The sequence below is a fragment of the Hemiscyllium ocellatum genome, chromosome 17 (assembly GCF_020745735.1).
Source record: "Hemiscyllium ocellatum isolate sHemOce1 chromosome 17, sHemOce1.pat.X.cur, whole genome shotgun sequence".
NCBI lineage: Eukaryota > Metazoa > Chordata > Chondrichthyes > Orectolobiformes > Hemiscylliidae > Hemiscyllium > Hemiscyllium ocellatum.
Window position 1 is genome coordinate 21512686 of NC_083417.1, and position 72089 is coordinate 21584774.

The 72089-nt window shown below is 40.7% G+C and overlaps 1 protein-coding gene across 2 annotated transcripts; it reads left to right on the plus strand.

Annotated features, from left to right (window-relative positions):
- Positions 1 to 3795: 3795 nt before the first annotated feature.
- mlycd (malonyl-CoA decarboxylase) lies at positions 3796 to 46449 on the plus strand. 2 transcript variants are annotated; one of them, XM_060837612.1, is made up of 5 exons: positions 3796 to 4375; positions 31528 to 31640; positions 33629 to 33785; positions 37625 to 37777; positions 44702 to 46449. In XM_060837612.1, the coding sequence occupies exons 1-5, from the start codon at positions 3878 to 3880 to the stop codon at positions 45233 to 45235; spliced, it is 1455 nt and encodes a 484-aa protein (XP_060693595.1). In that variant the 5' UTR covers positions 3796 to 3877; the 3' UTR covers positions 45236 to 46449. The 2 variants fall into 2 exon arrangements, with proteins under 2 accessions (XP_060693595.1, XP_060693596.1); XM_060837613.1 differs by lacking the exons at positions 31528 to 31640; positions 33629 to 33785.
- The last annotated feature ends 25640 nt before the right edge of the window (positions 46450 to 72089 follow it).

Below are 72089 nucleotides of genomic sequence, written 5' to 3' on the forward strand. Positions count from 1 at the left end.
TAAGCAGAAAAATAAATAAAACAAAGTTTAAAATGTTAAATGTTGCAGTTCTTACTACACACTAGAGAAACAAAGAAATACAGTTAACAATTCAACACCACCAGTCAGTAAGTGCTTGGCACACTGGGCTCTCAATCCTCACTTTTGTCCAGGAGACTCCTCTACTGCTACCTCAAAGTACATGAAAACAGTGACGATATTCTAAATTTAACAGTTACAGTTCTTTTGATTTGGAGCATTACTTAGGTTGAAAAATGGTGTTTAACTCTACTGTTAAGAAAGGTGAGAAATGGAAACCAAAGAATCATACATCAGTTAGCTTAACAATTGTTGTGGAAAAATGAATAGAATCTACAGTTAATAATGACACCAAAATCTCCAGCTGATGAGTGAGATTTGACATGGATCTATTTAGAGCACGTAATGCCTGATAAACCTGGATAAAAAGTAAGCAATAATGATTGAAGTAATGTATATTTTCAAAGTCTTCCAGAAGGCATTTGACAAAGCTAAAAGTTTAAACACATTGAACTGGTGGCATACTATTGTCTTTCATGGAAAATTGGCGGTGTGGGAGAAGACAGACAATTGGGGATATAGGTATGTCCTCAAATTGGCAGGGAGTGACTAATGTTCTGCACTGGGGGCATTTTATAAATATCTTGTGACACAGTGGTAGTGTCACTATTTGAGAATTAGGAAGCACTTCTACACACAAAGAATGGCAGACATTTAAAACTCTTGCACAAACGGCATGTATGCTGGATCAGTTGTTAATTTCAAGTCTGAAATAGATATCTTTTTGTTAAGCAAAGGTATTAAGGGATATGGGCCAAGTGCAGGTATAAGGAATTAAGCCACAGCTCAGTCATAATCTCATTGAATGGTGGAACAGGCAAAATGACCGACTCCTTTTCTTATGTCCCTGTGAGAGTCAGGAGGCCAGGCTTAAGTTCACCCATTCCAGAGGTGTGTAATTACATTTCTGAACAGGTTGATTAGAAAGTATCTATTAAGAAGTTAGATGATGGAATAGAAAAACATATTCATTCTTGCCAATGACACAACAGGCAGTATTCTGAGATAGAAGATTAATATTATAAAGAGATTTTGATACGTTAATTACCAGGGTTGGGGATTTGAGCTATAGGGAGAGGCTGAGTGGCTGAGGCTGTTTTCCCTGGAGCTTTGGAGGCTGAGGGGTGACCTTTGTAGAGGGTTATAAAATCAAGAGGAGCATGGAGAGGATAAATAGACAAGGTCTTTACCCTGGGGTGGGGAAGTCCAGAAGTAGAGAGTGGCAGGGGAAAAATTTAAAAGGAACCTAAGGGGCAACATTTTCACAGTGGGTGATGCACGTATGGAGTGAGCTGCCAGAGGGAGTGGTGGAGGCTGATACAATTACAACATGTAAAAGGCATCTGGGTGGGTATATGAATAGGAAGGGTTTAGAAAGTTATGGGCCAAGTGCTGGCAAATGGGACTAGATTAGGTTAGGATATTTGGTCGAGTTGGACCGAAGGGTCTGTTTCTGTGCTGTACATCTCTATGAACTCTATGACTATGAATGACCATAACTGCAAAAGAGTATTTCAATCAAGGCAAATATAAACAAATTCACTTTGAATATGAAAAAGATAGAACAGAATAGTATCTAAATAATGAAAATCTAGAAACTTGAGAGGTCTAAGTACACAGATCATATTTTTATGAATCGGTAGAGAAAATAAGTAACAAAAGCTCAGGAAATACTGGCCTTCATATTTAGAATATCAGTGCGCAAACAGGTACACAGCTACATAAAGCCCTAGTCTGACCACATCTGAAATATTATGAGCTATTTTGGATGCCATGTTTTAGGAAAGATATATTGGAGGAAAGTTCACATAGATTCTTTAGAATTATAGATAAAAATTGAAATTGTTTGAAGAGCTCAGCAGGTCTGGCAGTATCTGTGCAAAGAAATCAGAGTTAGCATTTTGGGTTGAATGACCCTTCCTCAGAATCCTTATCAGGATTATGCTAGGACTCAGAGGAGAGATTACATAAACTAAAGTTGTATTCTCTGCCCCTTCTGATTTTAAGGGGAACAGAGTTTCTCTCCACTAATTATACTTCCCACTAATTATATTTCCCGTACTTGGGAAGTCTAGGACCAGGTGGCAAAGCCTAAAAAAAACGTCAGACTTTTCAGCAGTAAAATTAAGAAATTATTTGCCACAGGAATTGTTTGAAATTCTGAATCAAATGGCATAATTAATGCCAGATTAACTGTTAATTTTAAATTTGAGATTAGTATATTAACCAAAAGTCTTAAGAAATATGTGATAACATTTTTTTTCTTGAGAGAGTAGTCACTGATCAGTCTTGGTCTCAAATGAATGGTGAAACAGGTGCAAGGGGCTACTCATGTTCCTTTGTTCAAGGGGTAACAGTTTTCGAAACCAGCAAAACACAGCAAGAGTTTGAGAAGGAAGAGGAGAGAGAAGAAAAATAGGAAAAGAGGAGGTAATATAGACAGCCTATTTCTGCCCAGACTGTGAGGGGCTCATCGGAATGTTGGACCAGTAAACAAAACTTTAATTCTCCATTCACCAACAGTCCCATTTCCTTTCCTCTGTCATCGACACCTTTCCTCTGTCATCGACACCACAAACATTGCTACAATATAAGAGTAAGAATCACCACAAAAGAAACATTCCAACCTAAATTTATCAATTAAGGATCCTAGCTTTCAAATAAAAATTGATTATCACTGATGCATTTGCTATTGTCAGTCTTGTTGGTGTCTTTGCCCATCCTGTGCTCTGACAGTGTTACACTTCTGCCTGCAGCAGATTTGGCGAAAGGCTGCTGCATTTCAGTTGAGATGACAGGTGGCCTTAGAGTACAATCTTGAGCAATCATAGGTCTAGAAGATCCAGCAATAAACAACACTAACATGGCAGGACCAGCAAAAGATCAGGCTGGCTGTTGGACAGGAACAGCAGAGGCATTCATGATGAGATAGGAGCGTGAGGATGACTGCTGAGTCTTGAGACAGAACAGGTGTGGGCTCACCAATATCCTATACAACTGCAGCATAACCTCCTTATTTTCAAACTCCATCACTGTAGCAATGAAGGACAATATTCCATTTGCCTTCTTAATTCACTGCTGCACCTGCAAACCAACTTTTTGTGATACATACACAAGGACACCCTGGTCCCTCTGCACTGTAAGATACTTCAATTCAAATTTTCACCCTTTAAATAACAGTCCATCTTGCTGAAATTCCTAATAAAATGGATGACCATTTACCAACATTGTACTCCATTCTGCCCACTCACTTAACCCCATCTGCAGACTTTCAGAGTCTTCTGCACACCTAAACCTACCACTCACTTTAGTGACATCTACAAACTTTGAGACTTGGTCCCCAACTCTTAACTATTTGATAAAAATTGTAAGCAATCGCTATCTCAACACTGATCCCTGAGGTACACCATTCTTGCTTTTGTTACTTAATCAAATTAACATTGGGCTTATTTTGCAGCCTTGCTCATTATTTTTCTTTCATGATTGGGACTTAAACTCTGACTTTTCCTTTCCATGAATCTCTGGGCTTTGGGTCTCTGCTGAAGTGGGAGCCTGGGCCAAAAGGGTTGAAAATTCAAGTCAGACAATAAAATGTACAAGAGGGTGGCTGTAACACCTGTCTCTAACCTGGGAGCTATCCATTTGTGTGTCTTTAAGGAGCAGTTGGAGGAGGAGTTGTCACATTTGGTGAAGTTCACCACCCCCCAAGGCTCAGAGGGAGCCTGGCCTAACTAGGCCACTGTTGCCAGGGTAACCGGGCCTGGCGCAGGCGCAGCGGAGCCCTCGGCGCCCGGGGAAAATGGCGCGATGGCCGCTGTTGTGGGCGCAGCGCTGGAAGGCGGCGACTTGGCTCAGCCTGTCCTCCCGAGGAGGCTCGGCGAGCACCGCGGGCCCCGACATGGACGACGTCCTCCGCCGCACTGTGGCGGCGGTGCTCCCTTACGAGATGCGGGAGAAGCCGGCGCTGCAGGAGGCGCCGAGCCGCGAGTTCGTGCAGTTCTACCGGGGCCTGGGAGCTGCCGAGAGGCCGCTGTTCCTCACCAAGCTGGCGGCCGATTACGGCACCGACCACGGCCTGGTGTCCGAGCTGTGCGGCCGGGTGAGAGAGGTCCAGAGTCGGGATCTGGGCACTTTGCTGCAGGCCGAGGACAGGCTGCGATACTCGCTAATTCCTCGCTATAAATTCCTCATCAGCCACATCTGCCGCCTGGAGGGAGGAGTGAAGTTTATTGTTGACTTGCGGGCGGATATCTTACAGTTCCTGCAAAACAAAACAGCAGACAGTCCTCAACTTAGGGTAAGGAGAAGAGGGGGCTACACAGCAAAAACCATTACCGTTTTTGTGGTGGGAGGATCATCAGGTTCACTTGTTTATTCGAAGTTAACCCTCTTGTAAGAAGATATTGTAGTCCAACAGGTTTATTTGGAAGTACAAGCTTTCCCAGCGCTGCTGCTTTGGCATGAAGCTAGTGGGGCAGGATCACAGGATATAATTTATAGTAAAATATCAAAGTGTCATACAACAGATGTGATGTATTGAACAAACCTAGTTTGCTGTTAAGTTTTATTCACTTAGAATGGGTTGTAGGTTTTGATTTATTAATATCTAAATCCCAGATTTCTTTTAAATAATTCCTGAGATAATTTAAGGTTTTATTTTTTAAAAAGTGATGTCTCAGCTCAGGCAAAACATTAAAGTTGTGAGGTTAGAGTCTTTCTGTATTCCAAACTTGAGTCAGACTGGTTCTACTTCCAAAGGAGGAATTTGTAAAATCCCAGGTGGATTGACTGCCTACAGACTGTTTTTGTTTATTTGAACCAATGCAGTCTGACAAAGGCTGGCTGAACAGAACTTTCTACGTTACAGAAAGCCATCAACATTTATCCTCTGCGATTATGTGCATCGTTTATATTTCATTCTTTGTCTTATAAATAGAAACAAGGTCTGGACAATATCCAGGCTTTGGCTGACAAGTGACATTCACGCTACACTAGTGCCAGGCTATGACCATCACCAATAACTGGCAATCTAACCACTGCTCCTTGACTTCAAAGGTGTTACCATCACTGAATCTCCCACTATAAATATTCTGGGGGTTACCATTGATCAGAAACTTATCTGGACTCCCTGAAAAAACGTAGTGGCTACAAGAGCAGGTCAAAGGCTAGGAATATTCTGGTGAGTAACTCACCTCCTGACTTCCCAAAGCCTATCCACCCTCTTCAAGTTGCTCTGAAAGCTAGTGCTTCCAAATAAATCTGTTGGACTATAACCTGATGTTGTATGATATTTAACTTTGTTTAACCTCGACAACGCACAAGTCAGGACGGTGATGGAATGTTTCTCCATTGTCTGGATTTATGCAGCTCCATTGACACTCAAAAAGCTTAATGGAATCCACGACAAAGCTGCCTGCTTGATTGGCACCATTTCCACAAGCGTCCACTCCCTCCACCATTGAGCCTTAGTAGCAGCTGTGTATACCATTTACAAGATGCTCTGCTGAAATTCACCAAAGATCCTCAGACAGCACTTTCCAAACCCACAACCACTTCCATCCAGAAAGGCAAGAGCAGCAGATACACAGGAACACTGCCACCATAAAGCTTGTCATTCTTTCACTCACTGGGCCAAAGTTCTGCAGTTCCATCCCACATGGCGTTGTGGGTCAACCCACTGAAGGTAGACTGCAGCAGTTCAAGAAGGCAGCTCAACACCACCTTCACAAGAGCAACTAGGGATGGGCAATAAATGCTGGCCAGCCAGCAATGCCCACATTCCACAAATTAATTTGTTTATAAAAGAAAGCTTCCACCCTAGATCTTTCTCTTATCTTGCCTTCAGGAATCTGTTTATACTCTCTCGCCTGCTCACAAGGCTGATATCTCTGATGTGGCCCCATAGGGTGTTCAAGGTCATGCCTGCTAAAATGTGTCTTATAGTACAAGTTTGTAGGGTGTCACTTTACTCTTATTGTTACCCCTTTTTATACAATCTTCTTTAATTCCCACTATAATATAGCACCTTTTACCCAACAGTTTGTCTGGAAGCTAACTCTAGCCAAAGATGTACTTTTTGAAGTGTCGTCTCTGTCATGATCTGGGAATGGAAATTTGGACATAGCAAGTGCTCACCAACATCAGTGAGATAACTCAACATTGTGTTTTTGTGGTATTGATTGAGGGATAAGCAATTGGCTGAAACACTAAGTTTAACTTATTTTTTTTTGAAATAGTGCTATAGAAGTCTTTAAATTCATCTGTACAAGAAGACCGATGGGGTATCAGTTTAAGGTTTCATCTGAAAGAAGGCACCTTTAACAATATAATATTCTGTCAGCACTGTACTGAAGTGTTACAGCCTTGTTTTTATTTGTTGTCAAGTTGTGGAGTGAGTTATCTTGAGACTCAGCAGTAAGATAAAAACAAACTTGGTTGACAAAAGACATGGTGTGCACGCATCCTCATCATTTCAAAGAACAGACACTGATATGCTAGATGTAGGGGTATATTTTGGACCATTTGCTAAAGATATTAATGAAATGTGGTTAGGTGTTTTTTTAAAAAAACATTGTGACAAGCAGGAGATAAGTAGTGAGTTACAAATCACCGTAGATTGCTAAGAACTTTGAATCATTCAGCCATTAGCTTCCCAAAATCCAGCATAAAGTGAGGAAAAAATGTTCAATTAAGTGTGAGGGCTGAAGTGTGGCAAATACAGATTTCAACATCAGGACAGGCTGTACCTGCTTAATCCAACACCCTTTGATCTGACAACCTCTGTGTGGTTCAGCACTTTTGGTATTTCTGGATTTCCCTATAGTGGCATCTAATGGTTTTGAATCAATTTTACACTTGGTTCGGTTTGATTGAATACCCAAAATCTTATATTTGATGTCCAATTGTAAAATCATTCATCCATTAGGCATGTGATTGATCCAAGTCAAGGGATGTGAAGTGAATGTGTTTGACCTCTGGTGGGCCAGCATAGGCCTTCTCTCAAGTCTGCTTGATTAAAATGTTTGCTTGTTCTCTGTTTATGTGCATTGCAAATCCTCTGCCCTCCGCTGGATGAAATCAGGCACTAACAGTCATTTTTTACTATTGATATTCCACCTAAGGCCCTCAATTAGCAAGATAAGAAGGTTGTATACAAACTTCGTCACCACAAATGCAATTGGAGCAGTGGAAAGAAGTGATCAGGTCCACTTGCCACCTTCTCCTGGATGAAGTGTCCCATTTCCACCAGTGTGAAGAAAGATCATTAAATTTAGTCCCACCTCCCTGCTCCAATGGAGGAAAATATGAGACTCAAGTCTTATTCCTACTGATAGTAAATTTTTTTTCAGATTAGATTACTTACAGTGTAGAAACAGGCCCTTCGGCTCAACACGTCCACACCGACCCACCGAAGCGCAACCCGCCAAGACCCATTCCCCTATATTTACCCCTTCACCGAACACTATGGGCAATTTAGCATGGCCAGTTCACCTAACCTGCACATTTTTGGATTGTGGGGGGAAACCGGAGCACCCGGAGGAAACCCCGCAGACATGGAGAGAACGTGCAAACTCCACACAGAGTCACCTGAGGCAGAAATTGAACCCGGGTCTTTGGCACTGTGAGGCAGCAGTGCGAACCGCTGTGCCATTGTGCCGCCCACGTTGTTCTTCGGTTTTTATATTTTTATTTTCTTTGCTGTTTCTATCTTCTCTCTCCTTTCACAGTTTCTTTCCCTTGCTAACTAATTTTAATTTGCCTCATTTTCCTCCCTGTCATTTTTCTGTTTCATTCTTGTCCTTGAATCTTATTGTTTAAGGGCACAAATAGTTAGTTCCATTATTCATCGAGGCCCAGATGCTCCATTCTGCTCACTACTGTTATCATCTTGCATTTGCAGCAATTTGGAGTGCAATCATTTTTTGACCTGAAGGCCAAGAAAATAAAAATCAAACACTACGAACATGCTACAAGATGCTCTGTTTGAGCATATTCATGCCTGTTAATTAACTTATTATAAAATCACCACCTAAGTTCAGATAAATGGATATTATATTGTATAATGTATCAGTAATGTTTGTTAACACATTTCTATGTAATTATTTTAACTACAGTTGAATACGCTAATCATTCTGTCGAAATAAGTGTTATAGGAATTTGGAGTAGCAGAACCAAAATTGATGGATATTTACCTGAGAAGGAGGAGGATAAAGAAGCGAAAAATCATAGAGTAGGTACAACAGAGAACGAGCTATTTAGACCACCCTGCCATGGTAGTTTTCTGTAAGAATAAGTTTTCTCCTGCCTTTTGCATCTAGCTCTGAAGCTTTTTTTCCTCTTCTTTATAATTATCCGGTCCATTTCTTGAAAGCCATGTCTAAGTTTTCCTCCACCAGATTCTTGACACAATACATTCCAGATCCTAACTATTTACTACATAGGAAAGCATTTCCATGTGTTGCCTCTGTTCTTTTGCCAGTGGCACAGTGGTTAACACTATTGCCTCACAGAGCCAGGGTCCCAGGTTTGATTCCAGCCTCGGGCGACTATCTGTGTAGAGTTTACACATTCTCCCCGTGTCTGCTTGGGTCTCCTCCGGGTGCTCCGGTTTCCTCCCACAATCAAATGATATGCAGGCCAGGTGAATTAGCCATGCTAAATTGCCCATAGTGTTAGGTGCATTAGTCAGAGGGAAATGGGTTTGGGTGGGTTACATTTTGGAGGGTCGATGTGGACTGGCTGGGCAGAAGGGTCTGTTTCCACATTGTAAGGAATCTAATCAAATCAAATCAATGTCTTCTAGTTCCTGACACTTCCACCAATGGGAGCAGTTTTTCTCATTCTATGTATTCTGTTTAAATCCCTTATGATTTTGAGCAATTCTATCAAATATTCTATCAACCTTCTATTCCACATTTGCCATTACTGAAGTCCCTCATTTCTGAAACTAATCTCAAATCTTTTTTTGGACTCCTTCCAATGTCTTAACATGCTTCCAAAATGTGTCCAGAATTAGAAAACATATCCCAGTTCAAACTAAACTGGTATTTATGAAAGTTCATCATAACTTTGTAATGCTTTACATTTCAAATAATAAAGTTAAAAATCACGTAGCACCAAGTTATAGTCTAACAGTTTGTTTGGAAGTACTAGCTGTCAATGGAATGAGGACATGCTGCAAACCAAAGGACTAGCCACACTACCATACATCAAGAGCATTTCCGAACTGACAGCCAGTCTACTGCGACCACTAGGACTCATAACAGCACACAAACCAACAGCCACTCTCAGACAACAACTCACCACAACGAAGATCCCAATACCCAGCATGAGCAAAACCAACATAGTGTACAAAATCCCATGCAAGGACTGCACAAAACACTGTATAGGACAAACAGGAAGACAGCTAACGATCCGCATCAATGAACACCAACTAGCCACGAAGATCGTATGAGGAAAGGCTGAGGCACTTGGGGCTGTTTTCATTGGAGAAAAGAAGGTTTAGGGGTGACTTGATAGAGGTGTACAAGATAGGGTTGACCATGAGAACCTTTTTCCGCGTATGGAGTCAGCTATTACGAGAGGGCATAGCTTTTAAATTAAGGGGTGGTAGGTATAGGACAGATGTTACGGGTAGAATCTTTACTCAGCGAGTCGTGAGTTCATGGAATGCCCTACCAGTAGCAGTGGTGGACTCTCCCTCAATGGGCATTTAAACGGGCATTGGATAGACATATGGAGGATAGTGGGCTAGTGTAGGTTAGGTGGGCTTGGATCGGCGCAACATCGAGGGCCAAAGGGCCTGTACTGCGCTGTATTTTTCTATATTCTGTGACATGACCAGCTATCCTTAGTAGCCACATACGCAGATGACAAGCAACATGAATTCGACTGGGACAACACTACTATTATAGGACAAGCCAAACAGAGAACAACCAGGGAATTCCTAGAGGCATGGCACTCATCCATAGATTCAATCAATAAGCACATCGATCTGAACCCAATATACCGACCACTGCAGCGGACAGCTGGAACTGACAACCGGAAGTGGCAGATTCAAACCACTACAAATGCCGGAGGAAAGATCACAGAAGCGCTTCACAGGAGGCTCCCAAGCACTGAGGATGTCACCTCGACAAGGGATGAAACGTCCGCAACATAAATTCCCAGCTCGACGAACAGAACCACAACAACGAGCTACAAGTCTTCTCACAAACTTTGAATTATCAAAAGCCTTTTGGAAGTCAAGGTAATAACGTCCGCTGGATTTTCCTGATGTAACCTATTTGTTACCTCATCAAAGAATTCTAACAGGTTTGTCAGGCATGACCTCTCCTAACTAAATCCATGCTGACTTGTTCTAATCTGACCCTGCTGAAATTAGAAATCTCGTCTGTAACAATGGATTCTAAAATTTTACCTACACTGGAGGTTAGGCTAATCGGCCTATAGTTTTCCATCTTTTGTCTAGATCCTTTCTTGAACAAAAGGGTTACAGTAGCGATTTTCCAGTCATCTGGGACTTTCCCTGACTCCAGTGATTTTTGAAAGATTACAACCAACGCCTCCACTATTTCTTCAGCCACCTCCTTCAGAACTCTAGGATGTAGCCCATTGGGGCCCGGAGATTTAGCAATTTTTAGACCTTTTAGATTTTCTCACACTTTCACTTTTGTAATGGCTACCATAATCAACTCTGCCCCTTGACTGTCCTTAATTGTTGGGATATTACACTTGTCTTCCACTGTGAAGACTGACACAAAATATTTATTAAGTTCTTCAGCAATTTCCTTATCTCCCATCACTAGCCTTCCTGCATCAATTTGGAGCAGCCCAATTTCTACTTTTGCCTCTCATTTGTTTCTTACGTATTGGAAGAAATTTTTACTATAATTTCTAATATTACTGGTTAGCTTTCCTTCATATTTAATTCTCTCCTTCTATATTTCTCTCTTTATTATCCTTTGTTTGTTTTTGAAGTCTTCCCAATCATCTGATTTCCCAGTGCTCTTGGTCACTTTATAGGCTCCCTCTTTCTCTGTGATACTTTGCTGACTTCCTTTGTCAGCCATGGCTGTCTAATCCCCCCCCCGGGTAATCTATGTTTTCTTTGCGATGAACCTCTGAGCAATGTCCTCCATTACAACCGGAAATTCTTGCCATTGTTGCTCTACTGTCTTTCCCACTAGGCTCTGCTTTCAGTTGATTTTCATCAGTTCCCTTCTCATGCCCCTGTAATTACCTTTATTTAACTGTAACCCCGTTAGATCCAATTTTGCCTTCTCTCTTTCAAACTGCAGACTGAACTCTACCATATTATGATTGCTGCCTGCTAAGTGTTCCCTTACTTTAAGATCTTTTATAAAGTCTGGCTTATTACATAGCACTAAGTCTAGAATAGCCTGCTCCCTTGTGGGCTCCATCACCAGCTATTCCAAAAAGTCCATCCTGTAGGCATTCCATGAATTCTCTTTCTTTGGGTCCACTGGCAACATTATTCACCCAGCCTATTTGCATATTGAAGTTCTCCATGATCACCATGACCTTGCCTTTCTGACATGCCCTATCTATTTCCTGGTACATCTTATGCCCTGGTCCTGGCCACTGTTGGGAGGTCTGTACATAACTCCTATTATGGTTTTTTGTTTGCCTTTGTGGTTCCTCAACTCCAATCACAGACTCCACAAATGACCCTGTATCATTCATTGCCATAGATTTAATTTCATTCTTAACTAACAAGGCAACCTCACCCACCTCTCTCTCTTTTCGATAAGTGCTTTCAGTAGCATAGCTGGGACTGAAGGGCTGGTATGTTATGTGACTGAGCATTGGATGCTGAGACTAACTGCCTGAACAATGTAAGATTAAATTCTGTTTTTCATGGCCAGCAGCAAAAGAACCACTTCTGACGTTCCAGGCAATGTAAAGAACAAGTGTCTCCATGGAAAACGTTGGTATTATTGCTGTTTGTGAGACTTTTGCATAATTTGGCATGTTTATCTGCATAAAACTAGTGACTGCATTTTAAACTAATCATTGATTATGAATCACTATTGATTGCATAGGTTTTTAATGCCAATATTTGCTTGAATAGGTTAATGCCATTTTGTAAAACAGTGAACAGAGGAATTTTACATAAATGGATTTGTCGCTAGTTTTTCACAATGCATTTTAACCCAATATTACTGTGAATGTAGAAATATAAAATACTTGAAACCAAAGTTGCATGCAGTTACCTCCACAAAATCATCATGGGGGTGACCAAACTGTTATTTTATTCCATTACCCAGTTTGAGTTATTGTGTAGGTGAAACGACTTTGCGTATACACAAATCGGTTTTAACATAATCTGAGTGAGTGTTATATGTGGGATAATGAGGTCACTAGTGTGTTACAAGATAAGCTGATTACAAGGAACTGATACTTCATCAGTTGTGATGATGCTATAAGTCAGTAGAATCAATTTTCAGAAGCCATTTCATCCTTGGTGTTTTCCCAAATTGGAACTCAGCCAGAAACAGCTCGCTCTTTCGACAGTTTTGAGTTTTTAATTGTTGGAGGTGTCAGTGATGGATGTTATTTTGTACTGATCAATTTACATGACTTTAGCAGAAATGATTTTGCACAGTCACTTGGACTGGTACAAAACTTTTTCTGTGCTTCGGTTCTCTTTTGGCTCATATCCAATGCCAGAATTGGACAGAAAATTCTGCCATCTTGCATGGTGTGGTGAAACTATTGTCGAAACCGCATCACGTATGAATGAAATAATATCATTGTAGAACAAAAATAGGAGAACTTAACTCCTGTAGTTTTCAAAAAAAAACTCCTTGTGAAGAAGAGGTAAAAAGAATCAAGGAACCCCAGAAATAAGTTGTGAACTTTGGACCATGAATCCATATGATAGAGGAGCAGAATTAGGCCATTAAACCCACCACATCCACCACACCATTCTATCATGGTTGATATGTTTCTCTACCCAGTCTCCTCCTTTCTCCCTTTAACCCTTGATCCCCTTACCAATCAAGAACCTATCTATCTCTGTCCACAGATTAACAACCTGAAGAAATTCCTCTTTGTCTCAGTTCTAAAGGGTTGTCCCTTCAGTCTGAGGCCCTGTCCTTAGGCCCTAGTCTCTCCTAGTAGAAACCTCTTCTCCATATCTACTCTATCCAGGCCTCTCAGTATTCTGAAAGTTTCAATCAGATTTGCCTCTTCTAAACTCCATCGAGTACGGACCCAGAATCCTCAACTGCTCCTCCTCTGACAAGCATTTCATCACCAGGATCATTCCTGTAATCTTTCTCTGGACCCCTCCAAGACCAATAACATCCTTTCTTAGATAAAGGGGCCCAAAACTGCTCACAGTTTTCCAAAAGTGTGCATTTGAGTATAGCATCCTCATTACTGTGTTGACTGCCCCCTTCTCATAATTCACCCCTTATCTGCTGTACCATGGTTTTGAACCTGTTTCTCCCACATAAATCTTGGAGCCATGCTCATGCCTCAGGTAGTAATCCAGAAATTACCTTTTTTGGTTCTGCTTTTTACTTTAGCCCCAGGTTGCTCATATTCCCTCAGCAGAACCTCTTCCCTCTTTCTACATAGAACGTTGGTACCTATGTGCACCATGATAATTGGATCTTTCCCCTCCCAGGTTCCTCTGCAGCCAAGATGAGATGTTCAGAAGCTAGGCACCAGGTAGGCAACATAGTCTTCGGGACTGTCGATCCTGGCCATGGAGAATAGTGTCTATTCCACTGACTATACTATCCCCAGTTACAACATTTTTCTTTTCTTCTCCTTTCTTGAATGGCTCTGTGTACCATGGCATTATGGTCAATTTGCTAATTTTCCCTACAACCCGTGCGCTCATCCACACGGGAAACAAGAATCTCAAACCTGTTAAACAAGCTCAAGTTCTGAGGCTCCTTTAGGACTACCTCCTGGATCCTTCTACCTGTCTCACTTGTAGTCACTGACCGAATTTGATGTTGTCAGTCTAAGAAATGGGACTACCTCCTGAAAAACAATGTCCATATAACTCTCCACCTTCCTGATGTTTTGCAGTGTTTAAAGGTCAAACTCCAGCTCAATTTTTTTTAATTTCGAAAATATATTTTATTCATAAAATATCTTTATATACAAGCATAGTCAATGAAGCAGTTTGGTTCTGTACAGTGGCATATGAAGCAATAAACAAATTTTGGAGTTTGACTCTATCCAACAAATACATCAAAGGCATTTCTTAATTATACAAGACTATGTTTACATATATTTGAGGCACTAGATAGGGGGAACCTTGGGGTGTTCCAGTCTGCAACACTCGGTTAGTGTCAACTACTTACTCTGGAAAACCAACACATTTTGGGCAGACCAAAGAAGGTCATTCAATGAATTGATGGCCCTCCAGGTGCAGTCAGTTTTTGTCTCCATGTGCATCCCGGGGAACAGCATGGAGTCCTGTGTCGTGGAGCTGCTCTGGACAAACCTCAACAGAAACCACTATTTCTCCAGAGTTCCTTTGCAAAGGCACGCTCCGGAAGGAGATGTGTGACAGTCTCTGGCCTACGCAGCCACTTCAAGGGCAGCACGTGGTGCAGAGAGTCTGGGCGTACATGAAGGATCTCATAGGTAGTGTCCTTCTCATCACCATTGGAAAGTTCTGACATTGAGGAATTCAGCCAAATAATTTTGACAGGGCAAAAGTGAGGATTGCAGATGCTGGAGATCAGAATCTAGATTAGAGTGGTGCTGGAAAAGCACAGCTGGCTCTGAGGGGCAGGAACATCGACGTTTTGGGCAAAAGCCCTTCATCAGGAATGATTTTGACAGTCTATTCAGGGAATCACCCAACAGGGCCAATTTTAGAATGGCAACCTGTAACTAATAAACTGGCACAGGGATCAGAGCTGGGACCACAATTATTTATGATATATATATCACTTAAATATTAGAAGTGAATGTAATGTTGCCAAGATTGTGGAGGACACAAAAATGGGTCAGAGGCAAATACTGAGGATGACCATAGGAGACTACAAAGGAATACAAGCAGGTTAAGTGAGTGGACAAAATTGCCAGATGGAATATAATGTCAAAATATGTAAGGTTAGGCAATTTGGCAATTAAGAATAGAAGAGTTGAATATTAACTGGGATAAGACTGCAGTACAGCAGGATTTTGGGGTCCTTGTGCATGAATGATAAAAAGCTGGCATCCAAGTGCAGCAGGTTAAATGGAAAGAAAATACACTGTTGGTCTTCCTTTCAATGGGAATGGAGTACAAAAATAGGGAGATCTTGCTAAAACTATAAAAGGCACTAGTCAAAATATACCCTGAATGCTAAGAACAGTTTTATTCCTCTTATGTAAGGAAAGATTTGCTGGCGTTGGAGGCAGTGCAGAGAAGGTTCCATAGGTTGATTCTGGATATAGAATGATTTTCTTCATTGGGGAGTTTGGATAGGTTGGGCTTCTGCTCTTTGGAGACAAGACCTTATTGAAACATAAGACATTCTGAGGGGGCTTGACAGGATAGATGTTGAGAATTTCTTTCACTTTGTGTAGGAGTCTCAGACCAGAAAATATAGCAGTACTATGACCCCAACAAAGTGGTTCTTGTCTCTGAATAAGCTGTCAAAATTAAGGATAGATGAAGAGGAATTTTTCTTCTTAGAAGATAGCAAATCTCTTGAATTCCTTACCATAGCAAACTGGATTATTAAGTATAGTCAAGGCTATAATAATCAGTAAGATAATCTAGGAGTATAGGGCAATACAGTGGAGTTGAGGATTTTGATCAGCCATGATTTCATTAATAAATCACCAGGACCTGATCAGGTGTACCTGAGAACTCTGTGGGAAGCGAGAGAAGTGATTGCTTGGCTTCTTGCTGAGATATTTGTATCATCGATAGTCACAGGTGAGGTGCCAGACGACTGGAAGTTGGCAAACGTGGTGCCACTGTTTAAGAAGGGCGGTAAAGACAAGCCAGGGAACTATAGACTGATGAGCCTTACCTCGGTGGTGGGCAGGTTGTTGGAGGGAATCCTGAGGGACAGGATGTACATGTATTTGGAAAGGCAAGGACTGATTCGGGATAGTCAACATGGCTTTGTGCATGGAAAATCATGTCTCACAAACTTGATTGAGTTGTTTTGAAGAAGTAACAAAGAAGATTGATGAGGGCAGAGTAGTAGATGTGATCTATATGGACTTCAGTAAGATGTTCGATATGGTTCCCCATGGGAGACTGATTAGCTAAGTTAGATCTCCTGGAATACAGGGAGAACTAGCCATTTGGATACAGAACTGGCTCAAAGGTAGAAGACAGAGGATGGTGGAGGAGGGTTGTTTTTCAGACTGGAGGCCTGTGACCAGTGGAGTGCCACGAGGATCGGTGCTGGGCCCTCTACTTTTTGTTATTTACATAAGTGATTTGGACGCGAGCATAAGAGGTACAGTTAGTAAGTTTGCATATGACACCAAAATTGGAGGTGTAGTGGACAGCGAAGAGGGTTACCTGAGATTACAACAGGATCTGGACCAGATGGGCCAGTGGGCTGAGAGGTGGCAGATGGAGTTTAATTCAGATAAATGTGAGGTGCTGCATTTTGGGAAAGCAAAATCTTAGCAGGACTTATACACTTAATGGTAAGGTCCTAGGGAGTGTTGCTGAACAAAGAGACCTTGGAGTGCACGTTCATAGCTCCTTGAAAGTGGAATCGCAGGTAGATAGGATAGTGAAGAAAGCATTTGGTATGCTTTCCTTTATTGGTCAGAGTATTAAGTACAGGAGTTGGGAAGTTATGTTGCGGCAGTACAGGACACTGGTTAGGCCATTGTTGGAATATTGCGTGCAATTCTGGTCTCCTTCCTATCGGAAAGATGTTGTGAGACTTGAAAGGGTTCAGAAAAGATTTGCCAGGATGTTGCCAGGGTTGGAAGATCTGAGCTACAGGGAGAGGCTGAACAGGCTGGGGCTGTTTTCCCTGGAGCATCGGAGGCTAAGGGGTGACCTTATAGAGGTTTACAAAATTGAGGGGCATGGGTAGGATAAATAGGCAAAGTCTTTTCCCTGGGGTTGGGGAGTCCAGAACTAGAGGGCATAGGTTTAGGGCGAGAGGGAAAAGATATAAAAGAGACCTAAGGGGCAACTTTTTCATGCAGAGGGTGGTACGTGTATAGTATGAGCTGCCAGAGGAATTGGTGGAGGCCGGTACATTTGCAACATTTAAGAGGCATTTCGATGGGTATAGGAAGGGTTTGGAGGGATTTAGGCCGGGTGCTAGCAGGTGGGACTAGATTGGGTTGGGATATCTGGTTGGCATGGACGGGTTGGACTGAAGGGTCTATTTCCATGCAGTACATCTCTATGACTCTAAATGCTGGAGAGACTGAATGGCCTACTTCTGCTCCTGTGGTCTTATGATCCTTTTATTTCGGACCTTATATTTTGATGTTCATGGTTGTCAATACCAATGTCATAAATATTTATTTTCTGTTGGCATCAGCATCACAATTTGGCATTACCCATCATACTTTCTCAATAAATAAATTATGTATCTTGCTGACCATGATTCACAAATGTAAGATCTTGATGTAAATTTACACATAGTTGGAGTGTTTATAGACTTCAGAAAAAAATGTTTTTAAAAGATCAAAAATAATTCACTAGATTGCATGTAACACTAGCCCTGTGACTTTTATATTTTCAAATGTTATTTCCTCTTAGCAAAACATTAACATGTAACACTGCTGCTTTTGCAATGCCCGTTGACAGTAGTTTTGACTTGTATCTTTAAAATTAAATTCTTTTTTCTTCAAACTTCAAATAACATTTTTTGATGTCAGAAAATTTTGTGTGGAAGACATTTAAGGATTCTGACTCGAAACAATTACGTTTGAGGAGCACTGAACACTGAAACAAATTTCCATGTAATGCACTGGTCTTTGAAGTCATTATAACCAAACAGTCATTGTTTTAAAACATTTAATTTTGTTTTTCTGTCTCTAGATGCTGTCTGACCTGAGCATATCTAGCAGTTTCCATTTTTACTTAAGACTTGTAGCATTTGCAATATTTAATTTTTATATTACATCTACTTCAACGTGCCTGGCCTGGCATTAACTGGGCTCAGATTGAAGCTTTACTCCCTTTTCAGCATCACAGAGGTGGCTAGCACCAATTTGAAAGATGCTAGGTGTCATGTACAGTACTCATTCGATTCAGATGGCTGCTCCCTTACAAGAGAAAATAGTGGAGTCCTAGGACACTGCTGAATCATCTTAGGACCAAACTGATTGGAGTGTGTGCAGTTCTGAAGAATAGGCATTCAAATAGACTTAGTAAAAGTAATCTGACATAAGAATTTAATCCAGCAAACTACATCTGAATAACTATTTTGTACACTGCAGCTTGCTAACCCAGTGTAAATGAGGCCTTAGGTAAAAAAATGTCAGCTACACTGATAAGTATGGGGAAAATCATTATTAAATCAACTTGTGATACAATACTGTCAGTGAAGACCATAGATTGTCCTGATTCACCAGGCAATGTATGGCATTAATCGATTCTAAATCTACAGGAGAACCTTCTTAGCCTTACCATGCACAGACTGTCTTGAGGGGGGGGGAATGGATGTTTAGTGGACTCAAAATAGTTATAAATAATTTTAGAAATATATCAAATCAAAGCAAATGCTAAGATAAAATAAAGAACTGCAGATGCTGAAGATCTGAAACAAAAATAGAAATTGCTGGAAAAAGTCAGCAGATCTGGCAGTGTCTCTGTTGACAAAACAGAGTTAATGTTTTCAGTGACTGATCTCCAGATCCACCTCTGCTGTGCCCATTGACAATAGTCTTTATTTAGTCATAAAATCATACAATATGGAAACAGACCATTAAGTCCAATCAATCCATGCTGACCATAATTCCAAACTAGACTGGTCCCACGTGCCTGTGCTTAGTCTATATCCCTCCAAACGTTTCTTATTCTTGTACTTATCTAACTGTGTTTTAAACATTGTAATTGTACATACATCCACCATGTCCTCTGGAAATACATTCCACACATGAACCAAACCCTTGTGTTAGAGAAAAAAAAATGCCCCTCATGTCTTTTTAAAATCTTTCTTATCTCACCAGTCTTGAAGTCCCCCATTTTAGGGAAAGGACACTTCATTGATGCCCCTCATTATTTCCTAAGCCTCTATAAAGTCATCTCTCAACCTGCTACACTCCAATGAAAATATCCCAGCCTGTCCAGCCTTTCCTTATAAGTCAAATCTTACATCTTAATTATATGTCACTAAATTAAAGATTCAATTTCCTTTCTTGAAACTTGAAGTAACAAGTTTGATGACAAACAATTTTGTATGGATGAAATTTAAGGATTCTGGCTGCAAAAGATGAAGAAGGTATACCTCTGAGGAAGCACTGAACACTGAAACAAATTCTCATGTAAATACATTGACCTTTGAAATCATTATAACCGAAAAGATTCATACGAGTTACTGAGTCTATTTAGCAATTTCTCTGTGTATCAACAACAGCTGGTATTTATATAGTACCTTTTTTATGTACTGAAATAGTCCAACGCACATTTTAAGATCAAAACTTTACATTGGGCCACGTAAAGAAAAATTATAAATTAGCTAAGGCACAATCGGAGAGTGACATTTAAAGGACCATCTTATTGGAGTAAAGAAGAGTAGATAGAGAAGTAGAGGCACAGAGAGGATTCTGGAGCTTTAGAGCTTTGGGAAATGAAGGGTTAGAATTTGTGATCAAAATTGGAAATGCTCAAGAGATCAGAACTGGAGGCATACAAATATCTGATGGTTCTGGAGTTAGAGGTTGTTTTGTTAGTCAGAGGGAAAAGCATAGCCATTCAAGACTGTTTCTTTAAAAAAATCGATGAGATTTATAGAAACTGATACTTAACCATGGGCCTATGTAGGGTAGCGAACACAGGTGATAGGTGAACAGGAGTTCAAACACCATTGTCAGAATTATGGATTATTTTATGTTTATAGATGGCAGAAAATATGAGTTCGCAAGGAGTATTTTGGCAAGTTGGATGCATGAAAATAAATTTGAAAATGAGTCTTAATTCACAGTGTCTTGTCTTATCAATAGTCTCATTTTCTATAGCTGCTGAACTGCTATGTATTTTAGAAAGTTGAAGAGATGGTTATTAAAACTGTAGTTCAGCTGGGTGACATGTTGATTGAAGATGTAGGTTATACAGGCAATGTAGCATCCATACCTCAACATCTGTAGTAACAGCAGTGTTTGAAGAAATCCATCAAACAGCACAGAAACCTGAATTTATCAACACAGAAGCTAGTCATCAAATTAAAAATATGCAAAGGTTCAAACTATAAAATTAGACAAAGATAAATTAGAACAGCACTAGAATTCATCTATCTTGTTATGGTAAAAGACAATAAAGACTTGGCAACAATTTTACATGCTGAGCAGTGAAACTAATGAGGCATGTACCACCAAGTTTCAAGCCTCTGTAATGCTGTTAACTCAGATACCCTTGCTATAAGATACATGCAATCCTTGTCTTGCTTTAAAGGATGAAGCATACTGAACTCCAAACAGGATCAGCCACTTTAAAATACATTCCACACCAACTGCTTTAAGAAAATCCATAACATCAGATAACAGAGCAAGACCAAGAATGAAAAATCTCAAAGAAAATTGCTCTGTAACCCAATTAGACATCTATTGCATCTCAGAGTGAATATAATTCTCTTTGCACATTCCTCCTCTGCCCAAACTGTAGGGTTTGAGTTAATTGTTTCTTCTGAGTTCCTATTCTCTGAGCTGTGAGGCCTTACTTTTGAATACTCACAACCAAGAGCTTTGACCTTCTCAGCTTTGAACAACCAATGCAAATTTCTAACAGAATCCTCTGAGTTTGGAAGTTTCACAAGTAACACACTTTCACTATCATGACTGGTTATCTAGTTTGAAAATCTCCTTTCTCTAGAAGATATTATATTTCCATCTCATCCTAGTCAGATCTTCTGGACTGATTCTTCAAGTTTTCGAACTAAATTTATAAAACATTGTTCATCTTAAATTCTATTGCAGCTAATGGGCTAATTTTCTTTCTCTCCAGCCATAGAACCCATAATATAAACCATCCTTGAACATTTCAGGTTGCATTGCTTTCTGGATGTAGGTTTGCTCGCTGAGCTGGAAGGTCCATTTCCAGATGTTTTGGTACCCTCCTAGGTAACATCTTCAGTAGGCCTCAGGCGAAGTAATGCTGAAAAATTCCTGCTTTCTATTTATATGTTTGGGTTGGTGATGTCATTTCCTGTGGCTTGTTGAAATAACATTCAGAACATTATTTCAACAAGCTAATACACACTGCAGCACAGAGGAAAATCACCTATACCGTGTATTAAAAACGAATGAGTACCCACTGAACACAGTCCGCCGATGTCTCAGCAACAAACCCAATCAAGCAGACAAAACACGTCCAGAAACCCTAGCCACTCTCCCCTGCATCAAAGACATCTCGGAAATGACTACCAGACTACTTGGCGTCATGGTAGCCCGCAAACCCACCAACACATTAAAACAGCAGCTAATGAACTTGAAAGACCCTATACAGACAACAAGCAAAACTAATGTCATTTACAAATTACCGTGCAAGGACTGTAACAAACACTACACTAGACAAACAGGCAGAAAACTAGTCACCAGGATACATGAACACCAACTGGCCACAAAAAGACATGACCCTTTCTCACTAGTGTCCTCACATACGAATAAGGAAGGACACCACTTCGACTGGGACAACACATCCATCCTAGGACAAGCCAAACAAAGACATGCGCAAGAATTCCTAGAAGCATGGCATTCCAACTGGAACTCTACCAACAAACACATCGAGTTAGACCCCATCTACCACCCCCTGAGAAAAGGAACAGGAAGTGACTGCACCACAGGAAATGACATCACCAACCCAAGGAAATCCAAACATACAAATAGAAAGCAGGAATTTTCAGCATTGCTTCACCTGAGACCCACTGAAGATGTTACCACGTAGAGTAATGAAACACCTGGAAATGAACCTTCTAACTCAGCGAGTAAACCTACATCTAAAACTTCAACTTGAGCTACAAATTTTCTCAAAATTCCTTGCTCTCTCTTATATAGGATGGTTTTAAAGCCATGGTTCTAGAAATCATAACTTGATTAGAATTCACAAAAATAGACCAGCACTCATATGCCACTGTTTTAGAATCCAAATTCTAAAATCACATACCTTTTGTCACAACCTCACCTGGTGAGATAACTAAAGTAGGGCTCAACATTGTGAGTAGAATAAAGTTTGCTCAACAAGGCTCCTTAAGAGTAACTTTTTAAGAATTCCTACAGTGGAGGAAGGGGCCATTTGGCCCATTGACTCTGGACTGACCCGCTGAAAAGCATCCCATCCACACCCTTCCCTCACCTGTATTCTCCCATTTACCATGACTAATCTACCCAACCTACACATCCCTAGATACAGTGGGACGATTTAGCACGAGCTGAAAATGTGTTGCTGGTTAAAGCACAGCAGGTTAGGCAGCATCCAAGGAACAGGAAATTCGACGTTTCGGGCCAGAGCCCTTCATCAGGAATGAGGAGAGGGTGCCAGGCATGCTAAGATAAAAGGTAGGGAGGAGGGACTTGGGGGAGGGGCGATGGAGATGTGATAGGTGGAAGGAGGTCAAGGTGAGGGTGATAGGCCGGAGTGGGGTGGGGGCGGAGAGGTCAGGAAGAGGATTGCAGGTTAGGAGGGCGGTGCTGAGTTCAAGGGAATCGACTGAGACAAGGTGGGGGGAGGGGAAATGAGGAAACTGGAGAAATCCGAGTTCATCCCTTGTGGCTGGAGGGTTCCCAGGCGGAAGATGAGGCGCTCTTCCTCCAACCGTCGTGTTATGTTCTGGCGATGGAGGAGTCCAAGGACCTGCATGTCTTCGGTGGAGTGCCAGGCGGAAGATAATGGCCAACCCACCTAACTTGCACATCTTTGGACTGTGGGAGGAAACCCGACCACATGGAAGAAACCCACATAGACACAGGGAGAATGTGCAAATTCCACACACTGTCACTCAAGACTGGAATCAAACCCAGGTCCCTGGTGCTGAGGTAACAGTGCTAGCCACTGTGCTAAATTACCACCCAGTACAACTAGTTTTGTGTGTGACATTTATGTATTTTCAGTTCAGGTGACTGCAGGATAATTTGCGTATGAGGAAATTGTATTTGGAATAAATGCATGTGTTCCTTTGTGAATTCCAAGATTAGCATAAATCCTTGCACAGTAGAACACAGATCAACCAATGTGTTGGTTTCTGTATTTTGAAAGAGCTAAAACATTTTCCTCATTTACCTTCTTTCTTTGGCTAATTATCTTAAATCTGTGTTTCCCGTTTATTGACCAACCACATGTTTGAAATAGTTTCTTACTTATTCTTTTAAGGCCTCCTGTATTTTAAATGCCTTTATAAAACTTTCCTTTTGTTTCTTCTGTACTAAGAACAACTTGAAGCTCTCTAGTCTCTACATGTAGTCTTTTTTCTTGGCATCTTCCTACTAAATCTCTGCTGCTTCTCACATCATTGTTAGTAGAAATTTCAATTTTAGTATTTTGTAATCTTAAGCTAATAAAATTCTTGGTGTCCATTAAACTCAGTGCTGCACTAAGATAGTCATAGAATCCCTACAGTGTAGAAACAGGCCATTCAGCCCAATACCGACTCTCTGAAGAGTATCCCATCCAGACCCATCCCCCTACTGTATCCCTGTAACCCTATATTTCTCGTGGTCAGTGCACCTAAACTACACATTCCTGAACACTATGGGCAATTCAGCATGGCCAGTCCACTTAACTTGCACATCTTTGGACTGAGAGAGGAAACTGGCGCAGCCGGTGGAATCCCATAGGACATGGGGAAAACATATAACGTCCACACAGACAGTTGCCCGAGGATGGAATTGAACCCAGGTCCTTGGTGTATTCATCTTTTTCCTACATCAACAATGCCAATTGATTGACAACATTAGTGAAATGATTGAGCATACAATGTTCATGGTCCTTTTCTCAGCAAGGCTTTATTTACCAGCAAAAGAAATTAATGTTCTTTTTAAATGCATTTCTAGTGGTGTTTGTAGAACCTGCTGCAAGCTGAGATGGTGATATCAAAGCATTCTTAACTGTAAATATAAAATGTTTTATCTCCATGAATGAATGTTGTCTGTCATATTTTTAATGAAGTTTTGCTATATAGGCCAATTCTAGCCTTTAACTTTGCAAATAATTTCTTGATGGTGTGCCTTATCAAAGTACACATTTTCTTTTCAGCACTTTTACAAAGTTGAACCCAATCTACAAAAAAAATTGAATTGTATTTATAGTTATGCAATGATGACTTTTCCGATGTAACACAAGAATATGTGGAAGAATTATTGGTTTTAATTAATAAAAAAAGCTTGTTTTTAGTTTTATTATATTTTGAAAGCGATATGATGAATGTGTGGATTCAGTGAAGAATTTGATGAAAAGTTTGCTCAAGTGTAGGGAATTTAAAGACTTTCTAGTTTAGGATTGTAAACTTGAAATCGAAGTAGGTACGCATATTAGCACTTGTGTAGTATTAATATTTTGAGCATTTATTTGTAATAGTTAAGGGCAATTTAAAATGTTATTGACTACGTATATGTTGTCTAATCTGTTTTGTTACATTTGTGTTCTGTTAATTTGTGCGTACCATGCTGAGATTGAAACTGTTGATGAAGCAGAGTGCTACAATCCTTTTAGTCACGTTGTTACCTTGGCTGCATTCAGAGTCAAAAAGTGTGGCGCTGGAAAAAGCACAGCAGGTCAGTCCTCATCTAAGGAGCAGGAGAGTTGAGTTTCAGGCATAAGCCGTTTGTTAGGACTGTGGAGGGGGAAGGGGGCTGAGAGATGGGATGTGGGGCTGGGGGAAAGGTAGGAGGGATGGCGAGAGGTGGGTGCAGGTTAGACATGGTTGTGATGGGAGGGTGGAGCGAATGGGTGGAAAGGAAGATGGACAGGGAGGAAAGGTCAAGAGGGTGGTACCGAGTTGGAGGTTTTGATATGGGATAAGATGCGTGGTGGTGAGATTTGGTAACCCGTGAATGTTGATACCGTGTGGTTGTAGGGTTCCGAAGCAGAAAATGAGGTGTTCTTTTTCCAGTTGGCGGGTGGCTTTGATTTCATGGTGGAGGAGGCCCAGGATTTACATGTCCTTGGGGGAGTGTGAGGCGGAGTTGAAGTGTATGGCCTCAGGGCGGCATGGTTGTTTGGTGCGTGTGGACTAGAGATATTCCTTGATCTACCCTGTGAGTTGGTGGTCAGTCTGTCCAGTGTAGAGGAGACCACATTGAAAGCAACGGATGCTGTCCAGCATCTGCACTCCTGCTGAAAACCATACTGCGAAGCTTCTTTCAAGGATGTGACTCTAACTCTCCAGCATCTGGAGTCCAGGCTTTCTCCTACTTGCAGTTGCACTTTAGATTGGTAACTGCAGTATATTTGCCAGCTGAGATATGTACTCGTAGAGATTTGTTATTCTACAAACTGACTTCAGTCTTTCATATAATAAATAAATGCAAATTACTGCGGATGCTGGAATCTGAAACCAAAAGAGAAAATGCTGGAAAATCTCAGCAGGACTGGCAGCATCTATAAGGAGAGAAAAGAGCTGACGTTTTGAATCTAACTGACCCCTTGTCAAAGTTTAAAAAAAAAGGAAAAAGGTGGAGAGACAAAACGCCGATTGGGTGATCACTTTGCTGAGCACCTTCGGTCTGTACGCAATCAGTTCCCAGACCTTCCCGTGGCTTGCCACTTGAACACACAATCCTGCTCCCATGCCCACATGTCTGGCCTTGGCTTGTTGCAATATTCCAGTGAAGCTCAATGCAAACTGGAGGAACAGCATCTCATCTTCCGACTAGGCACGTTACAGCCTGCCGGTCTCAACATTGAATTCCATAACTTCAGATGATTATCCCATCTTGACCCCTCTGTTTTCATTCTGCTCTGTAATTTTATTACATTTATTTTATTTATCTCTTTAAAATTTTTTTTTCACTGTTCTGATTCTTGACTGTCTCTCTTTCTCTCGCTCCCCACTCTCTCATCACTTTTTTTTCCTCTCCTCTTTCCCCCTTTGCTACCCTTCTCCCTTGTTTCAAATTTTGCCTCTGCTTCACCCATCCCCCACATATTTTGTCACATAGCACTGGCTTCAGCCTTGGTCACTTATAGCTCCTAGTCTCTCTATAATCTCTTTATGCACTGTCATTATCTCCTGTTTATTGCTACCTTTGCTTCTGGAACCATACTCACCTTCTCTCAGCCTAGTATAAATACCTCCCTATTTCTCCATTTTTTTAGCTTTGACAAAGGGTCAGTTGGACTTGAAGTGTCGGCTCTTTTCTTTCCTTACAGATGCTGCCAGACCTGCTGAGATTTTCCAGCATTTTCTCTTTTGGTTTCAGTCTCTCATGCAGTGAGGTCAGAGAATCATACAGCATAGAAACAGGCCCATGGGCCCAACATGTCTGTGCCAACTAGCAAACATCAAACCATACTGATCCCATTTAACAGCCTGCACTGCCCTGGCATTTCAAGAGCTCATCCAGCTGCTTTTTAAATGTTTGAAGATTACCTGCCACTACCATAATCTCAGACAGTGCATTCCCTATTTCTACCAAAAAAATGTTTTGCTCAGATATTTTTTACCATATACTTCTCACCATAAATTTGTGTCCTCTGTTCTTAGACACACCTGCCATGTGGAAAAGGTTCATAAGTATGCTTGTGCATTGTTGTGTTTGTATGGTGACGTTGCAACATGCGCCAAACAAATCAATGTCCGCTGTTGTTCAATGATAGGATTCTGCCCTATAATCCATAATTGTTCATTCAATCCCCAGTCTTAGGCTTCAGCATGAAACCTAGTTTGTCAGTTGATAGCAGTGCACAGAGAGGTCATGGTTTGTTAATGCTGTTGTAAAGCTTATAAAAAAACAGGTGGTCTTTGAACATTAAGAAAAATGAGGACTGCAGATGCTGGAGATAGAATCATGTGTGTGGTGCTGAAATAACACAGCAGGTCAGGCAGCATCTGAGGAGCAGGCGAATCGATGTTTCGGGCATAAACCCTTCATCAGGAATGAGGCTTGTGGGTCGGAGCTGAGTGACAAATGGGAGGAGGATGGGGTTGGAGGGAGGTAGCTGGGAAAGCGATAGGTGGAAGAAGGTGATGGAAATGGTGATAGGTCAGAGGGAGCAGTGGTGGACTGGTGCCAAGTTGGAGGCTAGGGATTGAGATAATGTCGGAGGAGAGGAAATGAGGAAGCTGTTGAAATCCACATTTACGCTGTGTGGTTGCACGGTCACAAGGCGGAATATGAGGCGTTCCTACTCAAGGCGTCGGGTGGTAACAGTTTGGTGGTGGAGACGGCCCAGGACCTGCATGTCCTTGATGGAGTGGGAGGGGAAGTACTAGTGTTCAGCCACGGGTGGTGGGATTGGTGGGTGCGGGTGTCTGCAAGAAGACGTCCTTTCTCCCCGATGTAGAGGACACCATACCGGGTGCAACAAATGTAGTAGATGACATTGATCAGAAATTCACCTACACTTCTACCAATGTGGAAGTACCCTTGGCACCTTCGATGGAGGTGAAGGGGGTGGTGTGGGCGTAGGTTTTGGCACTTCCTGCAGTGGCAGGGAAAGGTGCCAGGAGTGAGGGATGCGGTGCTGAGGATGTGGACCTGACGAGGGAGTCGTGGAAGGAGTGGCCTTTTCAGAACACTGATGAGGTGGGGAGGGAAATATATCTCCTGTGGTAGGGTCCATTTGGAGGTGATGGAAGTGGTGGTGGATGATGTGTTGTATGCGGAGGTTGGTGGGGTTGAAGGTGAGGACAGGGGGGTTCTGTCCTTGTTGTGTTGGGAGGGGTGGGATTCCAGGGCAGTGGTGCGTGAAGTGGAGGAGATGTGCTGGAGGGCATCGTCAGCCACTAGGGAAGGGAAGATGCAATCTTGGAAGAAGGAGGCCATCTGGGACTTTCTGAGATGGAATTGGTCATCCTGGGAACAGATGCAATGGAGGTGGAGGAATTGGGAATAAGGGATGGCAATTTTAGAGGTGGTGTGGTCTGGGTAGTTGTGGGAGTCGGTAGGCTTATATATGTCTGTGGTTAGTCGGTCGCCAGAGACTGTGACGGAGAGGTCCAAGAAGGGGAAGGAGGTTGCCAAGATGGTCGGGCTGGGAGGTGTTGATGAACTGTTCAACCTCCTCGTAGGAGCACGAGGCAGCACCGATACAGTCATCGATGTAATGGAGGAACAGGCCAGTGTAAATGCAGAAGATGGACTATTCCACATAGCCGCCAAACAGGCAGTCGTAGCTGGGTACCATACAGGTGCCCATGGTTACCCCTTTGGTTTGGAAGAAGTGGGAGGATTGGAAGGAGAAGCTGTTGAGGGTGAGGACCAGTTCAGCCAGGCAGATGCAGGTGTTGGTGGAAACGTGGTGGTCGTGAGAGGAAGAAACTGAGGGCTTGGAGACCTTAGTCGTGGCGGTTCGATGTGTACAGGGACTAGATGTCCAAGGTGAAGATGATGTGTTGGGGGCCAGGGAAACGAAAATCTTGGAGGAGGTGAAGGGCATGGGTGATGTCTTGAACGTAGGTAGGGAATTCCTGGACTAAAGGGGACAGGATGGTGTCGAGGTAGGAAGAGAGGAGTTCGGTGGGACAGATGCAGGCTGAGACAATGGGTCAACCGGGACAGTCAGATTTGTGAATCTGAGGAATGAGGTAGAATTGGGCAGTGCGGGGTTCACGGACAATGGGGTTGGAGGCTGTGGGTGGGAGATCCCCAGAGGTGATGAGGTTGTGGATGGTCTGGGAGATGATGATTTGGTGATGGGGTCGTGATCAAGGCGGCACATTTCAGTGGGAAACAGCAGTGGCAAAAGATGTTGAATCAGAGCTGTGAGACTGAATAAGTTAATAAACTCTGCAAAAAGAAACCAAACCACATAGCGTTTTTTATCTCACCAGATCATTATAGATATTTTGTCAGAGAAACTATATTTTGTTGGAAGTAACTGTCATTCAGATTATAATTAATCATTGTATTATCAGACTTTTTTTTAAAAGCATTGGTATATAGAACAAAGAACAACACAGCACAGTACAGGTCTTTTGGCCCTCAATGTTGTGCCGGCCTTTTTCCAAGTCTTTAAGATCAAACTAACCTACATAACCTTCATTGTACTATCTTCTCTGTGCCTATCCAAAAGTTGCTTAAATGTCCCTAATGTATCTGACTCTACTAGCAGTGCTGGCAGTGCATTCCACGCATCCACCACTGAGTAAAGAACCTACCTCTGACCTCTTTAAACCTTCCTCTAATTACCTGAAAATTATGCCCCCCCCCATTGTCATGATAGACATTTCCACCATAGTAAAAAGTGTTTTTCTATCCACTTTATCTATGCCTCTCAACGTCTTGTACACCTCTATCAAGACACCTCGCAACCTTCATCGCTCCATCTTCATAAGACATGCCCTCCAGTTCATGTAGAAACATTTCTCACATCCACTTCTGCTGAAATTATAACTAACGCAGTCTAAGAGCAAAGGATTTGTATTTAAAAGCAAAACTCTGGATGCTGGAAATCAGAAATGAAAACAGAAATTGCTGAAAAATCTCTGCAAGCCTTCAAAACTGTAGAAGGTTCACTGGACCTGAAACATGAACTCTGCTTTCTCTCCACGGATGCTGCCAGACCTGCTGGATTTTCCAGACATTTCTTTTTTTGTTAGAGATTTTTATTGTTTCTTTTCAGCTAGTACTAATAAATTTCACAACTATATCTCTTATAAGTTTTGAAATAAATGAAATATATTTCTTCAATCTCCTTAAAGGAGCTTTTAAAAATTGTTTTATGCACTAAACACATGACAATAGCATGGTCAACATATAGCTCTGATTTTGAGCAGATGAGAAAGCTTTGGCATTATCTTAATTTCTACTATGGAGTTAACAAAATTACGCGTACTGTAATCCTGAAATTACATTCAGTAGGTAATGTAATTATAGACTATTTTACTGACATTTTGCATATCGGCAGAAACACCAGATGCATAGCCAGAGATTGTGTGCCGGGGGTGCGTTGTCGCTGCACAGGGAGTGGAGGTGGATATTCACATTTCTACTTTGAACTTAGTGTCCAATTCATAACCTAAAACAGATTATCTAAATTCATAAAATTTGATTCAACTCTGCTTGGATTTGATTCAACCCTTTGCTAATAATCCTTTCTCGAAAATTGTTACATCATGCAACTCTTTAAGGGATCATTCATAGGTCAGAAGACATTGCTAACATAATGTTCAGAGGGTTATCATGAAAAAATTAAGAATGTGCTACCATCTGATTTTCAGAATTTATTCATTAGTATTTATATGGCCAGTATTTACTATTCAATCTGACAAGAAACAGATTATATGTAGTCATTATCACATTGCTGTTTTGAAGCATTTACTGGGTGCAAATTAGGTGTTCTATTTGTATGACAACAGAGTCTACAAAGAGTATTTCGTTGATTTTAAGGTGCATTGAGCTGTCTAGCAGTCATGAAAAACACAAAATAAATTTAAGTATTTGTGCTTATCAGCAATGGATATTTGAATGTTATATGTGGAACTGCAAATCATTAAATAGTTTTAATTAAATATATTGATTTTCTGGTTGGATCATCTTTAAAATTCCTAGTTATGTACATGAAGATGTATAAAGCAAAAAAGATGAAATGCTGTTCTTTAATCTGCTTGTAATTCTCTCATATGGATCCAAGTTTGTGATTTATTTACATTGACCTCCTAGTTGGTAGAGTTTTCCAAGATTCTATCATACAGGTGTTTCTGACCAGCTTCACTGGACATTGCCATTACCTGAAATAAGTTGCACTCTTGTCTGTACGCTCATGAATAAAATCTATCTTGAATACAGATCTCATGGAACCAGAGGCATTTGTCTAAATTTGCCTAAACTATTCAGTTATGACTAAAATATTGGTTTAGAAAGAAGCAGTGCAATCTGTTCATATTCAAATAAAAATGCAATTTTTTATGTCTGAGTGTTCCATTAGTTGCTGTTCTATATAGTATTGTAATGGCATCTTATGGGGACCATTAGTCAAACTGTACGGTCGATTAATACTACATTTGAATGCTGTTTATTGTGGGAATAATGAGAATGGAGATGATAGGGCCACCTAAAGGCAGTCTACATGGTTTTGCTGAATTGTTTAATCAGAAATAAATATTGCTCTAAGCTTCTGAAGTGGTCACTTTCATTCACAGACATTGTGTTGAATCTCAGGAAATGAATGGAATATTGAAGACTCTGCTGTCAGATTGGTTTTCGATAGGATTCTTAAACCTTGAGCGTATCACCTGGCAGTCCTCTTGTGATCTGCTGCAGAAAATTAGCGAGTAAGTGTTTCTTAATCACTTTTTGCAGTAGTTATTACAGCAATTCAACTTTGCCAACAGACATACAAGTTAATTTGTGATCAGTCTCACTAAAATCAAATTCACTTAACGATATTATTTCGCTTAATGCTCATTGTCAGCTAATTTCTGGCCAAACTCATCATCAAATGATACATAGAGTGGAGGCCATTCATCCCATTGTGCCTGTGCTGACTGCTTAAAACAGCTAAGCAATTAGTCCCTTTTTTGGGTGTTTCAACACTTCAAATTAAATATATTTGGAGGTGAGCCAGATTTAATTACAGCCACATACTTCTGACTTTCTGTACTTTTTAATTTTGACACAGCAAAATACTTATGAAAAATACTTACTTGCAGGTCAGCTACAGCTTACATGCTATGCTGACCTGTCAGAAAATGTACTAAGACGATATGTTTCCCATCAGCAAATAGAGTACGAGGGCTTTCATAAAGCCAAAGTCCAAAGGGATCTGGGAGTGCTAGTTGGGGATTCTCTAAAGGTAAACATGCAGGTTGAGTCCGTGATTAAGAAAGCGAATGCAATGTTGTCATTTATCTCAAGAGGGTTGGAATATAAAAGCACTGTTGTCCTTCTGAGACTTTATAAAGCTCTGGTTAGGCCCCATTTGGAGTACTGTGTCCAGTTTTGGTCAGCACACCTCAGGAAGCACATACTGGCATTGGAGCGTGTCCAGCGGAGATTCACATGGATGATCCCTGGAATGATAGGTCTAACATACGAGGAACGGCTGAGGATCCTGGGATTGTATTCATTGGAGTTTAGAAAATTAAGGGGCGATCTAATAGAAACTTACAAGATAATACATGGCTTGGAAAGGGTGGACGCTAGGAAATTGTTTCCGTTAGGCGAGAAGACTAGGACCCGTAGACACAGCCTTAGAATTAGAGGGGGTCAATTCAGAACAGAAATGCGGAGACATTTCTTCAGCCAGAGAGTGGTGGGCCTGTGGAATTCATTGCCGCGGAGTGCAGTGGGGGCCGGGACGCTAGACAGAGATTGACAAACTCTTGATGTCTCACGGAATTAAGGGCTATGGGGAGAATGCGGGTAAGTGGAGTTGAAATGCCCATCAGCCATGATTGAATGGTGGAGTGGTCTCGATGGGCCGAATGGCCTCCTTTCCACTCCTGTGTCTTATGGTCTTATGTGATTTATAATTAGGTCCTAGAATTATTTTTTTTAAATGATTGGTCTCTTGTGATTAGGGTGAATTTCTAACTTGTTCCATTGCTCAATCAGAGTTCCAATCCCTGTAGTTTTTAATGAATTTTTAATAAAGTGTCAGTGCTCAAAATCTGAGTGAGCAGTATTTGTTTTATTTCCTTCTGACCAACATTTTTGTTTCTTGAGATCTAGTTAATTGTTGCCCTTTTGAACTTCATGGGCACAATTTTTTTTATGTTATAGAGTCAGAGACATGCAGCTCAGTAACAGACCCTTGGGTCCAACTTGTCTGTGCCATCCCAATCTGACCTCATCCTTCTTGCCGTTAAGCCCTTCCTATTCATATACCCATCCAGATGCCTTTTAAATGTTGTCATTGTACCCACCTCCAACACTTCACCTGGCAGTTTATTCCATACATGTACCACCCTCTGCATGAAAAAGTTACCCCTCAGGTCCTTGGTAAATCTTTCTCCTTTCACCCTAAATCTTTGGCCTCTAGTTTGGATTCCCCCACCCTATGCAAAAGACCTTGGCTGTTCATTCTATCCATGCCCTTCATGACCTTATAAACCTCTATAAAGTAACCGTTGGGCTCTGAAACTCCTGGGAAAAAGTCCCAGCCTATTGAGCCTCTCCTTATAGCTCAACCCTCTAGTCTCAGCAACATCCTTGTAAATCTTTTCTGCCCCCTTTCTAGTTTCACATCCTTTTTATCGAAAGGTTTATTTCAGTTTCAGTCCTCCAGTGAATATAGTTTAAACACATTTATTTTTCTCAGGTATGAGGCTGTGCATCCTATCAGAAACTGGGCAGATATTAAACGTCGAGTTGGAACTTATAGAAGGTGCTATGTTTTTACTCACAATGCTATGCCAAGGGAACCTCTGATAGTTCTACATGTGGCACTGACAGATAACATCTCTAATAATATACAGGTAAGCTTGCTATATTGCAGTTTTCCTTCAATGTACATTAATTAAAATCTAATATTTACTAAGATTTATGTAAATATTCTAGTTAAATGTTCAGAAAGCATTGATGAGTAATTTGCCATGGAAAAGTGTTGCTTGAGTTTGGTTGTAACTCAATGATAACACTTTTGTATCTGATTCAGAGGTTTGTGAATTCATCTCCCACTTCAGGGCCAAGAGCAAAAATTGGAACTGACGAACACTGTTGGAGGTGCCACCTTTCCAATGACACTTTCGATGATCCCATGACACTTCAGCAAAAGAGCTGGGGAATTCTGAGGAAAAAGTGTCTTGAGTATGAGAGGCAGGAAAATTGCATTAAGCTGAGCGAGAGAGTAATTTTTTGGGGGATAGAAGGTTAGCTTTGAACTAACCAACCTCTTATATAACATTTACAAAATGTAAACATTTGAATTGGTAACAGCCGTCCAGCTCACCACGTGAGAGAGATAACATACTTTCTTAGTTTTCATTTTGCTAAATGAAACAATGATTTGAAAACTGAATGTGCTCAGTTCACCTCTACTGTGAGGATAATTTTGCATTTGCATTTCTTACAATGATGAGAGTAATCAAATATATAGAAACACCGTCTGAGAACACGCATTAATTTTTTTGTACAGTTCATTTAGAAAGTGGCAAAAAATTGCTATTGTAAATCAGATTTCCATCAACTAGGCTCAAGTATGCACTCATCTCTTCATTGATGACAGGCACTAGAGAGCAGAGTTTCATGCTTCTTTTCACTTTGTAATGGAGGGTGGGCTGGCATTACAAATGAGGCTGACCTTATTCTGGATTCCCATCCCTAATTTCCATTGCCGGTAATTATTCATGGCATGGGTAAGAGTACAAATTGTGAATCTACACACAACACTCCTACCTTGCCAGTTTTATTGCAAGGGTGGGAATTTCACACATGCTGAAATTCGCACACCCAGTTGACCTGGCTTGTGATGGTGAACATAGTTCATGATACTTCAGAGGAATCATGAACCATCAGTGATTTCTAATCTTAATCTATAAGTTCAAAACATGCTGCCACATTCACATGTCTTGATGTAACATATGTTAAAGATGGTTTGTAACTTAGTGATGCTTTACAAAATATTGATAAGGCTTTGTTATGAAAAATGATAATTAAATTGACCAGTGTTGAGAGTGAAGTTTCAGATACATAGACTACATTATCCAATGAGTTGAATTTCCATTTTGTCTTGAACAGCACTCATATCATGAAATAAGTAAAGTACTGAGATTCTGATTTGTCTGTGTGAATAGTCCCTGTGATTTAATTTTTTTTAAGCACTATTCACAAATTTATTTCCCTCCTTCAAGAACAGCACAAATGACAGGCATCAAAGATTTAAATGTCTTTAGCTCTGGAGATTTTGTTATGTAAATGTTTGATGCAATTCCATTATGAATGCTTAGCTGAACTCCAAGACCACTCTAGGAAATCAGCTCAACAGTGGTTTTTGACACAGCCACTCAACAGAATTTCATTATATATCCTTGGTCGACTTCCAAACTCCACTGGATTCATTTTAACAGGTTTTGATGACTCAGTTATTTAAGCAACTGTAACTTTATTTATTAGTACTGTTTTATGAACAGTTAAAATGACAATGATTTTTAGGAGGAATGTATAATACACTTTAAGTGACAGCTTTATGATCACTTAAGGATTGCAGTAAAATCATGATTGACCTGGCAAGGTGTTGTTTTCTTTTGCCTTCAGAGCAGAGCACCTGATGGAAAAATGTTTGCTTTAGCTTCCGTAATGCAAAAAAGTAGACATGAGTAATGTACTTCTGAGAAATATCTTCTGGAATGCAAGTTGAACATTGCTATACAGCTGAAATACCAGGAGAGTTTTGCAACTTAAAAGTACTGAGTAACCCTGATGGAGCTCAAACTGAGCGTTAATGAGCAGTTTATTGCTAAGCAAATGCTGCTTGATGGCACTTCTGCTGACACCTTCCATTACTTTACTAATGATCAAGCGTGACTGATGGGACTGTAATTGACTCAGATAGATTTGTCCTTTTTTTTTCTGTACAGGACATATGTGGGTAATTTTCTGCATTGCTGAGTTGATGCCAGTATCTGTATCAGCCAGCCAAGTGTCAGGTTCGGAAACGTAGATCTTCAGTACTGTTGCTGGAAAGTTGTCAGAACCCATTGTCCTTGCAGTACCTGGTACCTTCAGCTCTTGACATCACATGGCATTTCTGAAAACTGACATTTGTGATATTGCAGGCCTCCAGTGTAGTTCAAGTTAAATTAACCAATCGATACTTTTGGCTGAAGATTGTTGCAAATGTTTCAGCCTTATCATTTTTACTAACATGTTGGGCTCCACTGTTATTGAGGATGGGGGATGTTTGTGGAACCACCCCCTTCAATGTGTTGTTTAATTCCATCATCAACTCATCTGGATATGGTGGGACACAGAGCTTGAATGTGATCTGTTGGTTGGGGAATCAATTTAGTTTTATCTGTCACTTGCTACTTGTAATGTTCTGCTCCTGGTATGCTGTCTGCATTCTTCATTTTTCATGGTTGCTTCTCTGGCTTGATTGTAATAGTATTTGGGGTGATATACTGGGATATGCAGTTGCAAATTGTGCTCGATTAGTCTGCTACTGATTATGGCGCACAGTCTCTCGTGGCTGCCCAGGTTTGAATTGCAAACCCATTTTATATCTATTCTATTTAGCACAATGGTATTGTTACGTGTCATCATGGAGGGATTGTCATTGCACAGAGTGGACTTCGTCTCCACAAGCCCTATTGTGGGCGGCACGGTGGCACAGTGGTTAGCACTGCTGCCTCACAGCGCCTGAGACCCGGGTTCAATTCCCGACTCAGGCGACTGACTGTGTGGAGTTTGCATGTTCTCCCCGTGTCTGCGTGGGTTTCCTCCGGGTGCTCCGGTTTCCTCCCACAGTCCAAAGATGTGCGGTTAGGTGAATTGGCTATGCTAAATTGCCCGTAGTGTTAGGTAAGGGGTAAATGTAGGGGTATGGTGGGTTTCGCTTCAGTAGGTCGGTGTGGACTTGTTGGGCCGAAGGGCCTGTTTCCACACTGTAGTAATCTAATCTAAAAAAAATGTAGTGGTCAGTTGTGCCGATAACTGTCACGGACAGATCCATCTGAAATAGTTGAACGAGGGAGTATGTTTCGGTCTTTTGCAGGTGCCTTGACCACCTGCCACAGACCCAGTTGAGCACCTTTCTTCTTTAGGAGTCAGCCTTCTTGATCGGTAGTGGTGCTGCTGAGCCACTCTCAGCGGCCAATGTTAATGCTCCCCACTCACAATGGAATTAGCATCTGTTGTTAACAGCCTCATGACTATTTCTCAAACTAACCACCATGTTAATTTAGAAAGAAAATTACCATGCCATGTTTCATTCTGGGATCTGACTTATACAGTAGTATCATCAGCCGGTATCAAAGCTTATATAATTGGATTTTTGTAGTTTCTTCCAATCTCCTGCAATTTAGAGAATGTTAACTGAAGAAGAGAGAAACTTTTTTTGTAAAACAGTTGATTATGATTCTAATTAGTGTGTATTCTACTTACATTCTAAGTAATGAAGAAACAAAATTCTGCTTGAAAAGAAGTGTTTCAACGCATTTGTATTCAGTCATAGGCGTCATGAAGGAATGTATTAAAACTGCTTTGTTAGGCAATAAATTGTTATTTAAGATTGAATACGTATTTCTAAACCTGATTATAAAATGAACTGCAAATTAAATGTAGGTTTTTAAAAAAATTAACTGGATGTTTTGCATAGGCTATTGTCCGAAAAGATCCTTCCCTGGAGACGACTGAGGATGTGAACAAGATCACTACAGCTATTTTTTACTCCATCAGCTCTTCACAGAGAGGACTGCAGGGGGTAGAGCTTGGAACTTACCTCATCAAACAAGTTGTGAAAGAGCTTCAGGTATGTCTTAGTAACAGGAAATATAAATACCGTAAGGACTTGTATTGAATATGGCTGGAATCAGCAACATCCTACTACCTGAGACCAGTGACAATGAATGAATATAGTTGTACCAGGAGCCATTACACTGCGATACTTTGAAAAGTTAATATCTGGAACTGAGAGAATGTCAAGACTTAACTATTGCTAAAAGTTATTCATGTCATAGGAAATGTTTTTTAAAAAGCACTTAAAAAAAAGTATTTAAGTATTGACTTGTACTGGCACCATCTGTCCACATTTTTAAATGTTTGATCGCTATTCTCTTTTGTTTTTTAAATCTAAACCAAAAGCTTTTACCAAATTGTTCCTGTTCATCATTTCTCCATGGTGTTGTTCACAGGACTTGTATGTGCAGTTTGTCACATAGTTGTGGAGAAAGGGGCTAGTCTTCAATAAAACAAAGAACTGCAGATGTTGCACTTCTGAAACAAGCAGGAACAGAAATTGCCAGAGAAACTGAGCAGGTCTGGCACAATGTGTGGAGGGAAAACAGAGTTAGCGTGTTGAGTCCAATGCCACTTGTTTTGATTCAAACATAGTCTTTTTCAATTATTTCTGTGAAAATCTTTAATGTAGCCACCCAACTGCTTGTCACTGATTCCAGTCTCAGCTGTTATTATTTTGTGTTCACTTAGTTTTACTGAAGCAATCCACTAATTTTGTTTGTATCACAATGAGGAAAGTGTGAAAATAATTTTTCTTGTATTAGCTGTCAGCAATAAGCTGTCATCAATTTGACACCACAAAGGTTTAAGTTCACAGTTAAGCTGCCAAGTTTTACAAAAGCAGTTTGTCTTTCACTGTTGTGACATTTCAAATTTCTTGAACCAGCCACTTTTCCCAGCTCCCTAAACAATTCAGTCATTTGGCACTTTAATACTGTGATTTAATTCCTAATCATATTAAATGACCTCCCAATAAGGTGGTAGTCAACAGCATTTTTTTAAACTTGGAGAAAAAAAAATTGATGTATTAACTTACTTTTTTTGAAAAAGTCAAATTGAATTAGCACAAGTTGTCTAGGATAAGAGACAAGAGGTTTCCTGAAGCTTGGAATATTCCTTTAATTGCTTTTGGCGGGCCAGAGTTACGATACTCGTCTAAAGTCGATTTGATTAAAAAAAAAGAATTGGGGTATTGAGACACTATGTGCTGACAGTAAAATGTTTCTATTTATTCAAGGTGAAGGTTCATTCAGTAGACTTGAATTTTAGGTATGTGTTGAAAGAACAGTCTTTGTATTTGAGCTTTGCAAGCTAATCAGCTTTGAATTTAAATTCTGACATTCTGGACCTGCTGATAGACATTCAAATTATAATGTTGTCAGTTAACTTTCATGCATCACCAACCTCACTGCTAATTTCCACCACCTTAAACCGGACGATTGACATCTCAGTTACATTAAGAATTTTGCTGCTGTTACTGCATTATTTCCTCTGTCTCAGTTTTTAGGTTGTATTCTTGTTTAACTAACTAATAAATTTTGTAAGTCTAGTGTATGTTGTGAACATTGCTCGCTTTTCTGAATTGAACATCTGGCAGTCTCTTCTGTTGTATTTTTAAGTTCTGTTTGCTGTGTTCTTGTGGCTGAAACTCTTTGCAGTTTTCACTCCGTTTTCTGCAACTCAGTCCTTTTTTTTCTTGACATGACTCTTCCTTAAATGGCCGAGGTCCCACTTTTGAACTTCCCTCTTAAATGTTTCCATTTTCTGGTCCAATAAATCCTCCATTTAAAACACCTATTTGACAAACTATTTGGCCTGCCTTAGAATTTTTTTTCTTGGCTCACTGTTAATTTTAAGAACTTTAGGCATAACCTTTCTCTTTAAGGGTCTCGATACTGGCAAGTTATTTTTGTAAACTATACCTGTTCTGATTGTCTTGCTTGAAAGTAAAGTTGCAAAACACTGACAAAGTTAATGCTTTAGGTACAGTTGACATGTGCGTTGAGTAGAACATAAACTGGAAAAGTCCAAGTCTGAAATTTGTGAAGACTGTTACTGTAAATGATTGCCTTGTTGAAGATGAAATTGTTCCTCCTTTGTTCTGTGCAGTGTGTTTTTGCTCATGGTCCCTACATCCAGACTATTTATTGGCATATCATCATTTTGAATTTGAGTGCAGAAATAACAAATGAGCAATCATCAAGAGATTATCGCAGACTGTTCACCTTTCTATTTGTGCTTATTCAGTACGCACAACTCAATATTCAAAAACAGAAATTGTTGGAAAAACTCAGGTCTGACCACATCTGTGGAGAGAAAGGAGAATTAATATTTCAGATTCTATGATCCTCCCTCAAAACTGATTATAATGAGGAAATCTTGGTATATATTGCTAAAGAAGGGGTGGGGAGAAGTGGAAGATGCAAATGATAAGTGGAGATGGAGCCCAGAGAGAGAACTAGTTGGGCAGACAAAGGAGTGAATAGCTGCTAATGGTGGTTGACAAACTATTAGTGGTTGACAATAGGCAATTTGTGGTAGCAGCCTATGTCATGACAAGGTCTGGGGTTTGGTTAAGGACATGGGAGAAGGTGCTCAAAATCATTGAACCTGATATTGAGTTCAAAAGGCTGTGGGGTTCCCAAGTGGAAAATGAGGTGTTATTCCAACTTGCACTGAGTTTCTCTGGAGCACTGCCGCATGCCTGAGACAGAGATGTTGACCAGGGAACCTGGTGATGTGTTGAAATGGCTGGTGATTGGAAGCTCAGTAATTTTTGTTGACAATATATAGGTGTTTTACAAAATGATCTCACAGTCTGCGCTCCATTGACCAGACAACATTGTGAGCAGCAAATAGGTGGGGCTAAATTGAGTGAAGTGCAAATAAATCACTGCTTCACTTGGAAGGTGAGTCTGGGACCTTTGATAGTGAGGATGGAGAAAGTAGAAAGGTAGGTGTTACACCTTTTACAATTGCATGGGAAGGTGCTTTGAGGGTGTGGGTAGAAGTTGGGAGAGGAGGAGGAATGGATCAGTGTGTCGTGGAGGGAGCAGTTCCCTTGGAAGTCTGACAAGTGAAGGGTGGGGAATATGTGTTTTATGGTGGCTGAACTGTGTCCCTGGTCAGCATCTCAGTCATGGGCTTGCTACATTACTCCAGTGAAGCTCAGTGCAAGCTGGAAGAACAACACTTCATTTTCCCCTTGGGAATCCTGCAGCCTTCTAGTTTGCAGCACTCTTGAATGCAGCTACATGTTCCTTTACCTGCAGCACAGGGGTGTCTGAGGGATGGTCCTCCTAGTGCGATCATCATAGCAGTCTAACAGTTAAACCCAGATTGCAGCATACGAGAATACTCAATCCCAACAATACCCTTCTATAGAGTTGAAACAGCTTTTATTTAACCTAGTCCTTTTCAAAGGGAAAAACACAATGTATCTGTAGGTTTGGGTGTAATCTGCAGGGGGTGGCTTGCTATTGAACAGAGTAGTTGTCTACTGTTTGATTTCTTTGAACTCACAAGAAATTATTAGTTACTCTGTTTAAAATTCATTACCATCTTTAGTTATCACATCCCATTAGTCACTCTTCAATTTTGTTTAGGCAGCAAGTCACAATATTTACATCTGCAGTTATTTTGTCTTTTAAAAAGAATCACATTTTGAGATAGGGCATTTTTAAAAATTCAGTCATGATATGCATGAGGCTGGCTAGGTAAGCATTTATTGATCAACTTTAAGTATTGCCATCACTGAATCCACCCCTGTCAACATCCTTGGAGTTACCTTTGACCAGAAGCTAAACCAGATTAGTTATATAAACAGTGGCTGAAAGGGCCAGGAATCTTGCAGTGAGTAACGCACCTCTTGAACCCCTAAAGCCTCTCTAGCTGTTGTAAAGCACAAATCAGGCATGCGATGAAATACTCCCTGCTTGACTGAATATCTGCAGCTCCAGTATCAATAAGAAGCTCTGTTTCATCTATGACATAATTACATTTAAAGTAGGAAATTAATTGATAGAATTTTGTCCATCATTTATAAATTGTTATCCTGCAATAAAGGATGGTATTTATAGAGGTCGTATCTATTAGCTACAGAACCAGCAAAAGCCCCACGTTGCCTGTCTTAAGGGGCACTTAGCAGCACTGCGCTTTGCTCAGGATCAGAGGCTGGCAGCTTTTTGCCACTGCGAAGTAATGACTGCTGGTATGACACTCACCAGAGTCCTTGGATTAGTGAGTCTCGGGCTGAAGTTGAAGATGGTAGAAGAGAAGGGTGTGGAGGCAGGGTGGGTATCTGTCATGAGAATTGGCAAAAGGGGAAAATTGATAGCAAAAGAGAGGAAATGGTCTTCAAATCAGGCCCCTTCCCATCACTTCCCAACAAATTAAATGCCCCCACCATCAAACCCATAATTTGCCCAGGATATGTAAAAGTGCTATGACTTGCAGTGCATTCAAATTTGCATCTCTTCGGGTTGATACTGTATCTCAGTGCAGCTTTACCACATAACTAATGTTTTTTTAATAAGATTGTATAATCAATGTGTTGATTGATTTTTTTTTTGTGTGATGTAATTAATGTAAATCTTATTCCCAGTATTTCTCCCATCAATCTGCAGCGCCTATCCTTAGCAAGGAGATTTTACTGAATTTCCTTGTTGACCTTTAATGTAACAGGACATTAATATTACAAACACGTCTCCCATTTCAATGCAGTCATTGCCCGTGCATAATCACAACTCTGCCTTTTGAGGTAAAATAAGCCCCAGAGACATGTTTTGCCATCCCCACTGCTGAAAATCCTTGAAGCAAATCTGTGTTTTACCTGTTCTTATTTAGTCAACTTTGCTTTAGGCTAGAAGATTAAAAGAAAATGGAACACAACTGTTCTAAGAATGTAGATAAACCACTTAAATGTGGCTGTTCTAAAGGATCACCAGTTCCTGAGTGCAAAACTATCAATAGTGTGCCAACGTGCACCCATTATTTTCCACAGAGAATCAATTAGCTTAGTTGGTTGGATAGTGGTTTGCAATGCAGAGCAATCCCAACAGCACAGGTTGAATTCTTGTACTAGCTGAGGTTATCGTGAAGGCCTCACCCTTTGCTTGAGACATGATGACCCTTGGGTTAAACCACCATCACTTGTTTTTTTCTAAGGAGAGAGCAATCTTATGGTAATGTTTCATTCCTCATCTCAGGTGTCTGTTATGTGGAGATTGTTGCGAATGAAGTAATGTTGAAATGAAGAAAGAAGCTCCACACATGCAGAGCAAAAAAAAATCATGATTTTTAACATTGGCAGGAACCTGTTGGAATGTCATTAGCTCACAATTTGATTGAGGCATACAGTAAAATTTACATTACGTGGCACACTGTTTGAAGAGCACACAGTAAAATGAGAATTCTGGTTAGTTGAAGCAATACTGACTTGCATAGTAACCAGGCACCATTCATTCATTTGAATCCTGACCGTTAATTGACCAGGGGAGCCACGCATGCTGTTTGAGATCAAAAACACAGCTGAGTGAGTACTGTAACAGCAAGTGAACACAATAGAGAGTGTTTGTTGATTTGGCTGTGCTGTTATTAATCCTAAGAATAGTCAGATGAAGCTTGTTTTGCCATCATGCCCACCCTCAGTCGCTGGTTATTGTCCATATAGTGTCCAATTAATGAAGTACACAGTTGTTCTTTAGTGGGGTGGTGGGTAGTTGGAGTTGCCTGTCGGTGATGCATCTTGGTCTGTGAAGTGCCAGATAATGCAAATGTTAATTTAATATTCTGGAAGGCTAAAGGAATAGGTAGTATAAATTATCATGTGATTCAACTTGCTTCTATTTCACAAGTCTTCAGTATTGTTTCTATTGTTACATATATCCACAGTTTTTTATTGTCGTCAGAATCATACGACAATACTGTCCAGTCTGGGCACTAGTTTGTTTGTTTACAATGGGAAAGTATTTGTAGGATCCCAGCAGGTGAGAAATGAGAGACTGGCACTTGCTGCAGGAAGAGTAAGATAGTTTGTGTTTTCTGTTTCAAAAAAAAGTTGATAAATCCATAACCTATTTTAAATGTGTGAAAAACATGGACATCTTAGAGTTCCAGTTAAGGAAGCATACGAGAAAAAAAAATTGTGTAGAGTCCCATTATTTTCGAACACCTAACTAATTTTGTCCTCACTTGTAGCTCACACAGATGAGAAACAAGTAGGGAACAAATCTGTGTGCTCAAAGTGCTCATAGTGTACTTAGAGTGTTACAGTTGCATTTTATCCTGCTGCTAAATTGAAAAAAAAACTTTAATGTTGTGTTCAGGAATGAAGGGCTTTTGCCCGAAACGTCGATTTTCCTCGGATGCTGCCTAACCTGACCTTTTCCAGCACCACTCTAATCTAGACTCTGGTTTCCAGCATCTGCAGCCCTTGGTTTTACCCAATATGGATAAAAGACTTGTTCTTATGATGTCCCTTTGCAGTCATTATTCCATATTTGTTATTAATATTATAAAGCATGATTTCCAAACTGACTACTTTGCTCAGTTAATGTACACATCTTTTTAGTAAATTGCAACATTGGAAATATCCACAAAATTCACTTCTCAGTTTACAAATGTTGGAACTTGAACAAGTTTTGAGCTAATTCTGAGAAGAAACACATCCATTGAGAATATTGTCTGTTTCAGAATAATAATGTACACCAGTTTTACAATTTGAATGTTCTACAGTTCAATATAAGAAATTAGATAGCAAGAACATTTTTCCATAAAGAAACTTTTTGTTTCGAAACTTACATATAGCACCGTGGTCTAATTTCTTTTCACAATGTTGAATAGAATAGCAGAACAGACTTGGTGAAACAAAGCAATAATGATGGAATTGTAGCAGTGCTATGTTGACATTTATTTTTTTTTTGTCTGTGATCTATAGGTTGAGTTTCCTCATATGAGCCAATTCTCCAGTCTGTCCCCTATTCCCGACTTCACAAAGTGGCTGCGTGGAACCCTCAGTTTCAAAATCAAGGAAGGGAAATTGAACCAGATCTTTACAGAACTTGAATACAAAGAAATCCAGGACATCATTGAAGGACCTGTGTTAGAAAAACTTCAGCATTTACTTTGTAACAATGAATGGGTGAAGTCTGACAAATTAGTTCAAATTCTTGAGACCCCACTTATGCGACTTTGTGCCTGGTATCTATATGGAGAAAAACATCGTGGGGGTGCCCTTGATCCAGTAGCTAACTTTCATCTTCAAAATGGTGCTGTGATATGGCGAATAAACTGGCTGGCTGACACAAGTCCTCGTGGTCTTTCGTCATCCTTTGGAATTATGGCAAACTATCGATACTTCCTCGAAGATGCCAATCGAAATAGTGCCCAATATTTGAGAACAAGACAGATTGAGGCATCTAAGCAAATTCTGAGCCTTGTAGCTCAATGTCAGACAATCAGCAAACTTTAACTGGAGCTTCACAGGAAAATGAACTGTTTTGAAAATAATGAATTAATTTTAACTATCATTATTACTCGTTAATGTTTAAATAAGAAATTGCAACAACAAAAAAATTAAACATGAAATTTGTTGTGGAACAGCAATTTTATTTTGCCAGTTTTATTGATAATATATTATGTAAATCTATTTAATGATGAGCTACATGAATGCTGAAATCTCCAAATGAAAACAAAATTTATTATTGTCGAACTGATGAATCGTCAGCCGTTAGAAAGAAAGAATGAACTTTTTATGGTGACTTTTATGGCACAGAATGTCTTGCTGCCAGTGAAATAATATTGATTTGTAGTCCCTTCTGAACTGCATCCAGTATTATTGTAACATCTGCCAACCTGAGAGAAAGAGATAATTATTTTCAATAGGGCATCAGTGTACTTCTTCAATTTAAAAAAAAAGCCATCAGAACCAACTTACTGTTAATTGTATTGCTGCTCTTTATCTTATTTTTGGTTTAAATATGATCAATTTCACATAAACTCTCCTATGATGGTGACAGGAATCCGTATACCACTGCTAAGCAGTCTCCCTCATTGGTGGTTTGTCATTAATGTTTGCTTTTAGCTAGATGATTTCTTGCCAACTCATGGATATCATAATGCCATTTTTTAGTCTAACACAAAATACTATCTGCTGACGTTTGGACTTGCACCTTGCCTTATAACTGACTGAACAAAACAGTTTAACAAGTTATTTGCAAAAACATATCTGTCTTTTCTTTCTCCTTGTTCCTAAGGATTGGGCTGTGGTTTTCCTTTGGAATAGTCCCTACTTTTGGCAAGGTACTGGAGTGACTTTCCAATTCCTTTTAATGAATGGTTGACCAGGAAATACACTCACTTATACTGCCTACCATCAGCTTTATTGGATGATAATTACAGGCTAATAATCAATCTGATTGACTACATTATGAGCTTATCTTAAATAGCTGGTAAGTCTTGAAGTGGAATTCAAATCTGGAATCTCTGGCTCACAGATCCGGGCACTATAACATGCTACATGATCTCCATATGTTAATCTGTAGCTACTGTCATGTATTTTAAATCCATGAAAAAGTTCTTCTATTACTGTATTTAATCTACAACCTACCTATGGAGATTATTATTTAAATTGACTTTAGGTTTTGTGAAAAATACTATTTTACATAGCCATTAGAGAATAAAATACGTTACCTCTCTTCTAAGAGAATTTAACGCCATGATGATTTTTCAATTTGAATAAAATTTAAATATTTAGCCTGACTGTTTATGCTTAATTTGCAATGAACACTACAATTAGTTTGCTTTCATTATTTATATATTGGGCTCCCAGTTATGTCAGTATGCTTCCCTGCTAGACAGTTGGGTAGAGAGTTAAGTACTTGTGAAAGCTCTTGTATTTGTCCCCATGAACTAGGCAGTGTTGCTGATCAAAGAGACCTTAGAGTGCAGGTTCATAGGTCCTTGAAAGTGGAGTCGCATGTAAGATAGTGAAAAAGTTTTTGGTATGCTTTCCTTTATTGGTCAGAGTATTGAGTACAGGAGTTTAGGAGGTCATATTGCAGATGTACAGGACGTTGGTTAGGCCACTTTTGGAATATTGCGTGCAATTCTGGTCTCCTTCCTATCAGAAAGATGTTGTGAAACTTGTAAAGGTTCAGAAAAGATTACAAGGATGTTGCCAGGGTTGCAAGATTTGAGCTATAGGGAGATGCTGAACAGGCCGGGGCTGTTTTCCCTGGAGTGTCAGAGGCTGAGGGGTGATCTATAGAGATTTACAAAATTATGATGGGCATGGATAGGATAAATATTCAAAAGTCTTTTCCTTGGGGTCGGGGATCCAGAACTAGAGGGCATGGGTTTAGGGTGAGAGGGGAAAGATATAAAAGAGACCTATGGGGCAACCTTTTTCACAGAGGGTGGTACATGTATAGAATGAGTTGCCAAAGAAAGTGGTGGAAACTGGTACAATTGCAATATTTAAGAGGCATTTGGATGAGTATATGAATAGGAAGGATTTGGAGGGATAGGGGCTGGGTGCTGCAGGTTGGACTAGATTGGGTTGGGATATCTGGTCGGCATGGACAGGTTGGACCGAAGGGTCTGTTTCCATGCTGTACATCTCTATGCCTCTAAGCAATTAAAACAAAGTTATTTAGTTAGGAATGTTTTAATTAAGGAAAATTGTGCATTACAACTTTTATACGTTTACTGCCTTGAAACTGTAACTTGACTTGTGATCGTGATAAAATACGAGCTAGTAATGTTCGATTTCCATCATCTAATTTTAATAACTGTGACTTTCATAAACTATTTTCTTTAATGAATGGAAGCATTGACAATTAAAGTGGCTATAGTAAACAGCTGACCACAAGTTAGCTGAGCTTCCTGAAATCATAGTTAAAGTCTGAGCTGATATTAATAACTTCAAAAGGCACTGTAGGTCCAAACTTCATGTCCTATTTGAATTATATCTTAATAGATAAGTTTTGTATTATTGGTGGTGAAAGAGTTGCCACATTATCCAGTTTCATAAAAAAATGAGCCCAGACAATGTTTGAATTGGCTGTATTTCAAGCTGCTGCTTTGGTAGAGCAGCATAGACAAAGATGGATTTGGAAACTGGAACTGGAAAAAAGTTTTTTTTAGATTAGATTACCAACAGTGTGGAAACAAGCCCTTCGGCCCAACCAGTCCACACTGACCCTCCGAAGAGTAACCCATCCAGACCCATTTCCGTCTGACTAATGCGCCTAACACAATGGGCAACTTAGCACGGCCAAAAGTTTGCACATTCTCCCAGTGTCTGCGTGGGTTTCCTCCGGGTGCTCCGGTTTCCTCCCACAGTCCAAAGATGTGCAGTTTAGGTGAATTGGCCATGCTAAATTGCCTGTAGTGTTAGGTGAAGGGGTAGTTTGCTCTTCGGAGGGTCGGTGTGGACTTGTTGGGCCAAAGGGCCTGTTTCCACACTGTGACTGATCTAATCACTCACCTGGCTGGCACATCTTTGGACTGTGGGAAGAAACCAGAGCATCCCCACACAGACACAGGGAGAACATGCAAACTCCACACAGACAGTCTCCTGAGGCTGGAATTGAACCTGACACCCCGGTGCTGTGAGGCAGCAGTGCTTACCACTGAGCCACTGTTCCTGCATTTTTTAAAAAGGATTTGGAGATACATCTGTTCTGAGATTGAGAAAGTAATTCATTTTGCTGAAGAAAACTTTGTAATAGGCTATTTATTCTGGTGAACTGGCAAACATTTTACTGCAGTGGAGTATAGCTGTTGAAAATATTTGCAGTCAATTGAGGCATTAACTAGAGTGAACTACTGGAAAGTGTGAATTAGTTTTAGAAAAAAAGGTGCAATGATATATATACTCCGAATTATGATTGCTGATCTCCAGCTGGAATTTAACCTGTCCATTCAGAAATGTCTTTCTTTGTTGAACACCTTTCCCTTGGCAAATTCCTGTTCTTTATTGCTTTAAGAGCTGAATACACTGATAAACAAAGGACCAGGACCATGTGACCAATTGCCATATGCAGTCCTGAGAGAAGCAAGATGCATTCATAGGTATTAGTAACTTCAAATTGTAGTCTGGGCTGTCAGGTTTTTTTTGAGATTTTCAATTAAACTGGTTAACGTGTGTTACTTACCAATGACTATCACACTGATCAGTCATGCAAGGTTCAAAACTGCAGGAGATCTCAGGCAAGACATGAATCAGTGTCGTACATATACACTGGCACCCCAGAAAAAATCCATCTAGAAATTGTGAGTAATTGATGTGTGAGCCTGTTCAGCAAACTGGTTCCAAATTGGATTTTAAAAGCATGCAAGGCAAAGTAAAAAGTCAAAGAGCAACTGAGGATAATATAGTGCCAACTTTCTTTTGAAAAAGTAAAAGGACCAGTATCCATGTTGCTGAATTCCTCCACAGAGAGCAACCTTTGGCAGCAAGATTTCCATCGCAAAAGCTAGCATGCAAGTTCAGCAAATAATAGGGAAGGCAAAATGACTTTTGAATAAATAGGGAGGTTGTTAAAACTGTGCAAGTCATTGGTCAAGCCACACAAAAGACTTAACAATTTTGGCCCTCTTATCTCAAGAAAAATGTACTGTTATTGGAGGCAGTCCAAAGAAGGTATATTAGGTTGATTCCAAATATGGAAGAATTTTCCTATGAAGAGAGGTTGCATTTATTCTCATAGAATCCCTCCAGTGTAGATAGAGAGCATTTAGTTCATCGAGTCTGATTAGATTAGATGCCCTACAGTGTAGAAACAGACCAGACCACATCAACCATCCGAAGACCAACCCCACCCAGACCCGTTTTCATTCTAACTAATGCACCTGACATTATGGGGCAATTCAGCATAGACAATCCACATGACCTGCACATCTTTGCATTGTGGGAGGAAACCGGAGCACCTGGAGTAAACCTGTGCAGATACGGGGAGAATGTGCAAACTCTATGCAGACAGTTGCTGGAGGTGGGAATCAAACCTGGGTCCCTGGTGCTGTGAGACTACGGTGCTAACCAATGAGCAACTGTGCTGCACTGTGGCACTGACACTCCAATGAGATCCCACCCAGACTCAACCCATAACTTTCTCCCCATAACCCTGCACTTCCCATGGCTAATCCACCTAGTCTGCATATCCCTGAACACTACAGGCAATGTAGCATGGTCAATACACCTAACCTGCATATCGTTGGACTGTGGAAGGAAACCAGAGCACCTGGAGGAAATCCATACAGACACTAGGAGAATGTGCAAACTTCACAGAAATGATTTTCCATGGCTAGAATCAAACTTCTGGTCCCTGGTGCACTGAGGCAGCAGTGCTAGCCATTGGCAATACTCATTGGCGCTTAGAAGAATGAGGAAACCTTATTAAAACATAAACGCTTATTAGGAGGCTTGAGAAGGTAGATGAAGAGTGGTTGTTTCCCCTGAGGGAAAGTCAAGGATGAGAGGGAAGAATTTCAGAGAAAGGGATCACCTGTTTAAGACAGAAATGAGGTTTTTTTTGTCAGGAGTGGGTTGTCAAGCATATCTGAGGCTGAGGTTGTCATTTTTAATCAGTGAGACAATCCAGAGTTATGAAGATAAAGTAGGCAAGTGCAATTGAGAGTTAGCAGATCTGTCATAACCACACTGAACGGTAGAGCCAGATCTGATTAGTCTACTTCTGCATCCTCAGCTTATAGTCTTATAAATCCCCTACGAATCAACAGCATTTGCAAAAATCAGAGAACATCAGAAAGTTAATTATCAAAGGCCCTACCATGAATTGGAAGACCATATTTCTGATTTAAGGCATTTTAAGCAAATAATTAATTTTTACTTTTTCAATTCAGCCATGCAGAACAGTGAAAATAAAGGTAGCTATTAGAAATGAGTGGTTGCACAGAGTCGGCTGTTCAGGGTGGTTTCAGCAGAGCCGGAGACCCTGCTATACTATTCTGAGTTGCATAGTCTGAGAAGCAGGAGTAGACAATTTGGCCCATTGAGCCTGCTCCACATTCATTATGATCATGGCTGATCTATCCATTTGCTCAGCTCCTCCTACCTGCAATATCCCCATAGCCCTTAGTTCTCCTGCCACGCAAAAACCCATCCAACTGTGCTTTGAATATATTTAATGAAGCTGCCTCTAATGCTTCCTTGGGCAGAGAATTCCACAGATTCACTACTCTCTGGGAAAAGCAGTTCCTTCTCATCTCTGTCCTAAATCCACTCCCCCTAATCTTGAGACCATGTCTGCTTGTCCGAGTCTCACCCACCTGTAGAAACAACTTGCCTGCCTCTATCTTATCTATGTTTCTATAAGATTTCCCCCTCATTCTTCTAAATTCTAGCGAGTATAGTTCCAGGCAGCTCAACCTCTTCTCATGAAGTAACCCCCTCATTTCCAGAATCAATCAGGTGAACCTTCTTTCCACCGCCTCCAAAGCCAGTATATTGTTCCTCAAGTAAGGAGACCAGAACTGTGTACAATACTCCAGGTGTGGCCTCACTAACACCTTGTCCAATTGCAGCAGAACCTCTTTGCTCATAAATTCACTCTAGCGATGAAAGCCAATATTCCTGATTAGTGGTTGCATTTGCAAATGAACTTTTAGCGGTTCATGTCCGAGCACTCCTAAGGACCTTTGCACAACAGCAGGCTGCAATCTTTACATCATGGGAATAGACCTGTTGGCCCACCAAGTCTTTGCTGACCGTGATGCCATTTTAAACTAATGCCTGCACATGGTCCAACTCCCCTTCCTGTTCATGTGTCTGTTTAAATGCCTGTTAAGAAGAAAAAGAGCAACCCTTTTATGGTTCTTGAAGGATTGGGAAGTATATTTAAGCTAAGTATGGGCCAGGTTTTCCAGTATCTGGAGCAGTGACACACTTAATCTAAGCTGCTAGTGTACACCAGGATCTTGAGAATGTTCTGACGCATGTACAATGTGAATGCTAACTTCTAACATGCTATGGTCACTGATCCCTTAGGGATCTTTTACTCTAAGATCATTTACTAAGTTTGTGAGAAGATTTGTAGCTTGGGTGCTCCTTGTTGTGGTTCTATTCGCCGAGCACAACATCATTTACTAAACTTGCCTCATCACATAGTGCTTGGTGCAGATTACTAGACGCCTTGATAAAGCCTATGCTTTAACAGAAACACATGTCTGAGAACAGCTATGGATAGAATTCGTACACCATGGAAACAGGCCATTCAGCCCAACATGTCCTTATAGATACTCCAATAAGCATCCTACCCAGACCCACCCCCTACCTTATTCCTATCACCTCCATTTCCCATGGCTAACCCACCTAGCCCACACTATGGGCTATTTAGTATGGCCTATCTACCTAACCTGTACACCTTTGGAATGTGGGAGGAAATCGGAGCACCTAGAGGAAACCCACACAGTTGTCTGAATGTGGAGTCGAACCCAGATCCCTGGTGCTGTGAGGTCATAGTGCCAGCAACTGAGCCACTGTACCACCCTGCGGCGTATGGTTAGCATTTGTTGGAAAATAAAGGAGTGTTATAATGATCAACAAATTGAACTGAAGGAACCATTGAGCATCTAATGACAAAGAAAGTAGGAGCAGGAATAGAGCATTTAATAAGACCTTTTATTCTCTATACCTATATTTCCTTAATTCCAAACATTGGTCAATCTGTCTTGAATTATACTGAACAACTGAGCATTCACAGCTATCTGAGGAGAGCATTACAAATGCACAACCTTTTGAGGAGAGAAAATATCCCTCATTTCAGTTCCTATATTCTAACTTGCTAAACCTTTAAGAACTGTGTATATGGTGACACAGATAAATCGGTGAGGCTATCACTGTGGCAACCTCCTATTACATTACTTTTGTGTCCCTCTCATTAATTTAATCAACCGTAAAACTGTAATTTTTGATTTCTTGTGCTTTGCTTCCAGTGGAATATTTTACCTGCTGTAGCAATATTTATCTCATCCCTTATAACAGAAGAACTATCACATGGACAATATGATGTGAAAAAATCCAACAGACATTAATTACAAGCAACTATTATACACAAACATTATGTTCACAGGCACATCAGTGTCTGGGCTATCATTAAACTAACAGATTACGACACAACAGCAATCAATTGGGTGCCATAGTTAGAATAGATTAGAACAGAGCAGCCAACAATTATGTGACATGTTTAAAATAATCAGAGTTAAGGTGGATACTGAGAACTTCATAGCTTCAGTTCACTTGCTTTTCACAGCGATGATATCATGTGCATGGCTCTTCAAGGTCAACTGACATAGGGAGCCTCTCAAAAATATATTGACTTCTGACTGCGACATAACATCAGTTCCTTGATGTTATCGCTACATCTGGTCTTCTATCTATCTTCGCCATGTTTTCCTCTACCAATTGTTCCAGCATCATCCTTTCTATATCATTACTTTGCAGCACATTCTGCAGATGTTTCAACACTTGGCTTTATTTTAATAGTTCATAAAATGAAGCACTGTGAATGCTGGAAATCAGAAACAAAAACCAGAAATTGCTACAAGTCTAGCAGTATCTGTGGAAAGAAATCAGAGTTAATGTTTTGGGTCCAGAGATCCTGCATCAGAACTGATGGTAGCTAGGAAAGATAGGGTGGTGGGAGGGAGTAAGGAGTAAATGATAAGTGGAGATAGAGCCCAAAGGAGTAAAGGATAGTTAGACAAAGGTCAGCTGAGGAGAATGAATGGCTGCTAATGGGGCTTATTAGTGGTTAACAATAGGTGGTGTGCAGTAACAGACCATACGACAGCAAGGCCTGATACGTGGACATTAGGGTAAGGACATGGGAGGAGGAACCTCAAGCCTGAAAACTGTTGAACTTGGTAATGAGTCCAGAAGACTGGAGAGTTCCCACATGAAAAATGAGGTACTATTCTTCTAGACTGCACTGAGCAGCACTGCAGCAAACCCGAGACAGAGATGTTAACCAAGGGAGCAGGGAAGAGTGTTGAAGTGGCAGGCATCTGCAAGCTCAGGGTCTTCTTTGTGGACAGAGCATAGCTGTTATGTGAAGCGGTCACCCAGCCTGTGGTTTGCTTCCCCAGTGAAGAGAAGAACATGTTGTGGGCAGACAATAAAGCAGGCTGGATTATGTGAAGAGCAGGTACAACATTGCTTCATCTGGAAGATGTGTTTGTGCACTTGAATTCTGAGGAGGGAGGAAGTAAACACGTAGGTGTTACAGCTTCTACTATTTTTACATGATGTTCCAAAGAACATCCAATGTAAGATGTATAAAGAGAGATTGGATTGGTTAGGATTATCTTCACTGCACTGTAGAAGAATGATGGTGGATCTCATAAAAACCTATAAAATTCTAATAATAATAGACGAGACAAATGTAGAAAAGACCTTTCTAAAGACTGGGGAGAATCAGAGGTCACAGTTTAAGGATATGGTGTCAGTTATTTAGGACTGAGGTGAGAAAGCCCTTCACTCAGAGAGTGGTGTTCCCTACCACAGAAAAGAGTTGTGGCCAAACATTGAATTTTCTGGATGTAGGTTTGCTCACTGAACTGGAAAGTTTGCTGTCAGACGTTTCATCACTATACATTATCAGTGAACCCTAACAAGCAGAAAAAAACATATCCAACAACCCTAGCCGCTCTCCCCTACATCAAAGACATCTCAGAAATGATTGCCAGAATCAGACCTCTTGCATTATGGTAGCCCACAAACCCAGCAACACACTAAACAGCAGCTAATCAACTTGAAAGACCCTGTATAGACTACAAGCAAAACTAATGTCATTTACAAATTACTGTGCACAGATTGTAACAAACACTACATTGGACAAACAGCCAGAAAACTAGCCACCAAGATACATGAACATCAACTAGCCACAAAGTGACATGACCCTCTCTCACCAGTATCCTGACAGACAGATAAAGGAGGACACCACTTCGACTAGGACAACATATCCATCCCAGGACAAGCCAAATAGAGACATGCACAAGAATTCCTAGAAGCATGGCATTCCAACCAGAACTCTATCAACAAACACATTGACTTGGATTGCATTACCACCCCATAAGAAAAAGAATAGGAAATGACATAACCACAGAAAATGACATCACCAACACAAGGAAACCTATACACATAAATAGAAAGCAGGCCATGCTGACCAGTGCATCATCCGGAGGCTCAGAGATGATATTACCTTGTATGGTGACAAAAACGTCTGAAAACGAACCTTCCAACTCAGCCAGCAAACCTATCTCCAGAACCTTAACCTGATCTACAAATCTTCTCGAAATTCACAAACATTGAATATTTTCAAGAAGGAATTAAATGTGTTCCTTAAGTTTAAATGGATTGAAGGGTATGGCAAGAAAGCAGGAATTCGGTAGTGAGTTGGATGATCAGCCATAAACTTGTTAAATGGGGCAGCTGGCTTGAATGACCAAATGGCCTACTCTTGCTCTTAATTTCCACGGCTATGTTTATATCCTCACTGTTAACTTAATAATTATAGACAAAATGTGTGGCGCTAGAAAAACGCAGCAGGTCAAGCAGCATCCGAGGAGCAGGAGAGTCGATCTTTCCGGCATAAACCCTTCATCAGGAATGTATATGACTGTATATAATTGTATATGACTCTATGGATATGTTTGAATGGCATCAACTCAGTATGTTTCAATACAAGGGAATAGAGGCTTAGTCTACTCCATCACTTCATAGAACCACTCCGTCATCCAAGGAATCAACCCACTGAGTTTTTATTGCACTCTTTCCAAGGCAAGTTTATCCATCATTATGTAAAGACACTAAAGGTTTTTCAAGATCAGGTTTCCTACTGGATTCACAACAACTGTACTTCAGAAACAGAAGAAATGAGCTGACTAGCTTATTTTTCAGCTGTCTTCCCTCAAGTGAAACACTTTAACAAACTCCAACAACCAGCAAAGCACTGTTCCATTAAGGCAGGCATAAAATGTAGTCAAGTGATCTCTGGAAAACAAATCCAGCAGTTAGTTGACATCATGTGGTTTCAGGAAATGTCTTATTAAAACAAGATTTCATTGTATAATTTCAAAACAAAACATTCCAGGTTTCTCTACATAACTTGAAATGCATCCAGTTTTCTACAATCCTTCAAAATTCAAGTTTTCAACAAATTAAATATGAAGCTTGCAATTGGTTACAAAATGTAGACAAAAATTATATATGAATGAACACGCATCAACCAACTGATTCTCATTCACTGTTTATGTATAACCTTTTCAGGTGTCTCTGATATCTTTTCGGCACTTACATAATTCAAAATTATTTTACTGACAAAATATCCGCAACTACATTGTCTTTATTTTCACAAAGTGAACAATCTTTAAGTGTTAAGGCAATAAAACCACAGGAAATAGAAACAGGAGTAAGCTGTTTGGCCTTGGAACTTGCTGTACCATTCAGTAGGATTGTGGCTGATCCAAAATTCCTCACATCCACTTTGCTGCCCTTCCCTTATAACTCTCGCTTACTTGACTGATCAAGAATCTATCTATCACAGCTTTACACATACTCAAAGACTCTGCCCCACAGCTGTCTGTGACAAGGGCTTCCATAAAAAAGGTGGCTATAATAGCAAATTCCACTGAAACAGTCTGGGATTTTGTGTTTGCCTTTATTTCTGAATTATCTCCCCTGCACTCATTCTAATGTTTTTACTTGACCTCAAAGCTGCACTTACAGTTCTCAGTATTCTCATGGGCTCTTTTTTCTACATTGACTTTTTGGTAGTCTCTGCAAAATCTGGTTGAACTGTCAGGCTTGGTTTCTAATGTGACAGCAGCTACTTTAACCTCGGTTGGTTAGGTGATTTTCTATATATTTTCTGATCAACATATTCAGGGATTATATTACACATCTCTGGACCAAGTGGGACTTGAACCCAAGCCTCCTGGTCCAGAGCTAGGATATTACCATTATGTGGCAAGAGCCCTCTTATGGTGATTTTCTAAAATATTTTGCAATTCTGCTTTCACCAGGCCTATATTCTGGACCTAAACAATAAGCACACTGTTTTATAAGACAAGATTTTTCAATAGCATATATATGACTAATGTTGTACACTCTGCTCCTTAAAATTTTGAGAATTGCCTTGTTCAATCCCATCATTCTTCTGTATCTAAATATGAAGGCATAGTGTTCAACTTCCTGAATAGTTCAGTATTAGTTAACTTGATGGTAGGAGGTTCAATCTGGGAATGGAAAAGTGTCCAGACTTCCTCCCTCATTCTCACCATCTCCCTCATTCCCAAAGTTCTTACAACCTGGCATACCTGTTTATCCTCCACTCAGTGGTGGTGTTGTTTCAATGTGTTGGCTGAACCATTCTGTATTCAATGTGTTGGGGTACCACTAATTGGCAAAATCTAAATTTATTTGTTTTAACTTGTTCAGGTATGGTCAATTATGTGATTTCTCCATATTAGACTGAGAATGAAATGATCCATTGATTAGGTTTCTTTAATAAGTACAAATTATTGTTTCATTATAAAGCAAATCTATTCCATGAGAATGCAGAATTGTTTATTTCATGCAGTGTATATGGTGACAATGTGTATGATTAACCCTCTAAATAACGCAAAAAATATACACACACATACACATTGGGTAAAAGAAAAAATTGATACTCTTTCTAGAGATTCAACTTGGGGAAATAAAATGCTTTTGACCAATAATGATTAGTACTTAAAGGAAACAAAAAGGATAAGATGTGGAATGTTCAGATGCCTGGTGATTGAGCATAATAGAAAAATAACTCTGGTGCCTAGCAGTTGCAACTTGCTTAGAAAACAAACCATTGCAAAGTCTTTTGGTTCTTATCAAGAGACCTTCAGGTTTCATACTTGATTCAGAAAAGGGTTTTTCAGAAGCAGGATGAACAGCCTATTTTCCATGTCTTCCCTCACTGTGAAGTAAAACAAATTCCAACTGCCCGCAAAGCACCATTCAAACAAAACAGCCATAAAGCCCAGACAGGAACCAATAGCAAATAAATCCAGCAATTAGCTGAAACCTTGCACAAGAAATGTTTTATTTGGAAAACATTTTATTTTCATTAACTTTCAAAGAAAATATTCAAGTATCTCTAAAAGACTTTGAAATCATTAATTTTTCTACAACCGTGAAAACTCGAATACTCAAAAATAAAGAAGCATTCAGACCACAACTTAGGAGCTATTTGTGATAAAATAATTGTAATGTATGTTCCTATCATTTTGGGATGTGGAATTTTCAAAGGTTTAGAAGCTCATTTGGATGGTCCTGAAGAAGGGCTCATGCCCGAAACGTCGATTCTCCTGTTCCTTGGATGCTGCCTGACCTGCTGCGCTTTTCCAACAACACATTTTCAGAACCTTATCAAATGCCTTACTAAAGTCCATGTATATGACACCTACATATTTATCGACAAAGTCAGTATGAGTGGACATTAGAAACAGGAAAAGAGCAGTCCCTTCATTAGGAGTTTTCTATAGACTCCCCAATAGCAACAGAGACATGGAGGAACAGATTGGGAGGAAGATTTTGGAAAGGCGCAGAAGTAGCAGGGTTGTTGTCATGGGTGACTTTAATTTCCCTAATATTGATTGGGAAGCCATATTGGATTTGGTGCCTGGGAATGAACCAGGTCAGTTGTCAGATCTCTCGGTCGGAGAGCATTTTGGGGGTAGTGATCATAACTCCTTGACCTTTACTATAGTCACAGAGAGGAATAGGAGCAGATGGCATTGCAAAGTATTTAATAAGGGGAGGAGGAATTACAATGCTATTAGGCTGGAACTGGGCACCTAAATTGGAAACAGATGTTCTCAGGAAAATGCACAACAGAAATGTGGAGGTTGTTCAGGGAACACTTGCTGATCGTGCTGGATAGATTTGTCTGACTGAGACAAGAAAGGTATGATAAGTTGAAAGAACCTTGGCTGACAAGGGATATAGCACATCTAGTCAAGAGGAAGAAGGAAGCTTACTTAAGGTTGAGGAGGCAAGCATCGAACAGGATCTACAAGGTTACAAGGTAGCCTGGAAAAAACTGAAGAATGGACTTAGGAGCATTAGAAGGAGACATAAAAAAGCTTTAGTGGGTAAGGTTAAGGAAAACCCTACAGCATTCTACACTCATGTGAGGAACAAGAGGATGGCCAGAGTGAGGGTAGAGCCAGTCAGGGACATTGGAAGGAATGTGTGCCTGGAGTCAGAGAAGGCAGTGGAGCTCCTCAATGAATACTTTGCTTCAGTGTTCACTACTGAGACGGACCTTGATGTTTGTGAGGATAGCATGAAACAGGCTGATATCTTTGAACAGCTTGATGTTAAGAATGAGGATATGCTGAAAAGTTTGAAAAACGTAAGGATAGATAAGTCCCCTGGGCCAGATGGGATATGCCCAAGATTACTATGGGAAGTGAGGGAACAGATTGCTGCGCCTTTAGTGATGAGTTTTATGTCCTCACCGTCCACTAGAGCAGTTCCAGATGATTAAGGATGGCAAATGTTATTCCCCTCTTCAAAAAAGGGAATGGGGATAACCCTGGGAATTGCAGAGTAGTTAGTCTCATGTATGTGGTAGGCAAGTTATTGGAGAGGATTCTGAGATACAGGATTTATGATTACTTGGAAAACCACAGTTTGATTAGAGATAGTCAGCATAGCTTTGTGAGGGGCAGGTCATGCCTCACAAGCCTTACTAAAGTCTTTGAAGATGTGACAAAACACATTGATGAAGGTAGAGCAGTAAATGTGGTGCACATGGATTTTAACAAGTCATTGATCATTTCCCCATGGTAAGCTCAGTCAGAAAGTAAGAAGGCATGGATACAGGGAAAATGTGGCTTGATACAGAGTTGACTGTCCCATAGAAGACAGAGGGTGGTAGTAGATGGAAAGCATTCAGCCTGGAGCTTGGAGACCAGTGGTGTTCTGCAGGAATATGTTTTGGGACCTCTGCTCTTTGTGATTTATATAAATGACTTGAATGAGGAAGTGAGGTTAGTAAGTGAGGTGGGTTAGTAAGTTTGCCAATGACAGAAAGATTGGTGGAGCATGGAGGGCTGTTGTAGGTTGTAACTGGACATTGACAGGATGCAGAATTAGTCTGATAAGTGGCAGATGGGAATTCAACCTGGAAATGTGTGAAGTGATTAATTTTGGAAGGTTGAATTTGAATACAGAATATAGGGTTAAAGGCAGGATTCTTGGCAGTGTGGAGGAACAGAGGGATCTTGGGTTCCATGACCATAGATCCCTCAAATTTGCCACACAAGTTGATAGGTCTGTTAAGAAGGCATATGCTGTATTGGCTTTCTTTAGCAGGCGGATTGAGTTTAAGATTGTTCTCTATATAGCCCTGGTTAGATCTCAGTTGGAACATTGTGTTCAGTTCAGGTTGCTTCATTGTAGGAAGGATGTGGAAATTTAGACAGGGTGCAGAGGAGTAACAGGGTGCTGCCTGGACTGGAGGCCATGTCTTATGAATAAAGATTGAGGAGCTAGAGCTTTTTTCATTGGAGCAAAGAAGGAAGAGAGGTGATTTGATAGTCACCTATCTCTCACCTATGATGAGTGACATGGATAGAGTGAATAGTCAGAGACCTTTTTCCCAGGGCAGAAATGGTGATCTCAGGGGGACATAATTTTAATCTGATTGGAGGAAGGTTTAGGGGAGATGTCAGAGGTCGGTACTTTACACAGAGAGTGGTGGGTATGTGGAATGCACTGCCAGCAGTGGTAGTGGAGTCAGATACATTAGGCACATTGAAGTGACTCTTGGATAGGCACATGGATGATAGTAAAATGAAGGATATGTAGGTTAGTTTGATCTTAGAGTAGGAATAAAAGTTAGTACAACATCAAGGGCTGAAGGGCCTGTACTGTGCTGTAGAGTTCTATGTTCTATTTTGTATGTTCTACATTGCTACCGTTGCCTTGTTTACTTGCCAACAGGATTCTCGTTTTCCGGAAGGAACTGAAGAGTGGACTTAGGTGAGCTAGAAGGGCACATGTAAAAGCTTTAGTGGGTAAGGTTAAGGAAAACCTGACAGTGTTCTCCACTCAGGTGAGGAACAAGAGTCACAGCCTTGCTGCCAGTATCCCGCTCAGTGATCACCAACTGCTGGCACTGCAGACACCACCTAACCGCTGCCAGAATCCTGGTAAGGATTCAATACATTGCCTCCAATTAAACCGCAACTTCACCACTTCTGCCAGGAGTTTTATTTAGATAATTGTGAGGTGTTGCATTTTGGAAAGGCAAGTCAGGACAGGACTTTAACAGTTAATAATAAGGTCCTGGGGAATGTTGCTGAACAAAGAGACCTTGGATTTCTGGGTCATAGTTCCTTGAAGGTGGAGTCACAGGTAGATAGGTCAGTGAAGAAGGCGTTTGGTCAGAGCATTGAGTATTGGAGCTGGAGGTCATGTTGTGGCTGTACAGGACATTGGTTAGATCACTTTTGGAATATTGTGTGCAATTCTGATCTCACTCCTCTAGGTAGGATGCTGTGAAACTTGAAAGGGTTTAGAAAAGATTTACAATGATGTTACCAGGGTGAGGCTGAATAGGCTGGGGCTGTTTTCCCTGAAGTGTTGGAGGCTGAGGGGTGACCTTACAGAGGTTTATAAAATCATGAGGGGCATGGATAGGGTAAATAGACAAAGTCTTTTCCCTGGAATGGGAGAGTCCAGAACTAGAGGGCATAGGTTTAGGGTGAGAGGGGAAACATTTAAAAGGGACCTAAGGGGCAATTTTCTTCACAAAGAGAGTGGTATATGTATGGAATGAGCTGTCACATAAAGTGGTGGAGGCTGGTACAATTACAACATTTAACAGGCACCTGGATGAGTATATGAATAGGAAGGGTTTAGAGGGACATGGGCCAAGTACTGGCAAATGGGACTAGATTAATTTAGGATATGTGTTCGGCATGGATGAGTTGAACCGAATGGTCAATTTCCATGCTGCACATCTCTATGATTCTATGACTCTATGACTCAGGCCCACAAAGCTGCCGCTTCTGAAGCCTCTACCATCAAGAGTCTCACTTTGGATCCTGTTGAAGCTGCTTTGCTACCTCATTCCGCTTTCCTTGTCATTGCCTCACTGCCGATGCTGCTGCGACTGAGCTCTTCACCAGAAGATAAATAGAAGCGAAAAGTAAAAAGTAAACTAAAGAAGAAAAGAGAAAGGAAATATTGAAAAGCGGATACAGCAGACAAGCCCTGAATGCTGCCTACTCCACCGTCAACATCTTGGGTATCAATTGCCCACTGAAGAATCTCACATCGTGTGTGTGTCAAGATCAAGCTCAGTGGTCCCTGAGATGCACCCTTTCTAATGCCTGTCACTGCGCACAAAATAGCCTGGCAACAGCATTACAATTAAAGCTTTTGGTATGCTCCAACGTGCAATAATAAATGATGAACTTTATTACAAATGTATCAGGGAATTATCCTAATGATCTATTGAGGTTGGTGCGTGCCCAATTACAGCCTCCTTGGATGAAGAATGTCGATAATCACTGCTCATTAAGTGCAATCTGAAATGTTGGCAAAAGCTTGTGTTTTTTGGGGTAAAAAAAATCGCAGCCTCACATGGAGTCATAGAGTCAGACACATGGAAACAGACCCCTTTGACTAACCAGTCCATGTGGAACATAATCCCAAACTAAACTAGTCCACCTGCCTGCTCCTGTCCCATATCCCTCTAAATGTTTCCTATTCATGAACTTATCCAAATGTCTTTTAAAGTTGTAATTGTACCCATATCCACCATTTCCTCAGGAAGACCATTTCACATGTGAACCACGTTCTGTGTAAGAAAATTGCCCTCATGTCTTTTTCAAATCTCTGCTCCTCACCTTAAAAATCTGCCCCCTAGTTTTTAAATTTCCCGTCCTTGGGATAAAAAAACCCAACTACCATTAGCCCTATCTATATCCTTCATTATTTTATAAAGTTCTATGAGGTCACTTCTCAACCTCTTACAGTCCACTGAAAAAAGTCCCAGCCTGTCCAGCCTTTCTTCATAACTCAAACCTTCCATACATGGCAAGATCATGATGAATCTGTTTTGAACCCTCACCAACCTAATAGTATCCTTCCTATATCTGGGCAAACACAACTGGATACAATATTCCAGAACTGGCCTCAACAATGTTCTCAACATGCGTACGCTCAGGTCCTATCAGTTTCTAACCACTACAGTCGGAAACTGCAAAACTTAAAATTTATCAAACTTAGTTTGTTCTATCTGACTTGTGCAGTATTAACCTCAATAGGGATAAAAGCAATGTATTTGTGCTTGCTGAGCATCAGACTTAATTTCCTATTACAGGAAAACTTCTATTGTAGGAATATAATGTAAGGAAGGCATTGCAGTTTACAGAGATATCAGATTATTATTCTAAACTGTGAGCTTGCCTTCATCAATTCTCTGTATGAGTTGCTGCAGGGCGATGATTCAAATAAAAGTATTCAACTATTATCGTGTAGTTCCTGTAGCTCTTTCTTCATGGAGGCACAAGACCCTTCTTTCGTCATTTAAGTAAAGTGGCCTGAGGTTTCCCCAAACCCTTGGCGCTGAACTCTAGATCATACTTTTCCTAAGGTCTCTGCAGCAGTATTCCACAGATCAAATTTGTGTAACTCTCTTACAGCTGAGTAACCAAATTCATATAAAAGTAACATTTAAGAAATCGAACAGTGAAAACTTCATTAAAGGTGGACAAACAAAATTCTGCACCTGAAGAAAGTTCGACTTGAGGATTAGTAATTAATTTATATGATGTTATTTTATTACAATATTCAGAAAAAGTGAGGAGCCAATTGTTATGTGTGTAAGAAAGGTAAAGTCACCACGGTTCTACTCTCTCATTAGAGAGAGAAGACTAATGACAAGTTTAATCAGAGGGTCACCAAACCTCAAGGTTCAGAAGGTGGAACCTTCATGCTAATATCAGCTGGTGTCAGAATTGAACCCATATTGTTGGCATCGGTCAATTATCTAGCCAACTAGATGAGCCCATTATCTGTATTTAGATCCTGGCAGCAACATTTCACTACTGCATTGCAGTCCTGTGCCAAGTAACAATGCCTCAGTCTAATAGTCACATAGAAAGTATCAAGAAATACATTCAATGAAGTTCCAGCATTTTGAGTCTAAAGTGTGGTTATTTCTAACTTATCTGAACCATAAGACTTAAGACATGACCCCTGGCAACATTGGAAGTAGTAGAACAATTCAATTGCCAGCTTTCATCAACTGGCTGAACAGTAATTAATATTCCCTATTTAGTTTTATTACCATCATTTGCTTTTAATTAAATTTTCATCTGGAGTTTCTTTTACCAATGATATTGCCAAATAGCACTAAATTCTTTTTGGTTTACTATAATTATCAATATTGCAGATTGACTCAATTTCAAAGAGGTCACAATCTAAATTAAGAAAATAACTAAATGATAATCTGTTGGACATGGTATCGTCAATTGATGTAATAAAATGTGGTTTTGTTAAAACAATACAAAGTATGAGTACATCACATGAGAAAAAGCATGATGCTATTTTCTGAACTTGCATTGTTTAAAAAGGAATCAGAATTAAAGTCATAAAGTATTACTGTATGGAAGGTGATCATTTGGTCCATTGCATCCGCTCCTATCTACCCTAATTCCATTTGCTAGCATTTGACATTTAGCCTCGTATACTGTGGCATTTCCAGTGTTCACATCAATACTTCTCATATGTTGTGAGGGTCCTGCCTCCACAAGCTTTTCAGCCAGTCACTTCCAGATATCTCTTCCCAAATGGTGGACTTGTTTTCTCTCATATCCCCACGAAACCTCCTGCCCTTTCCCTTTAATCCTTGCTCTTGGTTATTTATCTCTCTATGAAAGGAAAAAAGTTTCTTACTATTTCCTCTATCTATACAGCTCATATTTTTGTACAGTACAGTCAAGTCCCCTGACAGCCTTCTCTGCCTAACTAAACCTTCTTCTCAGCTGAGTCACCTCACTTCAGGGAACTTCCTGATTTTGTTGAACTAATTTAGTTGAATTTCAATATTAACATGTAAAATGGAATGTTCTTTGGCTCATTGTGATTTCAAATTATTGATCAATTTGACATTATAGCAATCTGAGTTAAGAAAAATGAACTCCCTTCAAACAGGATATTTGAGGGGAGTCTCTTTTCATCCTTCCTCTATCAAAAGTTGTTTCATCGGTTCTTTCACCTCCTCTATGAAGTAGCTTTAACATATCTAACATATCTAACATCCAGGTTGCACAGTGGTTAGCACTACTGCCTCACAGCACCAGAGACCCGGGTTCATTTACTGCCTCAGGCAAATGTCTGTGTGGAGTTTGCACATTCTCCCAGGACACTCTCCGGGCGGTCCGAAACCTGTTGATCTTCCAGCTAAAGGAGTTGACCCCTACTGAGTGTTGCAGATTGGCACATTCCAAGGGCCAGGACTACATGTTGAGGGACACGCTGAAGCTTGGGGCAGCTACTCCATGGTGTGGTGGGTAAAGACTACTGTGTAACATCTGCCTGCCTGAGAAGAACAGAGGGCCCACGCAGTCTTTTGGGCTCTGCTGACACCTCAGCTAAATATATGGACATATAATTGATAAATGTACAGACCTGTATATACAAATGATAATTTCTGACCTCTGTATGCAAATGTTTACATATGTATGGCATGACCAACTGTACAGACCATCAAATTATTTTATGAATAAAGTATATTTTTGAAATAAAAAAAATGTTTGCACATTCTCCCTGTCTCTGCATAGGTTTTCTCTGAGTGCTCCGGTTTCCTCCCACAATCCAAAAATGTGCAGGTTAGGTGAATTGACCATGCTAAATTGCCCGTAGTGTTAGGTGAAGGAGTAAATGTAGATGGGTGGGTTGCTCTTCGGAGGGTCAGTGTGGACTTATTGGGCTGAAGGGCCTGTTTCCATACTATAAGCAATTTGAGCATTTGTTCTGTTTTAGCCAAATTGGCTATGCTTCCAAACAGGTGAAAGCTCTAAAAATCATATTTTCAAAAATAAAAGGGTATAGATTTATGATACACTCTAACATTTGTTTGCATATGTCTTCAGATAGGTTTTGACCCAAACTATTCCCAGTGTTGCAACAACTTTTGAAAAGTTTTGCCCATAGGTTTCCATACAGCCAAGTGAAAAACCTGTGAGCTGAAAATCTATTATTTTAAAACTATCTACGAATATATTTGAGACTGATAATTTGATAAAGTCTGACTGATGCATTTTAAAATAGGTTTGTTACAAGAAACGTGTATTTTTAAAATCAGTGGCAATTCATCAACTATCAAGCAGTAAATTACTGACGACATTTAAAAATATACACACAACTAACTGCAGAGCTTCCACCTGCCTGGTGTGACACAACCATTGGTGAGAAAGTTGGTTAAATGTGGAGAGAATGAAAAATAATCTGAAAGTAAAAGCTTCCATTGTCTGGAGCAGCTTGGGCAGCAGCAGCCAAATTGAGAGAATATGGTGCATGAAAACTCAGACTCTATGTGTAGAGAACATATTTCCAATTTTTTCCCAAGGTCTTAAATGGTGAATTCTGAATCTCACTGCTGAGCCATGACAGCTGTATTTTCATGCATTAACTGGCCCCATCTCACTTCCGTAAGTCTCTGAATTCTCCCTTCCTTCTTTGAGGATCTCAACAGCACCAATTCCCAGTATGAAAGTTAGAATGGTTACCTAGCAACACCAAGGAGGATTAATCATTGTAGAAAACTTGCATGGCATTGGAAGCAGTCCAGACAGGTTTCACTAGGCTGATACCAGAAATGGAGGGGCTGTCTTATGAATGCTCAGAAATACACATCAGAACCAGTATTTCAAGGAAAGTTCTGGGAGTCTTTGACAGAAGGTGAGCTGCTTTCTCTCTCCCTCAAAGAAACTGACCCAATTTCTAAATAAACAACTCCAGGGAAGAAACGTGAGAATATCAAAAACTGCAATAACTGAAGTATTCACAAGTTCTGACTGCATCCATGAAACCAGCCAACCAATGTTTGCAAAAAATGCTGAAGATCATAATGGGTCAGAGAGCATCCATGGAGACAAAGCAGGCTAACGTTTCAAGTCTAGATGACTCTTCAGAGCTGACCTGAAGTGTGGAGAGGGCAGCATTTCTGCAATAGTGGAGTTGGAAGGGTCGAGTGCGGGGGGGAGAAAGATTGTTGACAGTTCAGATTAAGTGATCGGAATGTGAGAATGGCAGAACAATGGTGTGTCTAATCACCAGACTGGAAAGAACAGACAGTCCCACTGGGGTGTGGGGAGGGGAGAGAGGGCTGTTGAGACTAGTTTATTCAATATATTCAAAGCTGCGATAGACAGATTGTTAATCAGTAAGGGAATCAAGAGCTATGGGAGTAGAGCAGGAAAGTGGAGTGTGGACTATCAGATCAGTCAAAATCTCATTGAATGGGCTCAATGGGCTGATGTACCTACTCTGGCCCTATGTCTTATGGTCTTGCAGCAATTTTCCACTTGCTTCTCTGGGGCTTCATCCAACTTCACCATCACCACCATTTTCTTCCTTGCTCCATGGACATCATCTTCTTCCAATTTCATCATCGGTTGCACTAATTGGGAGGGGGTGCTATTATTGGGGATAAGTGTCTGAACATCACTCCCACAATGTAGCCCCACTTTGTTGGATATGTACCATATATCTGGATGACGTTACATACCTCACCACCCCATATTGAGGCATGATATTGGCTTACTAGCGAAGCCTTATGCCCGAAGCATTGACTCTCCTGCTCCTCAAATGCTGCCTGACCTGCTGTGCTTTTCCAGCACCACACTTTTTGACTCTACTTGAGAAAACATAAGTCTATGCCACATTGTGTGAGAGCACAATATGTCACTTAGTTGTAATGGAGATGAGGACCTATGACGTGCTGTTCTATCTCCAACATTCTTCATAGATACCCGATCACTCGTATGAGGTTGCATCAATCTTGGAGGATTCCTTGTGGCCTCAGTGAAAAATATGACAACACAAGTGAATAATAGTAACAGCTAGTGGTTGCTGCACAGCCTTCAGAAGAAGTGGCAGGGGGAAAGATCCATCAAGGAGGTGGAGAAGAATGACCAGGCCTCGAAATCTACTAACCTCACTGTTACCATCTACAACTTTCAGAAACTCAATACAAATGCAGACTCTGGATGTCCAGGCATTAGTTTTGTATTGGAGTCATCTGTTGGAGTAGGATTTGTGCTTGGAAGGAATGGATGGTTATCCTATTCCCAGTGTCTATTACTGTTAAAATGGTCCTGAACTATTTTGCTGGTGGCTCATTCCAAGGAGGTCAAGCAGTTCAGCACCACAGTGTAAGGAACAGTTCCTGGAGTACAGTATCTGGTGTTATTGGAGCTGAGGTCTATGTATGGAACTAGCAGTGTGAATGTCATAAAGCCCTGGCACTTTCACCATCCATGCTGTATGATTGCATAAGCTGGGCCCTGTAGAAGTCAGTTGCACAGTTAATGTGCTGAAGAGCAGGCAATTGTGTGAGCAAAGTCACCAGGGGCCACAGTGGATTACCCTCCAAAGTCTTTCTGAAAAGACACAGTTACCACAAAATGGGAAAATGTCAGCCCAGAATTTCAACATCAAGAAAATATGTTGTGCTTTTCTTCTCAGGCCTCAAACAGCAACTCCAGTATCTCACGCCTGAGGGATGACTATCTTATTCCCATGTGTTAAGCCTCAACTTGTCTTATTTGTATGTCACTTTCAATTCTCTTCCCCTTCTCTAAGAAATTCCTGATGTAAAACAAAGCAGTTAGGTATGGCTACAGTTCACTGAATACTTTCCTGGCCATCTAAACATTTCTTCACAACAACATCTTTTTGCTCCATGGTCACCATCCTCCTTCACTCTTTGTCTAGACAAGCCAGCATCAGTGAACCACTAACATCATTGCAACATCCTGTCTATTCTGGAACCAACTTCCGCAAACTTAGTCTTTGGACAAATTTTAGAGCCCAAGGACACCTACAATACTTGTGATCTTCTGCTAGTTCCTTTATACCATTTATCTGGACAGGATGCATCTTTTTATTCTTAGCTCAGCTTTTTTGTGGGGCTCATTCACCTTACACTTACTTGGAGGCTGCTAGAAATTACTTTCTTAGCACACTCATTGATTTTGATACTGCCTTAAGGATTGATGTCTGCTATGTGGCTCACATTGCTTTCTTAATGAGCAGGGTCTTCAGTGTTTTGTTGTTGGCTGCTCATCTGTGTTAAACATTGCTTTTGAGTGCAGAAAGAGAAGCATGCTTTTGAACAATGAACAGTCATGAGGTAAAAATGTCACTATGCAGCACACACCATGTCAATGTCACATAGAAAGCATATGTGAGCTGTGTACATGTGGCATGTACAAATGGTGATGTGTGAAAATCAAACAGGTGCTGTCCTCAGTTGGGTGCAAAGGGACCAAGGTTAGTGAAGGGTTCCCAACAGCCAGTCAAGGGGCTTTTCCGATTCCAGTTCAGGGGGCTAGCCACTGTCATCCAGCCACTTAGTCCTTTCAGATACTTTGCCGACATTGGGTCACAGTCAGTACTCCAAATCCAATGAACCCGCCTGGGGTTTATTGATATATCATAGAGTCATAGAGATGTACAGCATGGAAACAGATCCTTCGGTCCAACCTGTTCATGCCAACTAGATATCCCAACCTAATCTAGTCCCACCTGCCAGCACCAGGCCCATATCTCTCCAAACCCTTCCTATTCATATACCCATCCAAATGTCTCTTAAATGTTGCGATTGTACCAGCCTCCACCATATCCTCTGGCAGCTCATTCCATGCATGTACCACCCTCTGTGTGAAAAAGTTGCCCCTGAGGTCTCTTTTATATCTTTCCCCTCTCACCCTAAACCTATGTCCTCTAGTTCTGGACTCCCCAACCCCAGGGAAAAGACTTCGCCTATTTATCCTATCCATGCCCCTCATAATTTTGTAAACCTCTATAAAGTCACCCCTTAACCTCCAATGCTCCTTGGAAAACAGCCCCAGCCTGTTCAGCCTCTCCCTGTAGCTCAGATCCTCCGACCCTGGCAACATCCTTGTAAATCTTTGCTGAACCCTGTCAAGTTTCACATCTTTCCGATAGGAAGGAGACCAGAATTCATGCAATATTCCAACAGTGGCCTAATCAATGTCTTGTACAGCCGCAACATGACCTCCCAACTCCTTTACTCAATACTCTGACCAATAAAGGAAAGCATACCAAACGGCTTCTTCACTATCCTACCTACCTGCAATTCCACTTTAAAGGAGTTATGAACCTGCACTCCAAGGTCTCTTTGTTCAGCAACACTCCCTAAAACCTCCCTAAGTGTATAAGTCCTGCTAAGATTGCTTTCCCAAAATGCAGCACCTCGCATTTATGTGAATTAAACTCCATCTGCCACTTCTCAGTCCATTGGCCCATCTGGTCAAGATCCTGTTGTAATCTGAGGTAATCCTCTTCACTGACCACTACTGCTCCAATTTTGGTGTCATCTGCAAACTTACTAATTGTACCTCTTATGCTCGCATCTAAATCGTTTATGTAAATGACTAAAATTAGAGGGCCCAGCACCGATCCTTGTGGCACTCCACTGGTCACAGGCCTCCAGTCTGAAAAACAACCCTCCACCACCACCCTCTGTCTTCTTCCTTTGAGCCAGTTCTGTATCCAAATGGCTAGTTCTCCCTGTATTCCAGGAGATCTAACCTTGCTAATCAGCCTCTCATGGGGAACCTTGTCGAACGCCTTACTGAAGTCCATATAGATCACATCTACTGCTCTGCCCTCATCAATCTTCTTTGTTACTTCTTCAAAAAACTCAATCAAGTTTGTGAAACATGATTTCCCATGCACAAAGCCATGTTGACTATCCCGAATCAGTCCTTGCCTTTCCAAATACATGTACATCCTGTCCGTCAGGATTTCCTCCAACAACTTGCCCGTCTATAGTTCCCTGTTTTGGCTTTACCACCCTTCTTAAACAGTGGGACCACGTTTGCCAACCTCCAGTCTTCCGGCACCTCACCTCTCAGTTGGGGTTTTGTTGAGCTATCAGTCTGGGATTTACGTCATTAGGCTGTACCTCCAAATCAGTCCAGGAACTAAGTCACAATGAATCCTGGGATTTGGTAAATTATAATCAGGGGTTTATTAAACAGCAGTCCATAAAGTCCTGCAGAAGACTGAAAAATTATGTCTGAGGAAGGGGTATATTGTATTGAGTTGTTTTGAGAATGGTGGTAGTGATGGTAGTCAATTAGAAGATATATTAGGTTGGAAACATGCTGTATTAGAGGGGTGTGGGAACATCAGAAATGAGAGAGAGGTCAACAAAGTACATGCCTTTTCAAAGTCATGGGGGTAAAGGGGTGGGGGGGAACATTAATTGTATAAAGTGTTTCAATAGAACTAGGGGTGACTGAAAAGGTCATGAAGGACACAGGTGGGAGAAAAGGGAAATTGAAGCTTGGAATGTGAGGTGTTGGAATTGGAGCCGCAAAGACACAGCCTATAATTCACTGAATGGAAGCTAGAAACTTTCCACAGCATGTGAAAAGTCAGCTGAACTTATTTTTTTGGAGATTACCAGACTGTTTTATAGCTGACTTGTTTGACAAGCATTGGGCAGCCTTTTGGAGTTTGTTTTTTCTTCTCAGTGGGAGAAGCTGGAATTATGTTCAGAAAGTCTGAGTGGCAAGCCCATCTCAGTGGCTGTCAAGGTCACAGCTGCCCTGAGATTTTGTTCCAGCATATCCGTTGGCAAGCCTCTCCCACTGAGAAGAAAAACAAACTCCAGCTGCTTGCCGAACACTTGTCAAACAAGGCAGCTGTAAAACACTGTCAGATGATCTCCAGCAAACAAGTCCAGCAATTAGCTGAAAGCATGCATATTCAGAGAAATGTCTTGCCTAGAAAAAGAATTCCAATGTTACCTTCACCATTACAGCCAAATCCACGTATTTCTGTAGAACTCAAATTTGAAATAAATAATCCTTCCACAATCCTTCAATCAATATGAATTGCCCACTTAAAGCCCTCAGCTGGGCAATAGGTAGGCTGCCCACTTACCAGATCGCTTGTCCTCCTTAAAATCGTGGCTGAACTGTAGCTGGTGGCTCATGTTCTAATGATGACACAGCATCGAGTGTATGGTGCTGGATACACACAGCAG

What these genes read in the sequence shown, in the direction of transcription:
- mlycd (XM_060837612.1), top strand. Translation starts at nt 3,878, where the DNA reads ATGGCGCGATGGCCGCTGTTGTGGGCGCAGCGCTGGAAGGCGGCGACT. An exon ending in CTGCTGCAGAAAATTAGCGA is followed by an intron (nt 31,641 to 33,628) that starts GTAAGTGTTTCT and finishes TATTTTTCTCAG; the next exon opens with GTATGAGGCTGTGCATCCTA. An exon ending in ACATCTCTAATAATATACAG is followed by an intron (nt 33,786 to 37,624) that starts GTAAGCTTGCTA and finishes TGTTTTGCATAG; the next exon opens with GCTATTGTCCGAAAAGATCC.